Here is a 71,736-nt window from a genome sequence, read left to right as displayed (position 1 = left end):
TTATTCTGGACAAACTGCCCACTGTCGTGTGAGACGGCTAAGTGGCCACTGTAAGGGAGCCGTCACAGCTGCCGCAGGTTCCAGGGCAGATGCCAATGCCCTTAGCAACGCTGCGCACCACAGACACAGTGCTGACAGGACTCTTCCCTCGTCACTGCGGACATCACCCTATAGTTTTTACCTAACCTCGTCCCTGTCCCCGTCCTATGCCAGTGCTCCAGGTCCTGCGGAGGCGGAGTGCAGGAGAGGGCGGTGGCTTGTCTGAGAGGCCTCTGTGATCCGGCGAAGAGGCCCGTGTCCACTGCAGCCTGCAACGGGCACCCCTGCTGCCACTGGGCCCCTGGACCCTGGGACCAGGTGAGTCAGCGGTGTGCTCTTCAACTTGGTCTTTTAAACAAGCATTTGTCTCCTTTTGATTTCAGAAATAATGTGTGTATTCACTGAAAGCGTTCAGCGTGTCCATGGATTCACAGGGCGTTTCTGTCTGTTCTAGTTCATTTTCTTCTGCTGTTGGATAGACCCGAGTCTGCTGAAGTTCACTCCTGGTTGACACAGTGGTCAATGTTCACTGTCTTGGGTTCAGAAGCGAAAAAGATCAGAGACTCTCAAAAGATAAAAGATTGAATACCAGAATTTTCGATATTTTACCAGAGGTGCAAAGCCTAAGGGAAGGCAATTTGGGGCCAGAACATCTTAACGCCTCTGACTGCGATTCCCGTTTGCTCTGACTTAGAGCAAACGGGAATCGCAAGTGCCCTCAAGTTTGAGGTCAAGCCCAGCCTAGTGAGTTCCAGGTCTTTTGTCATCCACAGGTTAATTTGATAGGTGAACAGCCAGTCTGATGGAGAGACAGGTAAAATAATTAAACTGCAGATGAGGGAAAGACTTATTATTATTCAGAGTTTATTGTATAAATAAAACTATCAGTTTATTAATAAAATTATTAAACTTAATAAAATTATTGCATGACAGATTCAGCTGTCACTATAACTTGCCCTACCCTGAATGCTCTAGAAAATAAAAACTTGAGGCAAAATCGATCACTTTATTAGGAAATACAAGCCAGGGAAGCAGTTGGGATTAAAAAATGGGGGGTGGGGAGCAGTCAGGGAAGGGGGGCATCAGACACGTGATGGTGCATTACCAGCCTGACCGTTTTGGTAGTAGGGGCAATTGGTTACTCACCCTAGAAAGGTCTTATGTCAATAAAAGTTGCATGAACCACTGCCTCTTGGGGCAGTTTGTCCAGGGGCAGGAAGAGAGAAGGCTACTGGCTTCTGTCTCCCAGCACTGGCCGCCCCTCAGATGGCTATCCGGGGTTAGTCACGTGTGGGCAGGTGGTACCGTTCTCAGGTCGCACTGGCAACAGGAACGCCCAGGTGGAGGTGAGAGGCACACCACTGGGCACGAGGTACAGCCCAATGGGCTGTGCTTCCATGATGCTGGTTACTGTCTCAGCTGGGGAAGGTCAAGGGCCCAGCTGGGGAAGGGGGAGCACAGATTCCCCGATATACCGACCCCTCAACTACAAATAGTTTTGAAAGTAACTTGTTCTTATGTAAGTGTATTTTGGTGGTTATAATTATAACATAGGCCAATGTAGTATTTTGCCAGATATTTAGAGGTCACTGTATTCTTCTTAGCAATTCATTGTTCATAGCTGTATAGGCGCCCTCCACTCCCGTGAATAATTCGAATATTCACATGTACTGTTTTCTTTTGGTTTTTACTATATTTATATTGTTGTTTTCATTGATCATTCTTCTTATACACGTGGGCTTTTTTACCTGGAACATATTCTTTTTCTTTTTTTATTAAATGTATTGGAGTGATATTGGTTAAGAACTTTAAATGAATTTCAGGGGTACAATTTTATGAGATTTGGACACTCTATTGTGGACACCCCACCCGAAGTGCAGTCTCCTTCCATCACCGTGTGCTCGGCCCCTTCACCCCCTTCACCCCCTTCACCCCCTTCACCCCCTTCACCCCCTTCACCCCCTTCACCCCCTTCCCTCCCTTCCCTCTGGTAATCTCTGTTGTCTGTACCTATAGTTTGTTTTTTGGTTTGTTACTTTCAGTTTATATCCAGCACCTAAACCAACTCATACAGTCCTTGTCCTTTTCCGGCTAACCAACTTAGCACGTCCTTAGCTCCATCCACGTTGTTGCAAACGGCAGTATCTCCTTTTACTTGCCTGAGCAGCACGCCATTGTATGTGTGCGCCCCATCGTCTTTCCCAGACCTCTGTCGAAGGACCCGAGGTTGTTTCCACGTCTTGGGGATTGTGAATAGTTCTGCCATGAACGTAGGTAGGGGTGCGTGGATCTTTACGAATGAGTGTTTTCGGATTTTTTAGATAAATAGCAAGAAGAGGGACTGCCAAGTCCTACAGTAGCTCTATTATTAATTTTTTGAGGAGCTCCCATACTGTTCTCTGTAGATGTTGCACCAGTTTACATGTTCACCAGCAGTGCCCCAGGGTTCCCTTTCCTCCATGTCCTCTCCAGCACTTGTCTTATTGATAACAGCCGTTCTGGCAGGTGTGACGTGGTATCTCATTGTGACTTTGATTTGCATGTCCCTGTGGTTAGTGATGTGGACCATCTTTTCATCTGTCTGTTGGCCATTTGTATGTATTGCTTGGACAAGTGTCTGTTCGGGTCCTCTGCCCATTTTTAATCAGATTTTTTTGTTGTTGATTTATATGAGTTCTTTATATATTTTGGATATTAGCCCTTTACTGGAAGTGTCATTTCCAAATATCTTTGCCAATTTGGTTGCTTTTTTGCTTTGTTAATGGTTTCTTTTGCTGTGCAGAAGCTTTTTAGTTTGACATAATTCCATTCATTTATTTTTGCTTTTACTTGTCCTTGCCTTTAGGATTGAATTCACAAAAAACCCTCGAGATCAAGGTCCATTAAGTTTTGTTCCTATGTTTTCTTTTATGTATTTGATTGGTTCAAGTCTTGAATTCATTTTGAATTAACTTTTGTGTGTGGTGTCAGATAGCAGTCTCGTTCCTTTTGAGTGTAACTTTCTAGTTTTCCCAGCACCATTTATTGAAGAGGCTTTACTTTCCCCATTGTGTGTTTTTGGCTCCTTTGTCAAAAATTAGTTGCCTATGTAAATGTGAGTTTATTACTGAGTTCTCAATTCTGTTTCTATCAGTTTATGTGTCTGTTTTTCTGTCAACACCATACTGTTTTTATCACTGTAGCTTGGTAGTACAGTTTGAAATCAGGGAATGTGAAACCTCTGGCTTTGTTCTTTTTTTCTCAGGATTTTTTGGCCGTTGAGAGTCTTTTGTGGCTCCATACAAATTTGAGAATTCTTGTTTTATTTCTGTGAAAAATCCTATTGGAATTTTGATAGTGACTTTATTAAATCTTTATGTTGCTCTAGGTAATATGGCAGTTTTAACCATATTAATTCTTCCAATCAATGAGCACAGAATATTTTTTCATTTTTCAGTGTCATTTATTTTAACTATGACATAGTTTTTAGTGTACAGTTCCTTCATCTCTTTTATTAACTTTATTTCTAGATATTTTAGTCTTTTGTACAATTATAAATAGCATTGCTTTCTTCATTTGTCTTTCTGATTTTCTTAAAAGATTTTATTTATCTTTAGAGGGGAAGGGAAGGAGAGAGGGAGAGAAACATCAAAGTATGGCTGCCTCCTGTGGGTCCCCCGCCGGGAACTGGCCCACAACCCAGGCATGTGCCCTGACTGGGAATCGAACCTCGATCCTTTGGTTTACAGGCCCACACTCAATCCACTGAGCCACACCAGCCAGAGCTGTCTGTTTCAATATATAGAAACACAAGTTTTTATATATTGATTTTGCTCCCTGCAACTTTACTGTATTTGCTCATTGTTTCTAATAGTTTTTGTGTGTGTGTGTGGAGACTTTATGTAGAATTAGCCATCTGCACATAGCAACAGTTTTACGTTTTCATTCCCAATTTGAATGCCTTTATTTCTTGCCTAATTTCTCTAGCTAGGACTTCCATACTATACTGAATAACTGTTGAGAGCAGCATCCTGTCTTCTTTCTGTTTTACACCATCAAGGATGGTGTTAGCTGAGGACCTGTCGTATATAGACTTTATTCTGTTGAGGTACTTTTAATATCCATATTATTGAGCCTTTTTACCTTAAGTGGATATTGTGTCTTGTCAAATGCTTTCTATGCATCTATTGATATGATCATGTGATTATAATCTTTTTCTCACATGGTGTATCACACTGATTTGTGCACATCACACCATTCCTGCGTTTGTGGAGTGAACCCCACTTGATCATGATATGTGACCCTTTTAATGTGTTGTTATATTTGATTTGCTAGTATTTCATTTAGAATTTTGTATCTGTTTATCAGATACTGGCTACCTGTAATTTTCTTTTGTGTGTGTTGTCTTTGCCTGGTTTTGGTATCAGAATAATGTTGACCTTGAAAATTGAGTTGCAAGTATTCTCTTTTTCAAAAATTTGGAAGACGTTAATAAGGATTGGTATTGAACTTTCTCTGGGTGTTTGTTAGAATTCACCAGTGAAGCCATCTGGTCCTAGACTGAGGGGGTTTTTGGAGGATTCTGATTACTCTTTTAATCTCTTTACTAGTGACCAGTCTTTCTAGGTTTTCAACTTCTTCATAATTCACTGTAGGAAGGTTGTACATTTCTAAGAAGTTGTCCTTTTCTTCTGTGTCATCAAATCTGGTAGAATAAAGGCTTTTATAGATTTCTGGTTTAAGCCTTTGTACTCCTGTGGTATCCTTTCCAACCGTGCTCTCTCTCCTCTCCTTAGTGTGCCTAGCCAGGGGTTCAGTTTAATTATTTCAAAGAACCGGCTCTTGTTTTCTTTTTTTCTATTTTTGTTATCTATTTCCTTTATTTCCACTCTGCCTTTTATGATTTCATTTCTTCTACTGACTCTGGGCTTCATTCGTTCTTCTTTTTACGGTTCCTTAGGTGTGGTATTAGATTGCTTATTTGGATTTTTCTTGTATCTTGAGGCAGCCCTGTAATGCTCTTAACTTTCCTCTTATTACCCCTTTACTACATCCAAAAAACTTTTGGTGTGTTGTATTTATATTTTCATTTGAGTCTATGAATCTTCTGATCTCTTATTTCTTTGACACAATTGTTGTTCAGTACCGTGCTGTTTGATCTTTATATATGAGTGGTTTTCCAGCTTTACTCTTGAAGTTAATTTCTAGTTTCATATAGTTGTGGTCGGAAAATCTGCATGGTATGATTTGGGCCTATTGATTTTTCCAGAATTTGCCATGCAGCAGTTTTGGGGTTTTTTTTTTTTTTTTTTGGCCAAGCAATCAATGAGGATTTATTGAATGTCAGGTCGTGTTTAAGACTTACCCAATTGCCATTCAGGACAATAAAAGAGGAGCTGGTTTCTGCCCTCTGAGAGATTGATTGTATAAGAAATATGATGCTAAAAGTCATAAAACTTGAAACAGAATGCAAATCACAAGAGTATATGTGGTTCGCAACAGCCAAAATGTGGAAGCTACCCACGTGTCCATCGATGGGTGCATACACAAAATGTGGTGCACACATACAATGGAATATATCCCACCTTAAATTCTGGCACACATTATAACATGGAAAAGCGTTGAAGACCATTATGCCTATTGAAGTAATCAAGTTACAAAAGGACAAATATTGCATGATTCCACTTATGTGAGGTACTTGCAGCTGTCAGATTCATAGAGACAAAAAAATAGGTGCTTTCCAGAGTCTGGGAGCAGAGCTGGGCGGGTAGGAGAGGAGACATTATTATTTGATGGGCACAGAGTTCCCATCGGTGAAGATGAAAACATTCTAGAGGTGGACAGTGGTAATGACAGAACAGCAACATGAATGTGCTGAAGGCACTGAGCTGTATACTTTCAAGTGGTTCAATGGCAAATTTTATGCTTTATGTATTTTACCACAATGCACAGAATTTTTAAATGCACACACATGGTACGTTCGGACACATTTTCCTGCATCTCCAGGAATCATCTTGTCCGAGCTGCCTTCACAGACCGGCTGTTTGCAGGCGGCTACATTGTGACCTGACAGTGGGACCTTGTCTGTTAGAATGACTGGAGACCAAACGGTCCCACTAGGTCCATCCAAATTTTCTCCGTTCCCCCAGGGTTTGCCTCCCCACTTCCCTTTTTATCCTACTTTTTCTTTGGAGCTCTGTTCCCTTCCTCACATTTGCTCTCCAGCCCCAAATCAAAACTATTTCAGAGAAACTGCATTACTGAAGCACCAGGGTCCAGATAGGATTTTTTCCCCATTTTACTTGTAATTCAACCTCTGTACACATTCCACAGAGAACCCAACCATAAATTAAACAACTTGAGTCGACACAATCTATAGCATAGATTCTTCATGAATTCTCATCTCCAAACGATTAGTGCCTTTATTCTGCGACTCCAACAAGGTTGCTTGATCATCGAGATGTTTCCCTACTTGACCACCGAGAGTGAGGGGCATTCTGCTGGCGTTCCCAGCTGAGTCTGGGGAAGAATTCTGACTTTTTCATGCGCCCCTCTCTTCCAGTGCACCGCTTCCTGCGGAGGTGGCTTTCAGAAGAGGACTGTCCGCTGTGTTTCCTCGGAGGGCAATAAAACTGAAGGTCAAGACCAATGCCTGTGCGATCATGAACCCAGACCTCCCGAATTCCAAAAATGCAACCAGCAGGCCTGTAGGAAGAGTGCTGGTGAGTGAATGGCTTCGCACAGGGGCAAGGGGAGTTTTTCACAAATAAGTGGTCCTGCGTGATGCAATTTCTGCATAGTTTTAATCAGTCCCCTTTACTGAGCCAGGAGTCTTAATGCCGGAGGGGCCAGCCAGTGTCCCTGGGAGGAAGCTGCCTGACCTGGTGAGGTTTGACTCCAATTCTCTGAGTTTTCCAAAAGCAGGTTCACACTGATGTCATCACACCCAGATGAGAATCACTTCTCAAAGCCTTTTCAGAGACACTCCAGCCCTTCTCAGAAACCATTCAGTCAAGTACAGAATGGCCCTTCCTGTCAATCTTGCACACTGTCTCAGGTTCCACACAAAAAGACTCTGAGAAGCAAATGTGTGTGCAAGGGACTCATTAAGAAAAACCTCCTTAGAAAACCATCAGGGGAGTGGGGGAAGCAAGACAGAAGAGGGAGCAAGCACAGCCAGGCTGCCATCTCCGGCACAGTCCAGGCTTCAGCCCAGCCCCCCAGGGGAGCTCCAGGGTGTACGTTATGTCTCAGTTGTCTGCTCCTGAAGCCAGGGAGCTGGGCTGTCCCACTCTTCAGGCATTGGCCAACGGGTACCCCAGGGGAAGTGACTTTGTAGACCTTAAGGCTCTTTGTGTGCAGAGACAGAGCAGCTTCAGTAGGCTGTGGGGAATCCTCCGAACGAGCCAGAGTCTCTGGGTATTAGGGGCTAAAGAATGGGGACATTGGGACTTAATGTGGGGGTGAGAGGACACATAGACATGGACCAAAAAATCCAAGGAGGGAGATCTGAATGCTGAAACATGGTTGTTGTCTATTACAGTCAGCATTCACTTTCTAAGAGCATCCCCATTGAAATGCTACGTGGTTACCTTTGTCATGGGAAGTATGCTTAGATGCAGCTTGGAGAGGTTTCGTGGCAAGTTTGCGATTACACGGCGGGGTGATGTCTGAGCCAGAATGTCAAGTCAGGTCTCCTTTCCACTTTTCATGTGCCATAACTCCTCAGAGGTGGAAAGAATCCAGCTTCGGAATCACATAGCAAGAGTTTGCATCCCATAGGAGCCCCTTTCTGTCTATGTGAGTTTGGCAAGTTATTTGACTTTCTGAGCCTCAGTTTTCCTTTTGGGACAAAATTAAAGAAGGTGAAGGACCTGTACACTGAAAACTAAAAGACATCAAAAGAAATCAAAGACATCAAAAGAAATGGAAAGATTTAGAAATCCATGAGCATTGAGTAATATTGTTAAAATGCTCATAATACCCTGAGGAATATTCAGACTTAATGTAATCCCTATCAAAATCCTAGTGGCATTTTTCACAGAAATAAAAGCAAAAAATTCTCAAATTTGTACAGAACCACAAAACCCTTTGTAGCCAAAGATATGCTCAGAAGAAAAAAAAAAGAACAAAGCCAGAGATATCATATGCCTTGACTTCAAACTATACTACAAAGCTGCAGTAATCAAAACAGCTTGGTATTGATAGAAAAAAAACACTCACAAACTAATGGAACAGAATTGAGAGCCCTGAAATAAACCCACACATATATGGGCAATTACTACTCAACAGGGGAGACAAAATCATACAGTGGATAAAGGAAAGTCTCTCAGTAAATGGTGCTGGGAAAGCTGGAAACTCACATGCAAAAGAATAAAATTAGACTTCTACCTGACACCATACACAAAAATTAACTCAAAAATGTATTAAAGACTTGAATATAAGACCTAATCAAATAAAATACATGGAAGAAAACATAGGCACTAAACTTACGTACGGATCTTAATCTTAAGGGGTTTTGCAAACGACCTCAAAGGCACTGGAAGTAAAAGTGAAAATAAATGAATGGGACTATATCAAACTGAAAAGCTTCTGTACAGCAAAAGAAACCAACAAAACAAAAAAGCAACCAAACACATGGGAGAAGACATTTGGCAATGACACTTCCAATAAGATATAATGTACACCCTGGAGGTCCCCTGGGGGGCCGGGCTGAAGCCTGGACTGTGCCGTAGTTGGCAGCCTGGCTGTGCTTGCGCTCTCTTCTGTCTTGCTTCCCCCTCTCCCCTGATGGTTTTCTAAGATTTTCCTTAATGAGTCCCTTGAAAATGTGTATTGGCACCTCAGCACCTACTGCTGCAGACCCTAAGATACCAGTGCCAGATTAATAGATCCAAAATATATAAATAACTCATACAACTCAGCAACTAAAAAACAACCCAATTAAAAATGTGCAGAAGATGTGAATTGAAACTTATCCAAGGAAGACATACAGATGGCCAACAGACATGTGAAAAGATGGTCAACATTAGTGATGTTGGGAAATGAAATTTAAAACCACAATGAGATACTATGTCATATTGGTTAGAATGGCAGACAAGAAATCAGTGTTGGGGGAAATGGAACCTCATACATACCCATATGGTGGGAATGTAAATGCTACAACCACTGTGGAAAACAGTATGGAGGTTTCTCAGCAACCCCTCTTTCAGAGAATTTTGAAAACACTTATTTGGAAAGTGTTCACTGTATTCACCCCTATATTCACTGCAGCATTATTTACAACAGCCAAGACATGGAAACAACCTGAGTGTCCTTTGACAGAGGACTGGATAAAAAATAAAAAGAATGTGGTATGTATATACAATGGAATACTACTGAGCCATAAAATGGTGAAATATTGCCATTCCACAACATGGATGGATCTGGAGAGTATTAATCTAAGTGAAATAAGATTGGAAAAATGGCAAGAACTGTGTGATTTCACAAAGCAACAAACAGAAAACAAAAAAGCTCATAGATGCAGACAGTGGAATGGTAGTTTTCAGAAGTGAAGGGGAGAATATGTAATGAGAAAAGGAGACTAGACTTTGGGTGGCGGGCACACTATAGAGTATACAGATGCCATATTATGAAGATGTGTAAATATTTAAAAATAAAATGTTGAGGCAGTAGAATCCTATGTTGTATTGATTTAATTTATATAGCTGAAGTAGCTGCACCATCGTGGTGGAACGTGCCTGGTAATATCACTTATTTTAAAATCGGTTAACTGATTGCTGGATAATATAATCTTCAATGATCAAAACTGGGTTAAATGCATCCCTGGAATTTTTTATCTTGAATCAAAACATGGAAGAGATGGCAATTAACAGTTGGCTGGCAGTGGATGTAAATAACAATGAATTCCACTCACCAACAATTTTCAGGGCACAAAAATTAATTATTAGCTTCTCTTGAAGGCAGAGCCATGCTGACTCGTGGAGAAACAACCTGAAATAGCAGCTGTGAGAAATTTCTTAATTTAAAAGCCAACCACCCACCCTGTCTGCTGTGCCTTGGAAAATGAGTCATTAGATGCCCAGATTCTTGTTAGCCCTCCAGCCATCACAATAAACAAGCCCCCTATGTCCATCTTGTAAGATCGGACATGAATGCGTGAAAGGTTCTTTCTCCAGGCCTTTATACTTCCTTTAGGTGCCATCTAAAGTGTTAATGACTTAAAATCTAAATCATTTTCATAGTTGGGACTATAAAAACCCTTTTCATGTACCTGGGCTAAGTAATAAAATATCTAAGTATTAGCTATATTGTACATAGTGCATTATAATGATTAAAAATTCCAAGTAAAATCCTTATGCACACTCTTCCTGGGTTTTTGTTTAATTTGGCAAGTGAAGGGTAAAGACAAGAAAAATAATAATAGAGACAGTACTTAGACCCAAAGTCAACACTAGTGACCATTTGAGCCAGCCGACTTTTTCTAGGAGAATATTCTTTCAGATGAAAACGATACCATCCATTAATTTATTCAGCAAATATCACTGATAATAACATGTGTTCTCAGACGAGTATTAAAAACTTAGGCTATAGAAATGAGCATGACTGTCCCTTGCCTCCAAAAAGCCAAAGCCTTATGGAAACTTTTTTTGCCAACAATCTCGAAATTGTTCAACTTTCTTTTACAGGCAAAAATGTTATCTTTTCAATCCAAGCACGCCTGACAGCAAGGGAACAGGCTTATAGCCGTCCCTTTAAATGTCCAAGTCTGCTTCCTGTTGAAAAGGCAGAGGCAAATTGAGGTCTTTTCTCCAAGTTACCCCTAATTGTAAGCATTGTGCCTGGGATCCAACTGGCTGAGGAATACCACAAGCCCTCATTGTTTTACAGTAATGAGAACTGATGTAATTCAGCCCTGCCATGGTGTTGGCCTCAGAGCCCTTGTCTAAAGAAGCTGCTAAACATAAGCCTGGCACATAAGCCTCCCAATACTAATCACCCCTGTCCTCCACTCTTCCTTCCAGTCCCCTGCACTCCAACAGGAGGATCCCAGGACTCGGCATGTTTCCAAGACTCCTGAGGACTGTTAAAAATCGGGGCTCACGATCTCATGGTTCCCAAAATCAGGCAGGCTCCCCAGCTTGGTTGAGCCTTTTTCAGTCCCGTGGGGGTGTTGAACTAACCTGACAAATGGAGGTCCTCTGTTGAGCAGATGAAGATTTATGGTCAGGCAAGACCCATCCATGAGGTACCCCCTCCCCGCCCCCTTTGTCAGTTCAAGAGATTCATTCTCTGGTTAGCAGAACTTTGAAGGCACTAAGGCAACATTCCAATACAAGTGCCACCCTCTTGCACACCAGCCATGTGTTGTTGGGCTAATTACTAAGCTTCTTTGGAATGCTAAGTTTTGAAAAATAAAATATTTATAAGTAAATTTCTTTGAGGATCAAGGGAGACAGTACATGTCAAGCACATTGCCCAGTGTGTGTTAAGGGCTCAATAAATTGTATTATAGTCATGGGCAAGGGGGCGCATTAGTTTCCTAGGGCTGCCTAGCAAACTGCCACAAACTAGGCGACTTAAAAGAACAGAAATTGACTCTCACAGTTCTTAAAGCTAGAAGTTTAAAGACAAGGTCTTGTCAGGGCCGTGCTCCCTCTCAGCTTCCGGTGTTGCCACGGTCGGTGGCTTTCCTGGGACCGTCGCTGCGTCACTCCAGCATCTGCCACCATTACCATCTGGCCTCCCCTTCTCTGTGTGCCTGTCCTCGTGTGGCTCTCTCTTCTGTGTGCCTGGCTCTTCTTATAGGGAAACACTCATGATAGGTTAAGGGCTCACCCTTCTTCATTATGACCTCATCTTAATTTGCATCATGGTACATCTACAAAGACATAGTTCCAAATTTTCAGTTCAAGGTGGCAGCATAGGAAGACCTTGAACTCACTTCCACATACACATGAAATTTTTACCTATAGTTGGAGCAGTTCTCCCAAAGAAGAACCGAAAGGGAGAGACTGACAGGATTACAATAATGGGGGACTTTAACAACCCACTTTCATCAATAGATAGATCATCCAGACAAAATCAACAGGGAACTATGGCTTTAAATAACACCTTAAATCGGGTGCACTTAATAGGTACTTACAGAACATTCTACCAAAAAAATATCACTGGAATACACATTCTGTTCAAGTGCACATGGAATAGTTTCCAGGATAGATCGTATATTCAACTACAAAACAAGTCTCAAATTTTTTTTAAAAATTGAAATCATGTCAAGCGTCTTTGATCATAACTGTATAAAACTTGAAATCAGTTACAAAAGAAACTGGAAAAAAACCCAAATGGATGCTAAATAACATGCTAGTAAACAATGACAATAAAATCAAGGAGGAAATAAAAAATATCTTAGACAAATGCCGATAGAAACACAGTAATCCAAAATCCTTGGACATAGCAAAAGCAGTTCTAAAAGGGAAATTCATAGCAATGCAGACCTACCTCAAGAAACAAGAAAAGTATAAAATAAACCACCTAAACTTACATCTAAAGGAACTAGAAAAGGAACAAAGCCCAAAGGGAGTGAAAGGAAAGAAATAATGAATATTGGTACAGAATTAAAAGAAATAGAGACAACATTAAAAAAAAAAAACAAAAAAGATCAATGAAACTAAGAGCTGGTTCTTTGAAAAGATAAGTAGATACACCTTTATCCAGACTCATCAAGAAAAAAGAGGGAGTCCAAACAAAATCAAAACTGAAAGGGGAAAAGTGATATTCAACACCACAGAAATGCAAAGGGAAGTGAGAGAATACTGTAAAAAATTATAGGCGGAAAATTGGACAACCTAAAAGAAATGGATAAATTCCTAGAAACATAATCTTTCAAGACTGAATCAGGAAGAAACAGAAATCTGAACAGACCAATTACTGATTCAGTTTCATTTTTAGTAATCAAAAATCTCCCAATAAATGAAAGTCCAGGACCAGACATCTTCATGGGTTAATTCTATGAAACATTCAAAGAATGTTTACCTGTTCTCAAAATATTCCAAAAAGTTAAAGAGGAGAGAAAGTTTCCAAATTCATTTTATGAGGCCAGTTGATACTAAAACTAGACAAAGACATCACAAAAAAATGAAAATTACAGGACAATATCCCTGATGAACATAGATGCAAAATACTTCAACAAAATAGTAGCAAACTAAATTCAGCAATACATTAAAAAGATCACAACAGTGACGAAGTGGGAGTCATCCAAGGGATGCAAAGATGGTTCATAAAGGACAAAAATCATATAATCACCTCAGTAGATGCGGAAATGAAATAGCATTTGACCAAATTCAACATCCTTATAAGAATTCTCAATAAATTAGATATAGAAGGAACATACCTCAACACAGTAAAGGTATATGGTAAACCCACAGCTAACATTGTACTTGGCAGTGAAAAGCTGAAAGCTTTTTCTCTAAAATCAGGAACAAGACAAAGATGCCCACTATCATCACTCTGACTCAAAATAGTACTGGAAATCCTAGCCACAGCAATCAAGAAAGATAAATCAGAGGTATCCAAATTGGAAAGGAAGAAGTAAAAATAATAACTATTTTGAGATCACATGAAACTGTATATAGAAAACCCTAAAGAGTATACCAAAAACTACTAGAACTAATAATAAATTCAGTAAAGTTGCAGGATACAAAATTAGTACTCAGCAATCTGTTGCATTTCTTTAATTTTTTTAAGAAAGATTTTATTCATTTATTCTTAGAGAAAGGGGAAAGGAGGGAGAAAGAGGGAGAGAAACATTAATGTGCAAGAAAAACATCAGTTGGTTGCCTCTCACATGCCCCCAACCAGGGATCTTGCCCACAACCCAAGCATGTTCCCTGACAGGGAATCGAACCAGTGGCCTTTCAGTTTGTAAGCCAGTGCTCAATCCACTGAACCACACCAGCTAGGGCAAATCTGTTGCATTTCTATACTCAAATGACAAACTATCAGAAACAGAAACTAAGAAAACAATCCCAATTACAATTGCATCAAAAAGAATAATATATCTCAGAATAAATTTAGCCAAAGAGATAAAAGACCTGTGCTCTAAAAACTATAAGGCAGTGATGAAAAAAATTGAAGGTGACATAAATAAATGGAAGAATGCACCATGCTTGTATACTAGAAGAATTAATATTGTTAAAATGTTTATACTACCCCAATCTACAGGTTCAATGCAGTCCTTAAGAAAATACCAGTGACATCACAGAACTAGAACAAATAATCCTAAAATTTATATAGAACCACAAAAGACCCAGAATAGCTATAGCAGTCTTGAGAAAGAAGAATAAAATTGGAGGTATCATGCTACCTGATATCAAACTAAACTGCAAGGCTAGAGTAATCAAAACTGCATAGTACTGACCTAAAAACAAACATATAGATCAGTGGAACAGAATAGAGAGCTCAGAAACAAACATGGTTTGTTAATCTATGACTGAGGGAGCAAAAATATACAATGGTTTACAGTCCCCTCAATAAATGGTCTAGGGAGACTGGGCAGATACATGCAAAAGAATGAAACTAGACAACTTTCTTACATTATATATAAGAATAAATTCAAAATGGATTAAAGACTTAAATGTAAGACCCGAAACCATGAAACTTCTAGAAGAAAACACAGGCAGTAAAATCTCAAGACATTTCTCTTAGTAGTAGTTTTTTCTAACATAGCCCCTTGGGCAAGGGAAACAAAAGAAAAGATAAATTGTACTGCATTAAACTACAAAGTTTTTGCACAGCGAGGCAAAAGAGCAAAAAGATAACCTATCAAATGGGAAAAAATATTCACCAATGATACATCTAATAAGAGATTAATATGCAAAATATATTTTAAAACTCATTCAACTTAACATATACACAAAACCAAACAATCTGACTTAAAAATGGGTAGAGGACCTAAATAGACATTTCTCCAAAGGAGACATACAGATGGCCAACAGACATGAAAAGATCCTCAACATCANCATGAAACTTCTAGAAGAAAACACAGGCAGTAAAATCTCAAGACATTTCTCTTAGTAGTATTTTTTTCTAACATAGCCCCTTGGGCAAGGGAAACAAAAAAAAAGATAAATTGTACTGCATTAAACTACAAAGTTTTTGCACAGCGAGGCAAAAGAGCAAAAAGATAACCTGTCAAATGGGAAAAATATTCACCAATGATACATCTAATAAGAGATTAATATGCAAAATATATTTTAAAACTCATTCAACTTAACATATACACAAAACCAAACAATCTGACTTAAAAATGGGTAGAGGACCTAAATAGACATTTCTCCAAAGGAGACATACAGATGGCCAACAGACATGAAAAGATCCTCAACATCACTAATCAGAGAAATGCAAATTAAAATCACAATGAGATACTATCTCACATGTGTCAGAATGGCTGCAGTCAGTAAATTAACAAACAGCAGGTGTTGGAGAGGATGTGGAGAAAAGGGAACCCCCTCCTCTGTTGGTGGGATTGCAAATTGATGCAGGAAAACAGTATGGAGGTTGCTCAAAAAATTAAAAACAGAACTGCCTTGTGACCCAGCAGTCCCATTTCTTGGTATTTATGTGATAAAATCCAAAACACTAGTTTAGAAAGATATATGCACCCCTGTGCTCACTGCAGCATTATTTACAATAGCCAACATTCAGAAACAACCTGAGTGTCCACTGGTAGAAGATTGGATAAAGAAACTGAAGTACATATATACAGTGGACTTACTCAGCCATAAAAGAATGAATTCTTGCCATTGGGAAAACATGGGTGGAACTAGAGAGTATTATGTTAAGTGAAGTAAGTCAGAGAAGGACAAACACCATATGATTTTATGTATATGTGGCATCTAAAACAAACAATACAAATGGTCAAACAAAATGAAACAGAAATTCATACACACAAAGAAAAAAATGGATGGTTGCCAGAGGGGAGGGGTTTGCCAAGTGGAAACTGCCAGTTATAGACTAAGTCACAGGGGCGTAGCGTGCAGCATAGGGAACAGAGTCAATAATGTCACAGTAACTACAGCCAGTGACAGACAGTTACTGAACTATTGCGCTTACTGATCACTTGGTGAGGTGAATAAATATTGAATCAGGTATGATTAAAAATAAAATGTTAAATAAATGAATAAATATTCCCAAATTCACAGTTACCAACGATTAGGACTTTGGCAGACACAAACTGGAGGACACAATTCCACCAACCACAGGGTTGAAATTTGGGGGTCTCTGGGAGGCCCCTTTTGTGATGGAAGACACCCTTGAGAGAGATGGCACTTGGGCCCTTCGCAGGAAAGACTTCCACGTGTCAACAGTTCAAGTCAGGTCATAGTGCCACATTGGAGCAAATGACGCAGCAGTAACCATACCCCTCCGGAGACTGGGATGCAGGGGATGTGTGCGACCCACCATGGCCAGCAGGAGCCTGGCGGAGGGAAGGGATGCAAGCTCAGACTTCACACGTCCTCTGCCTCCTCGCTCTGAAGGAGTCCCAGAGCTCTCACACACTCATGGCAGAAAAGGGGGGCAAAGAGCTACCGCCAATGCCCCTTCTCCGTCCGCCATCCATAGAGGCTTCAGGAGAGGCTGGCTGAGAGCCTGGGGCAGCCCTCCACCCAGGTTTCTGTGCAGGAAGGAATCCTTTCCCTGTTCTGAATGGCAGCCCCCATGGCCCAGGCTCCACAGAGAACACCAGCTGCTTGGCGGGGAGTGACCTGGGAGACGAAAAGCTCGAGTTTCTTTCCTCAATAGGAACGCTCGGCTGGAACACATCCTCTTTCTCAAGTGTCAGAGCCTGTACCAAAGTTTCCTGTGGGACTTTAGGAGAGACGCATTGTTACAGTGGGCATAAGAAGAAGCCTGAGGAAGGAAAGAGTGAGCAGAGAAGCGGTTGGGGTTCGGGGAGCATTGTACGTTACCTGTTCTCAGGGGCACTTCAGATTTTCTCACAAAAGGGAATTTCACAGATAACAGAAGACATCAATTTCGTAAATACAAAAGGCCACTGTCAAAGGAATGATGTGTTCTGAGGAGATAAAAAGCAGGGTTTTTTTCCTTTATGACCTGCAGGTGAAAAAAGCAGAGACAGGCAAAAACACCATCCCAGGTTTCGAGTAAAAAAGGGTATTACCTCGATTTCTACTTTTACTGGCAGTTCTACTTACAGAGGAAGATGCCTGGTTGTGAACAAAGTTTCCCTTGCGACTATTCAAATCTTTTTCTGTAAAGGAAAAGGAAAGACAGCCTGAGCTCAGAGAGGCACTTGTGCAAAGTTTGAAACAATTTCCCTTTACAGAAGAGAAAGCTGTGCTTTGGACCTTGTTGAATTCCTTCCCGACCAGGAGTTAGTGGGTGAGGTGGTCTGCATCCCACCCATAGACTGTGTGGTGGTGGTTCCTGAGAAATCTGCTCTAATTCCCTGCTTCATGTGTGAGCAAAGCAGGACCCTCCCATCCCCCAGTTAAGGAACTTTTTGCCAGAGCTAGTTAGAGCAGAACAAGTTAACTAATTATACACTTGTGATGGGAATTTTCTGTGTGTGTCTGATGCCTTCACCTCCATGGTACATTTCTAGACAGCAGGGACCACATTACTCACTCTGCTGAGCGATGCTCGGAAAGCAGTGGGTGGTTGGCCAGCCGGGTGATTGCTTGGTTCTCTAAATGGTACGATGGATAAAAGCAAGAGCTGTGAGATCAATACTGCCTGTGTCCAGATCTCACTGTGCCAGTTAGCAGCTAGATAACATTGTGCAAGTTCTTAACTTCAGTAGGTCTTACATTCCTCCCTTGTAAAGCAGCAAGAATCATTGTATTTACCTGACAGTGCTGCTGTGAAGATTGAATGAACCAATGCACGTAACCATTGCATTCAGCTGCATAACAATACTGCAGAGCAAAACACCTCCACCCACGGGGCTTTAAAACCATCATCGTGTATTTTTTGTCCTGCATCTACAGGTCTGCTAAGGTGCAGCTGAGCTAGCCAGGCCTCGGTTGGCTTGGCTGCCAGCTGTTGGCTTGATCTCAGTCAGCTTCGTAAGTCTCTCATTCTCCTTGGCTCAGTGGCCGCCCGAGCCATGTTCTCACAATGATGGCAGAAGCTCATCAGGGCAGGGTCATGCTTCTGCACGTCCCGAGGCCCCACAGGGATCGTCGTGTCCACTAACGTCCCATTGCCCAATGCAGGTCACAGAGCTGAGCCCAAAGTGCAGAAGTAGAGCAGCATTCATGACCCAGCAGGTGACCGTGGCAAGGGAGCATGTTGGACACGGCCACAGGGGCGTGAAGAATCATCACTGAGCGTTCAGTTTAATATAAACTCTTTGCACGGTGCCTGGTACATGACAGATTCCACGGACGTCCGCTATTATTATGGATTGTTACGGAACCTCTCTTGACACACATATAAAGTCTTCCATTATTAATAGAAGTTGTGCTCATTCACTTACAAAGGATAACCTTTGGTATTTTCTTAACTTTTTTCTCCTCCCACAGATGTGCTTTGCACCAAAGACAACTTATCGGCCGGTTTCTGCCAGACCCTGAAAACCATGCAGAAATGTTCTGTGCCCACCGTGCGGGCTCAGTGCTGCCTGTCATGCTCCCAGGCACACGCCGTCCACTCCCAAAGGCCGAGGAAGCCACAGCCGCTCAAAAACCCCAACACATCCTAAGTCCAAGAGGAAGCCACCGCCACCATAGACTGCTGCAGCCTGCTGACCATGACCTCTTCCAACCCCAGGGGCCACCTCCTGGAGGTTTTGTTCTGTGCATTTCATGTCCAACTTGGAGTAATAACAAAACAAAACCCACTGTGTTCCGTTAGCCACACACAGTCCCTCGAGTTAGGGTGGTTCTATCACACTTGCTGCTCCCTGATAGCCAGGACAATGAGGCATCTCCTGGGCTCAGCTCCCGGGAAAGGTGCCAAATTAGGCATGTCTGTGAAATGATGTCTTTTCTTCAACCTTCAAAGAGAAAAATGAAGAAACCAGATTTTCCCCAGACTACCTCAAAAGTATCAGGAAACAGAGCCGCACTTATCCAAGGAACAAAGTATCTTGTTAGTTGACCTTGGTGGAATCATCCTCCCCACCCACTTGTGCTGGAGATGGCTGCTGTTTAAAATACCGTGGGAGAGCTCGTAGGAACATCCCTTAATTCATCCAGGTGGAGGGCCCTTTCTTCACCCAGTATTCAACTAGGGAGGAAGAGAAAGTGCTGTGCGGTCCCTCAGTCTGTCCCTAATCCGTGCAGACCCTGTGTCTGGGCAGAGGAAGCAGGCAGAAACTACACATTTAGCAAAGGTAAGGGATTTAGGTTTTACAGAAGACATTTCTGAGCTGGGGATAATTCCTGTGGGCATTCTTAAAAGGCAAATGAAAGGAACAGTTGACCCTTGAACAACACGGGTTCGAGCTACATGGGTGCATTCATACACAGATTTTTTCCAACTAATACTTGTACTGTTTTCCATCCGCAGTCGGGGGTCCGTGGATGTGGAGGGTAGATGGCACCACTCTGTGCCACTTTATATAGGGCACTTGAGCATCCACGAATTTTAGTGTCTGTGTGGAGGGGGGAGAGGGCAGTCCTGGAACCAATACCCCACGGCTACCAAGGGAAACTTACATGGGGCGGGGGCGCGTCAAAAGTTAAATATGTGGGTTTTCAACTGCATGGGGTTTGGCACCCCAACCCCTGCCTTGTTCAAGGGTCAGCTACACTTTATTCTTCCCACTTTCCTGGGATAGTTAGTTCCTTTCCTTGGGAGGAAAGCCTTTCCCTCCTCAGCCTGCTCCTCGCCCCACCCTTGTCATCAGCTCAGCAGCTAGGGGTTTGCTCACAGCAGCTGAGGGAGCCTGGTCCCACCACAGCTGGGAGAAGGGTGCTCCGGCTTAAAATATTTCAAAGGAGCGGGTAAACTGTGTGGAACACAAGCACCTAGTACACATTTCTAGTCTGGAGAAAAACTGCTCAAAAGTGAAGTAAAGATGATCAACCCCTCCGTTGATCCCAGCAGGGGGTCTTTTGAGGGTCTTTTGTTTGGGAGAAACAGGCAAGGAGCCGGAGTAGGCTCTGGTCTCAAATTCAAGGCGAATGCCCTGGTTTCGGGGAGGGGCGGCATTTACATGAACTGAACCCAGACGGAGAGGGTGGGCAGGTAAAGCAGCCCTCAGAACCAGCTCTCGGCCCGAGGGACAGCAGGGATGTGGCCTTTGTGTGACAGGCAGCACGTTTGCGGACTCATACACAGGTACAGCTAATGCTCACCACGGGCGCCCTGTCCCGTATCTTGAGTTACCCATCCGTTCATCAGAGTGGTGCTACTGAAACACGGTGCTAATGTCCAGATGGCGGCAGGGCTACAGGAACGTGCGCCCAGATGCGGCCGCGGGGAGTCCACAGGCACATTCTGGTGCATGTGTAATGAACGGTGTTGCTGGCCAATGCCAGTTCCGGTGCTTGGCTACCAGAAGCTTAGAACTGTTGTATTATGTGCTTTTTATTTTTTTCAAGCCATTAACATGTATGATTGTGATAAATTTCCATGGAACATTGAACACTAGGGTTGGGATGCAATTCAGGATAGACCAGAAACAAGAGGAAAGTGGAAATATTTACTCAAAGCCAGGAAATGTATTTCTAGATAATAATTACAGTCTTGTATTCTGTCTTCTGATATAAACATTGCTGGCAATGACAATCTCTTGTGAAATAATGGTTTTAGAGAGAAGAGGCTTAAATTGTTAGTGGTGTGAGTGGAGGGGAACCTGATTTATTTCTAATGAGGCAGTTCGTAGAGACTCGCCGACGTGCAGAGCAGGCCTGCGGGGTAGGGAAGGTGATTTAGTGAACCTGACTGTTCTGACCTGGTACAGTACTAGCATCAGGTCATGCACCTCGTCACAGCCCTGCCATGGCCAGTCTTGCAACACTCGGGAGCAAACTTGGCCCCTGCTGACCTCAACAAACTTAACCAGGCTCGGTTTCCCAATACACAAATGTTATTTATGTCCCATGTGATGAAGGTGGTAGAAAGACAGGGAGAGCCTGGCCAGGTGCTTTATTTTAGGCCTTTCTCCCATTTCTCAAAGGCAGAGTAATGGCCCCTAATCACAGACATTCTTTTCCTGTATTGAGGCTGTGTTGTGACAGTCGTGTGGCAGCTGTTGATCTCAACCCCAGGATAAAGACAGCATTTGCTGTCAGAGCTGGCTGACGTGGTTGTCACCTTGACAACCACTCAGCGCTGGGTCATCTGGGTTCTGATAGGTCCCCGAGCTTGTACCAAGAGATGGGCCTCAGATTATCAGGGACACCACAGGCAAGAACATAGATGGTGTCCTCACCATTTCTTTGATGCTCACAGGGACCAACATGAAGCAACATTGTTGGTTTATTTCATACATGTCCTTCTTTCCCAGCTTGAGCAAGCAGCTGAGAAGGTAGGAAGAGACACCGGATGCTTGTCCCCCAGGGACCACACAGGGCTGCCCCAGGGCCCGGTGCTCAAACACGTGACGGTCCTCTGACCCAGTTTGGTTCGCCTTGCCATCCACGGTGGTAGAGTTAGGGCTTTTCTGCAAGGTTGTGGGTCAGGTTAATTCTTGAACACAAAACCTACTTCAACACCATGAGAAAACAATATTTCAAGAGACTAAACAGTGAAACAAATCATTTGGTGATGCAGACAGTGGCCTCTTTGTACAAATGGTTTTATGATGGGTTTTCTGAAACAAGAGCAAACCTCCATCTTATCTCCTGACACCCAATTGGCAGAACCATCCCCGAGTGATGCTTTCAGACATTCAGTGAAGGTTCTAACAGGCATCATCAAATTTCTGAAATGCACCCTGAGGGATTCATCTTCTTTCGTATCATAATTTCCCAATCAGTTGGCTAAAGTCCTCTAAGCCTGAAAGCTACACATTGCTACCCCAGGGGCCGTGGGTCTCGGCCCCTCCCCCTGCCGACTTCAGGGTGAAGTCCTGGGACAGCGTATCTGGTGCCCACCTCACAGTGACTCACTTTCAAGAGAGAACACGTGATGTGAACTGCCTGGTGCTACAACTCGGCCAACAGGTCTGATGTTACTCCTCGTTTTTGTATTGCTGATTCAAGTATTGTTGATGTTATTAGCATGCTGATTAAGTTATATCACTTTTTTAAAAACATGGTTGGGAAGCACAATTCTATCTGTCACTGTCCTCCAGAATGGTTGTGTGATGTAATGGTCCCAACCCATTGTCTCCCTGCATCTCTGTGCTGCTTTGCCAGCCCCAGCCTCAAGGGGGCGCCCTGCTGGGCACCTCAGTATTTAAAACCAGACTATAATCATAGCCTGCCATGTATGGCATCAATAAATGGCCAAACTCAGCAACGTGTCTATGCAATTCATTTACCCCTGCTGGGAGACTCACCCCCCACCACTGGTACCCTGGAGTTTAGCATCCTGGAGAAGGATGCTGTCAAATGCTTCCATACTCCTTGCAGATTCCCTCCCCCTTCCCTCCTGGATCTGTTTGTTCCCAGATGAGTCACATCCCAGGTGAAATAGAGAAGTAGGCCGCTTCTCATAAATGACTCTGCAACAGCTGACAATCTACCATATGACAATCTGAAGTGATGCCTAAAATTCTCCACGATACCCGATCCAGTGTATTCAGCATTACCTACGCCTCCTCTTATCCAAAGTGTGGACATGGTGCTTAAGAAACAGTAACCTGCATCTAGAGGAATTTGTTTTGGAAATCCAGTCTTTTCAAAGGTGGTGCACTGCACAGCACGTGCAACGGGCAGAGGTAGGATTTGGGCGTGTGGACATGGAGCCCACGCACGGGGAATGGTCAAAGGAATTGAGGCAGGGAGCTCCAGGCATTGGCAGGCGATCCCTGGAACGTGTGAGGGCACAGACTGTGGGAGAAAATGTGTTTTCAGTCAAGAACACGCCACAGAGGATCATGACCACCTCCCTGATGGTACCTTCGGAACTCCTCTCCCTGACTGCTCAGTAACTCACGTCCTACGAGGCTCAGCTCATGCGCTGCCTCCCGGGGAGGCCCACACATTCCCTGCCAGAAAGACGAGGCCCTTCTCTGCCCCTCCTCCACCTTGCCCATTTTCCTCTGGAGGAGTTCTTAATCAAGAGCGATTTTGTCCCCCAGGAGACATTTTACAATGTCTGGAGACATTTTTGGCTTTACAACTGGCAGGGGAGGAGGGAGTGCTTCGGACAGGTAGTGGGTAGAGGCCAGGGACGCTGCACACATCCTGCGGATGGCTCCTCCCCACGACAGAGAATCGGCTGGCTCAACATGTCAAAGCTCCTGATGCTGAGAAACTGCAGGAGAACGATGATCGTCTTGGAATGAGGATCAGGGTTCTGGCGTGGGTAAAACTCAGCTCACCCCAAAATTCAGACCTCAGAGAAGGACTGATGAGGAAAGGTGATACATCAGGATTTAAAGCACATCAGCTTGATAAAAGCATCTTGATGTTGGAAAGGAGGGATGACAACTCCAGAAGAGTCTCGGACCAGCCCCTGGGGGCCCAGGTCTCTGAATCCTACAGCCAGTGGCCATAAACCAAAGCAAAATGAAGAAGTGACATGTTGGAGGGTTGGAATAAACCCCCAAATGATGTTTCCAACCAAACAATAGACATAACTAGCCAGATTAAAGTAGCATCTTTACTAATGGGGAAGCTGGCTGGGAGAGCATATCTCGGGTGCAAATAGAACGGGCTTTTCTACCCTTTTCCAGGGGTCAGGCTCAAGAGGGAAGGGGTTGCGGGGTCAGAACAAGGGAGAGGGGGAGAGGGATGAAGAAGAAGAGAGGATGAAGAGGATGAGGACTTGGATCAGGCAGTGTGAAGGGCAAACACGGAGTCACTAAGAGAGCAGTAACCCTGCCTTACCCGCCCACTGCCCTACCGGCATTGCCCACCGCCTCACTGGACAGCCCACCCGTGGGCCCCTCCTTTTAGAGGGGGAGCCTGGCTCGCCCCATCTCCAACTTGGTGGGATGCTGCCAGGCCTAGGGGTCCTCACTGACGGTGCCTGCAGCCTCCACAATGAGACGTGGTGTCTGGAGCCAGGGCAGTAAGTACAAGGGACCAGGGAGCACAGTCCAGCTGGAGGCCGACATCGGGCAATAGCACCCAAATGGCAGCCATGGCGGTGGCCACACAGCTTCCTCTTTGGCTACGAGAGTGACTGGAAAACGTGCCCACAGCCAGCTGTGCAGGCCAGGGAGACCATGCTGCCTGCCGGAAGGGCCTCAAGAGCACCAGTCCCCAGGAGACGGTCTCTTGTTGCTCCCACAAACCTTGGAGAGGAATCCACAGGGACTGGAATTCCCTCAGAGCAGGAGGGAACAGGAACAGGGAAAACCCAACTCTGAACCATCACTAACATTGCATTCTTAACCCCTGTCCACTGCTTGGTACATGATATGTGCTCCATAAAAATGGGTCACTTACATTCATTCATGCCAAGTTAAGGATCTAAGAAAAACAGCTGAAGTTCTTTTAGCAACCGAGAGGAGGAAGCTTATTCTATGTAGAAACTGAAGTTAGGAAACCACTCAGCATGAACACGCAGAGCTAATCTAACCATCATAGCTAGTAATGAATAACTCATTATGGACACCTGAACATTCAAGTGACCCCTTTGTAATTAAAGTGTTTGGGAACATGATGTGCCCTGAGAATAGCAGGATCTGTCCACTTCAGCATCTCACTGACATCACCCTCTTGTACCCCCTGCCCCCCCCCCCGCCACTGCACAGTTCCTCACTGCAGTTTCTCCTGAAGGCTGTCCATTTGCTAATGCAGTTATTCCTGGCACAGGCAGGAATGTGTTCACGGCTGCTGACTTGCTTTTTCCACTGCGCCCTGATTTCATCACAGCATGATTTTGAGGATGGAATAAACAATCCCTCCAAGGCTTTAATGGCCCTGCTTGTCACACTAGTCAGACGCAAAGGCTAGGGAGCCGCTCCTACCAGGGGACATGAGCTGCAATGTTCCAGTTATTGGGTTGGCCAAGGAGTTCATTGGTTTCTTCCGTAAGATGGATCTGGTAGTGCTTAGTTGTCTCAAATGTCATTCAGAACAATTTTGTTACATTGTATTGTGACAGCTGTCGTACCAACATGCACTTAAATACATCAAAATTGGAGAGTTTTTATGTAGCCATTTTAATATTGAAGATGGAAGAAAATAAGCGGTATTTTTGGAGTATGATGCTTTATTATTTCAAGAAAGGTAAAAATGCAACTGAAATGCAAAAAAAAGATTTGTGCAGTGCATGGAGAAGGTTCTGTGACCCATTGAATGTGTCAAAACTGCAAAGTTTTATGCTGGAGCTTTCTCACGGGATGCTCCTCCACGGTCGGAAATACCAGTTCAAGTTGATAGTGATCAAATCAAGACATTAATTGAGATCAATGTTATAGCACATCGTGTGCTATAACATATAACCCCTACTAAAAATATACAAATCAATAAAGTTATTGGTGAAAATGAAAAACGTCTTTTATTTTATGGAAAAACCATCCCTATGAACTTTTCGGCCAGCCCAACACTGTTGCTGCATCCCCACCTGCTCCCGCCCGTGCTGGTGTAAGAACGGCGCTCGCTTCCTCGCGCTCACCGATTCTGTGCGCCAAGGATTCCGACGGGACGCAGAGGGCCAGCTTGNCTGAAATCCAAAAAAAGATTTGTGCAGTGTATGGAGAAGGTTCTGTGACCCATTGAATGTGTCAAAACTGCAAAGTTTTATGCTGGAGCTTTCTCACGGGATGCTCCTCCACGGTCGGAAAGACCAGTTCAAGTTGATAGTGATCAAATCAAGACATTAATTGAGATCAATGTTATAGCACACCGTGTGCTATAACATATAACCCCTACTAAAAATATACAAATCAATAAAGTTATTGGTGAAAATGAAAAACGTCTTTTATTTTATGGAAAAACCATCCCTATGAACTTTTCGGCCAGCCCAACACTGTTGCTGCATCCCCACCTGCTCCCGCCCGTGCTGGTGTAAGAACGGCGCTCGCTTCCTCGCGCTCACCGATTCTGTGCGCCAAGGATTCCGACGGGACGCAGAGGGCCAGCTTGTCTCTGCTCCTTATTCAGAACTGCAAAGACTTGGCATGAACGACTCCATCCAGACCCCTGCACTAGGAGACTTGATCTTGGCTTCTAGCAGCCCAAGACTTGCCCCTGGGATGACTCAGCCCACCTTGAGTTTCTGTCTGGAAAGATCAAACATGCCAAGAGAATTTAATATTTGTTCCCATGGGCCCCTGACCTCCCTCTTCTTCGAGCATTTGTTAAAAGCGTATCATTGTGAATCCGCTCTCTGTCCCTTTAGAGGTGTGCGTGTGCCTCCCACAGCCCAGGACTGTTGCTCTCGAGGACCCGAGTCATTGCTCTGGACTGTAACCATCAGGAAGCTGAGGGCCCCTGTCTGCCCACCTGGGTGGGAAGGCAGAAGCCTGGCTTTGATTCCTGCCCTGGGCAGGCACAAGTGACCTCCTCACACTGACACCAAACATCCCTCTTACCTAACAGTTTCTCACTTTCTGGCCATACTGGAGCCTTCGCTCACTCCTCACGCCTACTGTCTCTCATGTCCCCATGAAAACGCCCAGTCACCTTGGCGCAGATTGGAACTGAACTCACACCACTGGGGTATCTCCCCACAGTCAAGGGGAAATGATAGAGACCTACCTCTCAATGGGACTGATGCCGAACCACTGGGGCTGTGACTACAAACCACCGTGTACACCAAGGGCCAAGTTCCAATAGAACTCCACCAGTCACAGAGTCCTTATATGTCAATTCGCCTATTTGTTAAAATTTATAGCTCCAAAATCAATAGCAATCAGGCTGTGCCCAGTACATGCCAGCAGCCTGGCAAACTCATGTCTCCACTCCCCTCACAGCCTCTTCATCTCTGCAGGATGATTCTAGGGATCTTCCAGGGCAAGGGGAGGTCTCCTGGTCTCCTAGTAGCTTCCCTTTTCCAAACCTCTCCAGTTTTGCCAGATCTCAGGCCTGCCCCCAGGCCATCTTTAGTGCCTTGGTCACAAACCTAGGCTTAGTCATGTGTGGGCTGCCCCCTGGTGGCCATCTTCAGGAAGCAAAGAGCCGTGTAGCCAACACACCTTGTACACCTTAAAACTATGCTATTTTGACCCCAATAATTAAACTTAAAATATGTACATTTGACTAAATAAAATCAACTTTTATATGCATGTTTGGGGTATATGTATATATATTTTCTACTTTTCTCAATTTAAAACAGGAGAAAAATAAAACCTCTGGAAAAACACATAAAAAGAAATGGAAAAGAGAAGAAAATCAGCACCAAGCCTCAGCACGAAGGAAGCCCCTCGAGAGGAGAAATCAGCGTGGCCGACAGTGGTGGTGCTGGTCCCAGCTAATAACGGGGACCACCCTCCTCCAACTCGGAAATCATTGCAAACAAAGCCCCATGGGGCCAGCTTAAGTCCACAGCTGCACAGAATGGCAATTTGCTTTGGGCTGATTGTCTTGCATCTGTCCTTGATTTTAGACAGCCGGTGAACTAACGCAGCATGAGATTCCATTTGCTCTCCCCGGCCGGCGCTATGCGTGGGAAACGGGCTGGTCCTGTGTTGCCGGCAGCCAGGTGTCCTTTCTGCCTTTGAGATGCACTAAGAACTGGCATTAGGGAAACGCTCGCACAGTCGGCCGGTGCTGAGGGACCAGCTCAGCTGAACGGGCCTCAGAACCGTAGAAGGTACGGACGAAAGGTACAAGCTGAAAGACATTTCTTCTGTTTTCCTTGAGGGAAGACAACTCTGGGGCAAAACAATAATGTTTATACTAGATTGTCAAATGAGTGGAGCAGGGAAATCGGAAGTGAAGGTGGAACAGCTCTGAGCCTCATGGTCCTGCCCAGCCCACCCCCATGGCAGGAGACCGAGGGCCCCTGGGGCCATCTGAGAGTGGCCCTGGTGCAAGTTCCTCCCGGTCCTCCCACCATTCTGAACCCTCCCCCTGCCCGTGCTCACCCCAGCCTGCTGCAGCCCAGGCAGTAGGGAGAGGCGCAAGCCAGGTTTCCTCTACAGTGGCCTAGGGTGTTGTCCCTGCCAGTTCTGGGCCTGGAGAGATGGTTGTTTAGGCTTATTCTAGCATTTGTGGGGCCTGGACTGAGCGTACGGTTAAAGGACCACATACCAAATGTCTTTATGTTCAGAAGTTATCGAACAAGCTACCTCCTGGGCCCAGCCTGCTCCCCGAGGACTGCCCTTGTGACTGAGAGGCTGAACGAGACACCCCAGGCCAGCTCTGCCTCCCAGGAACCTGTGGCCCAAACACAGGGCTCCTGGGTCATGACCAAAGCCAAATCTATGGCGGAGATGCACTGGCCATGCTGGTTTCCCTCCCCCCCCTCTCTCTCTCTCACTTTTCCAACTAAAAATCTGCAAACAGTTCTAAATACCTTCCAAACTGCATCACAACCTCCCCTGGCCTGGGAAGCCCTGTGTATATCTGTACAGTGTATATCTGTAGCATAATTTTTAAAAAATAAATACATCTGTCTTTATACCTGGTTCCTGGCCCAGAGCTCCTAAACCCTGAAGTTTCCCGAGTCACGTGGATGTCCTCATTACACATAACAAGCTCCTCTCAGCCACACCAGAGTTTACACTCAGCTGACTCAGGTGAAGGCCCTGGGATGGCTTCAGGATGGGAGCTGGTCCCCAGGAACCATCCCCTCCTCTTCTCTGGGGAGGAGGGAGGGGCCTGAGTTCAGCCACCAGTGGCCACTGCTATAACCAGTCACACCAACGTGAAAACCTGGAAACACACTCAAACAAGGAGAGTCAGAGGGCTTCCGGGCTGGGCAGCACCTGAACGTGCCAAGGGGCGGCCCACCTCCTGTGCCCTGTGCATCTCTTCCCTCTGGCTCTCCTTTAGTTATTTCCAGCAGATGGTGTTTGCGAGAAGGTGGGTCGCCCGAGGCTGCGGTGGGCCGGGCGGAAGTGCGGGCAGCCTGCGCACCCCGTCTGCACATGGCGCCTGTAGTGGGGCAGCCCCGGGACACGGGCCCTCCCCCTGCAGGCTCTGCGCCAACTCTGGAAGTGTCAACACTGAATTTAAGTCATGGGACACCCAGCTGGTGTCAGAGAATACGAGCGCAGGTGTGTCGGAACAACGCATTTGGTATTAGAAAACGCAGTTGTCCCTTTCTGATAATTTCTTATTCAATTGGTTACAAAACATATTTTAAAAAAACACAACTCTTCCTAGACCACAAAGGCAGAAGAAGTGTTTGTGATTCAGTGTCTGTGACGTGTGTGACGCGCAGGCCCCGCTGAGGCAGGACCCTGCTGCCCAGGACTAAGGGCAGTGCTGCCCACCCTGCTGGAGCTCCCGGGAATGAACAGCTGGAGCCGAGGCTCTTGAGGAAACAGAAGCTCGCAGCTAAGTAGGGTCCCAGGTGATCTCGGGCCAGGGGATAGACACATACGTGGGAAATGGTGCCTCGGTGAGGCTGGCGGCCTGCTGAGTCTCTCTAGCCAGAAGCCCAGGTTTCAGAAGGTCCCCGGGGAACACGGCGAAGTTGCAGCTGTGACCGGCTGGGTATCTTGAGCTCAAACTCTGCCACGTGTCCCAACCAGCCTCCACACAGGCCTGTCCTGCCTACCAGCTCTGCGGGTGGTCGGGAATGTGACTCATGGAAGGCCCAGAAACAAAGGAAGTGGGCAGAGGGGCCATGTGGCCAAGGCCCAGTTCAAGTTAACAGGAAGTTATCCTTAATTTTCCTGTCTCTGCACTCCGACAAAGAAGCCAATTTTCATCCACATTACAAGTCACCCTGAATTATTAATAAGCTGCCAGGATTTCACAAGTAGGTTCCACATGTCCTTCTAGAAAGCTGAACTCCATCAGTAACTCGTTATCAAGTCATCATCAAATATTGGGGTTAAATACCAGCAGAGCCCTGCGTGAGGCTGCTCTCTGCTGCTTCCATCTGGGGGTTGTTAGCAGGAGTGGGGTGCCAAGGAGGGGCCTCGGGGGAGGACGGGAGACGACGTGAGTAAGTCTGGCCTCTTCGGCCAGATGGTTTTGACTATTACTTGGCCCACCTGAGAACTTCCTAGTGTGACCGACCGTGAAGCTCGAACAAGGTGCCATCTGAGAAAAAGCTTGGAAAAGATGGGCCAGAGATATGTGTCCTGTCACTCAGTCACCTCAGGAGAGACTCCCTCCTAGGGAGCCATGCTGTCCACCCACCACTGCTGTTCCACCCCCTCCCCACTCCCATCTCCCTTGGTCCCTCCTTCATATTCACCAAGGCCTTCGGCTTTCTCCCTAACCTGCTCCTTCCTGTCCTTGGGAAATCCAGTGTCCAATGGCCCATCAACTCCCCAGTCATATGCCGTCAGGCTTGACTTGGCATAAGTTACATGGGGGGACTCGCTTCAAACACAAGCTCTCTGGCCCGGGAGTTAGGACAATAGTTCTGACACAGTCGGTCAGGAGAAGGACCCCGAATTTGCAGGTAATGCTGGTGTGGGTGGTCCAGGGGTCACAGAGGGGCCCTCTGTTTTCTCAGTCCCTTGATGTGGTCAGTGAAGTTGACGGAGAGCCTCACAGAGGTTTTAAACAGGGCTAGGTCACTTCTATTTTTTTTTTTTTTGAGGTTGCTAGTATATTTTTTTAAATGAAGGAATGAGAAAATGAAGTTTATCAGGACTGTGGTAAATTTTGAATGTTTATGTACATAGACACCCACCCCGCCCACCCCCACCTACACACACACTCACAGCAATCAGGGTAAACAACACAAGGCCAACGTGAAGTCCTCCCCGAAGAGGTCAGCCTTGGGACAATGTGTGCAGATGATGGTCCCGAAGGGCCTGCGCACACCAAACCTAAAGCCTTGGGGAAGCTCCGCACCCAGCAGCAGCTCTCTGCCTCTCTGCTCCAGCCCCACCGGGGCCATCGCTAAAAAGGCTGGCAGGTGAGACAAAGCAGCCATGAGCCTAGAAGAAAGACCACCTGCCCTCATCCATGTTCACTCTTCAGCCAACTGTACTGCGAGGGCAGTTGACCTGAGGGTTGGACCATGCCCCCCAGGGGTGGGTATTGACCTGAACTCTCATGTAGCCAATCAGCTAGGCAATGGGGGAGCCCCCCACATAAACTTTAGGGAGACCAGAGGGAAAACTGCTCAAACCAGACCATGCCTGGGGGAATTTTCCAGCATACCCTGCCTTCCTCTTTCCCAAAGGTGTTTTCTACTCTCACTTGGGTGACCACCAGGTGTACCTGCCTGTGGAAAAGGCCCAGCTGTCAGCTCCCTACACGTCTGTGTAGAAGTGTAGTCAGTAAGGCTCTCAGAGAGGAAGAGTGGGACAAGAGAAAAAACACGGCTTGTTTCAGTTCATTCCTCAGTCTGAAAATGGCGGTGAAGTGTCCCTCTTCAGCCATGTCTGAAATACTGCAAAATCCAGTTTGGTTTTTTAAGCAGTGTTTCTTAAGTGCTGGTTTGCATGAGGACCATCGGGGTCCATGTGGAAACCTGACTGACGTGGGGTCCAACCCAAACCTGAGTGACTCAGTCTGGATGAACACCAGGAATCTGCATTTCTTCTAAAGAAGGAGCCACCCTCCCGGGCGGCTTTACTACAGGCGGTCCCCCGGCCTCACCCAGACACACAGTGCAGCAAGCAGTGGACTTCCCAGAAGCGTTTTGAGAAACCATGTATCCCGTCTCACTTTTCAGTTGACGCCTAAAGTTTTTCACGGAAAGTTAGAGTTGCCAAAGTATATACTTTCTGCTGTGCTGTAAATATTGATATTTTAAAATAAAAACTGTTACTTCACTCTAAAAAAATGCCTCCTCCAAGCCATGTGTGGGATGCTTGCGTTTAACACATTTTCGTTACAGCCTGGGACCCAGCCAAATGTATTAGCCTGAGCCGTATGAGGCTGACATTTTTGTGCACCCCAAATGGTTGCATATCGGCAATTTTATACGGTTCGGTCTAATATTGCAAACATTGGGGAGCAGGTAAATACAAGATTTTGGAAGCTGGGGAACAGAGATCAACCCAAATCTAAAAGGTCTGACAAGATAGTCACTGATTGAACCAGTGGACTGAGAGCAGGACAGGGAGTAATATTATTAATAATCCTCTGGTTTCGCCCTGGCTGGTGTGGCTCAGTGGATTGAGTGCTGGCCTGCAAAACAAAGGGTCACCAGTTTGATTCCCCAGCAGGGCACATGCCTGCATCGCAGGCCAGGTCCCCAGTAGGGGGCGCATGAGAGGCAAGTACATACTGAGGTTTCCCTTTCTCCCTCCCTTCTCCTCTCTAAAAACAAATAAATATAATCTTTTAAAAACTAGTTCTCTGACAGATGATGAATGATGGGCTTTGCACCTGCCATTCCTTCTGCCTGGAAGGTCCCCCGGATGTACACAGCGTTCCTCCCTCACATCCTCTCATCTTCGTTCCAGTCTCACCGTCTCAGTGAGGCTGACCTGAGGGCCCTTACCCCAAGCAAGGCCTAGACTCCTCCCTGCCTTAAGAAGTACTTTTGGCCTTTGGGGTCTGCTGGGTCTAACGAGCATTCTGGAATGAATCATTTTACACCCACAGTCTTGAGTCATTTTCAGGATAATGTCCCTCACCGAGTACAGGGGGAAGGCTCTGGTCTAGGAAGTTTCTCCCACTTAACCATGCACTGAGAGAACCGAAATGAAGGAAGGGGCCACAATGGGAGGGGGAAATCGGAGGAAGATGCTGCTGGTTTTCCTATTTGGAAGCTGAGCTTAGATCCTCCAACTCACCACCACAAACTAGGTGACTTTAGCCAACACAAACTCAGTACCTCACGGCTCTGTAGGCTGCTCGTCCAGGGTGGGTCTCACGGGGTGCTGGCCCAGCTGTGCTCCCCCTGGAGGCTCCAGTGGAGCATTGCCTTGCCTCCTGCCGCTTCTAGAGGCCGCCCGCCGTTCTTGGCTCGTGGCTTCCCTTCCCACCTTCAGAGCCCGCACTGGCTGACCACCTCCGCAGGGCATCTCTCTCTCTCCTCTTACCGCCATCTTCGACTTTTAATAACCGTTGTGATTACATGGGCCCCACCTGGATAATCCAGGCTGCTCTCCCTTAGCCTAATGCCAGCTGATTAGCAAGTTTAATTCCCCCTCGCCACGTGACCTAACTCAGGCACAGGTTGTTCTGGGGATTAATTAGGGCATGGTCCACCTGTGGAGGGGGCATTATTCTGCCTGCCTTAACGGGTGAGGTTATAAGGGGCCTCGCCACCCTTGTTAAAGTGTTTGTATTTTAGCCTAGGGACAGAAGGGGGTCGTTAAAGGGTTTTATAGATGAGTGGCATGATCACACTGTGTTTTAGGCTAAGCTGTTGTACTCTTTCTCTCTGCAGTTTGAAGTGGGGACTGAGTGCTTTGAAATGGAGCTCCAGGCACAGTGCTCATCCTTGGTCCTGGAATAGAGAAAGGCCTGTCCAGAGGACAGGGGGGAAATCGTAGGTGCAGTGTGTCAGATGGTCACTAGTGGCCCAGTTCTTCCACCTCATCTCCATCCAAATCTACACCAAATAACTTGAGATCGTCTATCATAAATGAAATTGATACAGGCACACCTGGGATACTGCAGGTTCTGTTCCAGAACACCTCGATACAGCAAGTATCACAATGAAGTGAGCTGTAATCTTCTTCGCTGGTGGGCAGCTGTGCCTTCAATTTGTAAAAATCGCAACATCCGTGAAGCACAATGAAGTGAGGGCTGCCTGCAGTCTCATTGCTCACTGCTGACCCATAGTCACCTCCAGGGAGCCAGGCTGCATCAGAGAGTTTTTCTGTGAGAGAGTCGGAGAGCAGCTGCCCAGAGCAGACAGACAGACAGACAGGCAGACAGACACATACACACACCCCTTGCTTTTGTCTTAGTTTCTTCCCACTTCCCTGCATTCTCCAGGAACCACGTCTCTTGTTTCTAACCCAGGCCTCTTCCCACAAGACAATTCAGGAAAGTTACCCCCTAACCTCTTTATCTGCCTTACCGTGGGGAAACTATTTCCCGAGTCCTTGCAGTCTTAGCAAGAATAAGATAAAGCTCCAGAAGCATTTTATTCTCTTTCCATTAAACGATTCACTTTAAAGGGGAACTTTATGGGAATACAGACTCGCTCAGACCCAGGCCTCCCCTCTAAATGGTGTGAGCAAGCAGCAGGGAGAGCAGGGCCAGGTCTCGTTCAGCGGCACAAGTCCATGGGCACCTAGTTCCCTAGTTCATGGGCACCTAGTTCCCTAGTTCATGGGCACCCTTGTTCTGCCAGCTCACACGCACTGTCCGTGGCAGCCCTGGGGGTGTGGGGGGTCTTTGCTTCACAGAACAGGCAGCAAGCCTCTGCATGCTCTCCTCCGTACCTTCCAGTGGAAAGATAAAATCAACACGGAGCACCAGGGGCCTCTCAGGTTTCAGACCCCCCCACTCCCAGGGCTCAGGGCTGTGCCCCCCCCACCTGTCTGACCTTCACCACACCTTCCATCAGTCCTGGGTGGCATAGACCACCTGGGCCCACCCTAACCCCATCCCGTGCCCTGGCTACCTCATCTCACTTGCTGGTTCTCACTGCTCATTAGCTCACTCCACCCGGGTCTCCAAGATGGGGTCAGAAATCCATCTGGCACATCCCTCCTCCCCTCCAAAACACAGTATGAATTGGGCTCTAGGGCCCCAACACGTGGGGCCCAACACTAACCCTTGCTAGTGGCCTTCACTAGTTGTACAGTAATGTTGCCCTCGTGGGCATATGGCGAGGATTCAGTTAGTTCACGCGCTCAGATGAGTCCTTCTCACAGTGTGCTTGATGAGCCAATGCCGTCCGCAAGCGGCTGGCTACCAGTCAGAAAGCAGGTAAGTACGAAAATGCAGTTAAGTAGAGAGTGTTGAGAAACGTGTCAATCAAACCTCATTGAATTGCTGGGCTTCTAAAGCAAGAAGGAAGTTCATTTGCCCATTACGAACGATACATGTCGACATGTATGGCATTCACTCAAAGTGTGTGTTAAAGGGCCGTCATATGGGAGGCGTCATTTCACTCACAACTTTTTGGGAACTCTCGACTGTGAAATAACAAGTTATGGGTGTAATAATGAGTGTATTAATCACTTACCCATACACTTTCAGTGAACAATCTGTACAAGTTTTATAGGTTTTTCTCTTTTTTTTCCGATGAATTCATTTTGATTGCATTCTGCCAAAAAACATCAATCTGTGATAAATTGGAAACTAGAGAACAAAAGTGGTTATTTGTTACAAAGAATCGGAGAAGCACAGGCTTGGGAACTACCCGGCACACTGTAACACAAAGCACGTTAAGAAGTGCCAGACACAGAGTAAGTGTTCAGTTAACACTAGCTAGCGCTATTGGCACTTCCTAGATGAAGCGTCTCAGGCAGAGAGATTCAGGACCTACCCAGTGTCCCAGGTTCATGGCCCCAGCCCATGTGATGACACTGTCCAGGACCTGGACACACCTGCCTCTCTCCCTGGGGGAAATGGCCAGAAGGAGTTGCCCCAGCTGGGACAAGGCGTCCTGCATAAAACCCCGCGGGACAACAAGGAGCAGCTGGAGACTAGGGGTCACCTCAGCCTGTCCTCAGGTCGTTCGTGGGGCCTGCAGGACCTGGGTGAAACGAGGTGCCTGGAAGGCAGCTCTGAGAGCACCACCCCAGGGCACAGGGACAGCTCCGAGCAATACCCGCTCCGAGTGGGCACTGTGGGCTGGCAGGGGTCCTGCACCCCAGGGTGGGGAAGAAGCACCATCCAGACACAAGGACAGCCAGTGGGTGGCCCAAGGTGTCTGGGGAATCCCTGGGGACATGAACTGCCCCCTGAAGCCACAGGGGCAAGTAAGCTCTGTCCTTCAATATCAGACACAGTCTCAGGACAGAGCCAAAAAAAACTTGAGCATTTTTAACTAACAGACACTGAACCCCATTCATTTAAAGGGAATAAGTAAGCTTTAGAGTGGACTGAAAATGTAGTTAATTTTTGCCCAAGATCCCCAGGGAGAGGGCTCAGGAAAGAGTCCCAGTTACAGAGAGAATCTCCTTTTCCCTGGACCTCTGAGTTGTGCCAGTTGAATTTTTACAAGGATGGGGAAAGCTAGGGAACCTATGAATCTCCTGCTCAGGGACCCATACCTGACTCCCTCCCTCCCCATGCCCTTGCCCTGTGGGAGCCTGGTCTCTGCCGCCCTCTGAGCAAACATCCGCCCACAGTGCACATCCCCTTAGCCAAAGGCGAGGACAGAGGAAGCTAAGCGTCGCCGCCTGCAGCGGAGCACCTAGGTGTGCCTGAAAGCCATGGAGCTTGACACCTGGATAAAGGTGCCTTGGACAGCCAGGGAGACAGGGGCAGGTGAGCAGGGCTTCCTCCTGAGACTGATGAGGCTTTTCCAGGGAGGAGCACAGCCCTCGCCGACCTCGCGTCAGACCCCGCGTTAGTTCTCGTGGTGGGTGATTGTGGCAGGAGGAGAATCCAGGACTCGGATAGCGGGGCTGCCCAAGCAGGCTGAAGGGCGGCTCCTGCCCCTGCAGCCTGGGGGGTGACAGCCCAGCGCGCTGACCCGGCCCGGCTCGCATCACAGGCCCACTGAGTCAGGCACCTTGCAGATGCCGCAAGCCCTCTAGATTTTTCCGCTGCACATTAAGTTTGAGAAATGCTTACTGCAAACGCTTAGCTAGTGGGAAAAGTGAAATCTGTTTCCTAAAAGAAAGAGGACCTTGACATTAAAAAAAATAAGTGCCAATTATATACCAGAGCCCAGTAGGAGGGGAACAAGTCCGGTTTCCATTTCTGGATCAAAGACCCTGATTAGTGGTTGAGGTAAGAAGCCGAGCCCCCTGATTGGGACCGCTGGTTTAGGAAAAGGTGCACTGATGACTGCTGGGAAATGTCAGGCGTCCGAAATTCAAACGTACTCATAAAAGTAAAACATGTTCACTTCAGAGTTTTTGGAATACAGCATGGGTGGCGGGCATGACTCCAAATCAGCAGACTAGCATAAATAATTCAAAGTAAATAACCCCCTGCTATGCTTATAAATTCACTAATTTACTTTAAGTTTATTCATTTTCCTTCCAGGTATCTGTAGTTCCTGTGTAAAGCAGCAGTTCCCAAGCTTTGGTGAGCGTAAGGCCCGTAGGAGCTTGTTAAACTATACATCCCAGGCTTTTCCTCTAGGGATCAATGCGTCAGGTCAGGGATTGGCCCGGGATTGTAACAAGAACCCGAGGGGAGTGTGAAATGTGTTAGAAGGGCTAGCCTTTGAAAAACTTACACTTAAGAACTCCTGACCAACCATTCTCACCCCAGTCCTCCCCAAACCTCTTCACCACGGTGTATTCCACCTGCCCTTCCATTTAACCGCACAGTGAATTAATAATACTCAGTGGGTAATTTAACATAGCCCACCCTTTTCCAGAGCCATGGACACAGTAACAAATTCCACTTCTCTGAATTGAATCTTTGTCAAAAGTCACTATTGATTGCAAGGAGAGCTGAGACGGCAAATTCACCAAGGGCGGCTCTCTGGTTCCACGATGCTTGAACACGCCCCAGCAAATCAGAGAGCCGAACCACCGCTTGTCAGGAGGGGAAGCCACCTCCCTACTCCTGCGTTTACATCTCGTCCACCCCTTGGTCCTTCCCTGCATCTCTCCTCACTCCCCATTCTCCACGTGTCTGATGGGCAGAGCAGGAGAACCTGCTGCCAGCCCCCTCCTCTTGCTGCAAACCGACTAGTCCAGGAAGCAGGTGTTCCCTGCCTCACATTTAATCAGGGGAGGGCACGCAGCTGTCTGGACCCGGTGGAGAAGGTAGTGCCGTCTCTGTGGGAAGGGCAGCCAGCCCCCTGCCATCATTGCGCATGTGCAGCCGTGTGCTCCGAGCAGCCTCGTCTGTGATGAAGGTCCAGACTGGCTTCGCAGCTGCTAGACTCTTGTGCTCCTCTCCCTATCTCACTGCTTCCTCGCCCAGGAGAGGCCGGAACGAGGAATTACTTACTAAACCTTAAAACCTTTATATTCTTATATCTCTCTTTCTCTAGTTCCACTCCTATCTATCTAATTCCGGCAATGGGTCCCCTGGCATCCTTCACTGAACTAAAACATTCCTGTACCTCCTCTCAGCCACAGGGCTTTACAGATCCCCTGTAGGGCACTGTGCCATAAAAAAGTGTGTCTCCTGGGGCACCGATTCTCTGACAGGCCCAGCTATTCACAGAAACTTCCTTACCCTGTCAGAGCCGTGCTCCTCACAGCACCCTCGGCCCTTGACTTCCTTTTTTGAGTTTTCTTCTCCCTGCTTAGAGACCAGAAGTCTGTGCACAGTCCCTCCGGGGCTGTGCCCCACCTGCCTCTCCCCTCCCCTCCTCACCGTGACAGAGGCGGTGGGGCATCCCAGAGCCGCTTTTCAGGTTCTTATGGTGTTTTTTTCCATTACTGGTTATAATGCGGAGCAGTTGAGAATGACCAGTGCAAGCAAGGTCCCGTTTCAAGATGTGAACGTAGTCAAATCATGCTGTTCGATTCCTTACCCTTTCTTAGTAAGTGGACAACCCAGAAAGATGTTCCCACCTGTGTCTGTTTTGGCATCAACAGGCATCTCACTGGAACAATTTTAAAGGTGACTTTTCGGCAGCAGTGGATGTGAACATGGCATGGAACCATGCAGGAAACAGAAAAGGCGCCCCCTGAAGGTCAAGCTAGCCTTAGGGTTATTTTAACTGATTTCACCTCAACCTTGTCTCTTGTGTGCGCATCCAACGAGATGAGGAAGGCAAGATCGCCCTCTGCTGCCTGGAATTAAAATAACCTTTAATTGTTCATGACTGCGTATCCTTTGAGTCACATGCCTTACTATGCCAGGAGCCAGAGTGTCCTCTGATAAAAGGGAGTTCTGGCATCACTGGAGATTCATAAGGCACTTTGAGATATTTTTTAAAAGAAATAATAACTTGAAGAAATTGGTTTACATCTCTCCCAGAATGATTGTCTTTAAGAGCCTGTAGAAAACACGACTTCCTATTTTCTTTTTTAAAATATATTTTATTGATTATACCATTACAGTTGTTCTATTCCCCCTTCATTCTCCTCCACCCTGCACACCCCCTCCCCCACCATTCCCCTCCTTTAGTTCATGTCCATGTGTCATAAGTTCTTTAGATTATACATTTTCCATACAATTCTTGCCCTCCCCCCTGTCTATTTTCTCTCCACCCTCTATGCTACTTATTCTCTGTACCTTCTCCCCCACCTCCTCCTCCCACTCCCCTGTTGCTAACCCTCCACGTGATCTTCATTTCTATGGTTCCACTCCTGATCTAGCTGTCCTCTTGGTTTGCTTTTGTTTTAGGTGTGGTTGTTAATAACTGTGAGTTCACTGTCCTTTCACTGTTAATATTTTTCATCTTCTTTTTCTTAGATAAGTCCCTTTAACATTTCATATAATAAGGACTTGGTGATGATGAACTCCTTGAATTTGATCTTATCTGAGAAGCACTTTATCTGTTCTTCCATTCTAAATGAAAGCTTTGCTGGATAGAGCAATTTTGGATGTAGGTCTTTGGATTTCATGACTTGGAATACTTCTTTGCAGCCCCTTCTTGCCTGTAAGGTCTCTTTTGAGAAATCCGCTGACAGTCTGATGGGAACTCCTTTTTAGGTGACTGTCCCCTTATCCCTTGCTGCTTCTAGGATTCTCTCCTTCATTTTGGTCTTGGCTAATGTAATGATGATGTGCCTTGGTGTGTTCCTTCTTGGGTCCAACTTCTTTGGGACTCTCTGAGCTTCCTGGATTTCCTGGAAGTCTATTTCCTTTGCCAGACTGGGGAAGTTCTCCTTTATTATTTGTTCAAATAAGTTTTCCACTCGTGGCTGTTTCTTTCCCCCTTCTGGTACCCCTATAATTCGGATGTTGGAACGTTTAAAGATGTCCTGGAGGTTCCTAAGCCTCTCCTCATTTTTTTGAATTCTTGTTTCTTCATTCTTTTCTGGTTGGATGTTTCATTCTTCCTTCTGGTCCACTCCATTGATTTGAGGTCCAGTTTCCTTTCCATCACTATTGGTTTCCTGTGCATTTCCCTTCATTTCAATTAGTTAGCCTTCATATGTTCTTCTAATTTGTGACTATAATCAACCAGTTCTGTGAGCATCCTGATCACCAGTGTTTTGAACTGTGCGTCTGAGAGGTTCGCTATTTCTTTTTCACTTAGAGTTATCGGCTCTGGGGCTTCGAGTTCTTCTTGAGCCATATTTTGGACTGTTTGGGCCCTGTTACGTATGAGGAGCAGAGTCCTAGGTATTCACCAGGGCGGGGCAACTCAGTTGCTGTGTTGTGACACTATGTGTGGGGGTGGGGTCAAAGGCAAGCAATGGTGGTCAGGTCTGCTGCCTCCTGTGGCCGGGGCCTTGCGTCCGTCCCGTCTGTGTGACCTCGGTCAGCCCACCGCTTTGTACACTCACTGGGTTCACCCGCTGGGGCCTGTGCAGTCCGTCTCACTGCTCACTCCTCTGCTGGCCTATCTGCGCAAATGCGTGACCATGGCCAGCCTGCCTTGAACCCTCACTGGGTCCGCACTGCTACCCACTATCGCCTGCACGCCTGGGTAGGGGGATCCTTCCTGCCCCACCCTGCTCCGCTGCTGGCTCCGCCCCTCTTACCGTCCCAGTTGAAAGGTTCATTGTTGTTGGACTTCTGTATAGTTCAATTTTCTGATCTTTGGCTGCGTCTTTGTTTACCAAACCTTTGTTGTATTCAAACTTGGTTGTGGGAGAAGGCACAGTGTTTCCACCTACGCCTCCATCTTGGCAGATGTAATAGGAAATTTTTAAAACTGAAGAAATATATAAGCTAAGATACTGTGAATTTTAAAGAAATACAACATTGTTTCAAAATGATTCTGACTAGATATTCATGATTTGGTCACAGCTTCTCTCAGGCTATACATATGAATGAATCACAAACCCTCAAAGGGTATGTCTTGACAGCCAGAAGCAAGGCTTAATTATGAAATTTCAAGAAAACCCTGATTAAAGATAGTATCTCCTTCATTGAAGTGAGGAGTAATCTATGCAAATTGGCTTTGCCTTTCAAGACCCTTGCAAACACACGAGAAAACTGCCAAGATGTTGCCTTTTAAAGATGGTCATATTAGAGAAATTCACATACAGCTTACACAAGAAATTCCTTATTTTGTGGCATTCTCTCAATCACCATTCACTGCTAGAAAAATTTAAAAATTATCCCTTAAGAGAGAATAGGGAATTTGCATAACAAGAGACCGAATGGCCCACAACAGTGGTTTTAATTGCGGAAAGGTTCATATCCAAGTGGTGTCAAAGCGGCAAGTCTGAAGATGAAGACAGCACCACGCGGCCACCAGGCAGCCGGCACCCAGCCCGTCCCCGTGGAGACCAGCTTGCCCTGGGGACTTGCTCCCCTCCACCCACCTAACAAGTCTGCCGCACAAACTTAAAGGTCAACATTGAATCACGCAATTTGTTCCAGGTCCTGCATAGTATGTATGTGAAGGCCAGAGAAGTCTTTTGAAACTTACAGGAATTAAAATTTTTATTTTTATACCATATTTCAATCAGATTTGAAAAGTTTTCAAAACTACATGAAATTCACAAAAATGTTATCCCTTATCACAGTGAAGCATTCCTCATGGTTCACTTCCAGTGCTCAGATAATTAATAAAATCACTTTAATGTGTCGCTTTCAATGATCTCCTTCAGGTACACGTCATCTGAAACCTGTCCAGGCCAGAAAACGTTCACTCCTGCAGTTACCTCCACAGGCCCTGCCAGACTATTCCAAGTCCAGTGCACATAATGTTTTCCAGGGCACAAAGTGGACACTATGGAAAAACTGCTCTTCCTTTCCCACTGAGCCTGTTGCGGCCCAGCTCCTCGTTAAAACTCTTCCTCCGCCTGTTTGCTGCGGGACCGCTGCAGCTGCTGCAGCCGCGAGAGGGTTTCGGAAACAGTGCGCTCCCCGTGCACCTTATTATCTCTCGTGCGGATGTTAACTGTGCCGCTGGTCTTCTCCTTCTCACCGACAACTGCAACAAAAGACAGCAGCAGTCCTCAGACGCAAAGGTTCTCACTGGACATTCAAACAGAAATGATCCCAGGGCCCCAAACCACCCCGCCCTGCACGGCTTCTGATTACAATGTACAGGTGACCATGCAGAGTCGGGCGACTGATTTTTAAAAATCTACTCATTAAAAAAATAAAACCAACACTTTGTAATCTACAACTGCTATGCTTATTGAGTCACTTAGTCCAAGTAACTTAATAAAAACTTACCATTTGGAAAAATAAAAGGTGAAGGGGGAGAAAATTTTTAGACAGACCTTTAGAGATTATTTTTTTCACACTGAAGTTTTCCTTTCTTATACCAACTGAACAACTTTAAAAGTTTAAGAATTAGGATTGAAAGGAACTAAACTGACCACCGTGACTGTCTTAAGCCTAAGTCTCCAGATTTCAGAGTTGTCCTAAGGTTTGTGGCTTTTCTTGGGCTGTTTCCTTTCTTACCGAGGATGAAGTTGTACTGTGCTAACTGCGCATTTCTGATCTTCTTATTCAGTGTGCAGCCCGGGTCCAGATCGACGTCCACCATGAGGTGAGCATCATGGAACTGCTGCCGCACCTATTTAACCAGAGACAGAAAACTCTTCACATCTAACATCAGAAGTACATTTTGATCTGAAATGACTCTATGTAACCGTTATCTACATCTGTTAGTAAGGCAGTTCTTTGGCGGGTAGAGGAAAATATTGCTTTGATATGCCATTACAGGTAGGTTTCAAATAACCGAAAAAATTTGCATTAAAAATGAAGCAAAAATTACTCTTGGAGTCAAAGAGCGACTAGAGCAAGTTAAGCTGCACCATGCACCTGAACGTGCACAGCATACTGACATGATACGCCATCTGCTAATGGAAACCAGTGAAAGATACAAGCGCACACAACACACCATGCAAACTACGTCTTCTGATCATGGGACCATGTAGAAAAGCATTAAAGAGGTAATGCAATCACTTCACACTTCAAATAGTAACACTGAAAATAGTAACACTTCTTTCTATCACAAGCAGCTTGATTTCCCAAGGATACAGCTTATGGAATTTGGAAAGCCGAACGATAGGCGTTAAACTGAACCAACAGTCATATTCTCAAGGATTACCTTTTGGGCATATTCATCACACGTTGGTCCCACGGGGACCACCATCACCTGGCGAGGAGACAGCCAGAAGGGCCTTAGGAGGAAATGACAAGTGTTTAGTGTGGACTTTCCTGGACAAAGACGGTACGCTCACTGTTAGTCTGCTCTTCCGTATCTCTTTCTGAAACACGCAAGGCCCACTTTGAAAACATGGCTTTTTTTCAATATCCAATCAAGACTAAAATGAAGAAGGAGCAAGAAATCCTAAAACTAAAATCTGTAGCTATAGTTTTGTCTTGCCAAGCAGACGGCAAAGCCAATCGGCAGCGCGGACTACGCCTCTTCCTTCACTACGTCAGAGAACCCTGTGCACTGGCCGCCACAGGGCTCAGCGAGCTGCTGATGGACCTCTTGGTGGTTCGTGTTACTTTATTCACAAAGTTACTTCACCCCAGCATTGTTTTATTGCTTAGTCTTCATGGGGTGGGCACAAACTGCGCCGTCATTCAAGATCCATTCTGTGGAATTCAGCACATTGTAACAGAGGTAGCAGGAGAAGGTATCTGGTAAAAATGAGTGTTTTCACGACTTATATGGCCCATCTGCACTCCTCCCTCTGGGGTGTTTGAGGCGTCAAGCCCGCCCGAGGCCTGCAGTGCTCCTCTCCATCATGCCTCTACTCCGAGTTGTTCCGCTACGTCGGAAAAGGCTGAGTAGGCGCTGAGACCCACCCACTGTGGTCTTTCTCATCCGCCGCGGGTTGGGCAGAGTGACGAGCTGAGGACCCCCATTCCCCAGGTGACACGGGGAGAATGTTTCCCCCATTTGATTTGATTTTGTGAAATATAACTGAAAACAGATTACCCTATTTCACTGACAAGTATGACAAACTTCCCTTAATGTCTGAACTAACCAATTATAAAGAAAACGGAAATGACTGCGCTGTGTAAGAGAAAATGGATTTACAACGTTTCACAGAAGTTTCGTATCAGCAGAGTCAGTGTGGCGGGCTCTGCACAGTGGGCGTTCCACAGCTTGGTGTGGCTTCCTACTGCCTTTACAGGGCATGGGCGCAGACAAAACTGCTTAGAAAATTAAATGAAGGTCATGTGCTCACGTTTCCAGCAAAAACAGGATCTTATAAAAACACGACACAAAACTGTTGACTGGTTTGGAGGCTGTGCTCTCCATCAGAAAAGCACGCAGCTTCTAAAGGGGGGTCAAAACACTGGCTCCTCACGGTCAGCAATAGCGAACGAGCTAAGGCAAAGCCTACTCCTGTTTACACAGACGGAAACACCAAAGTTGCTCGGAAAGCAATCGGAACAACAAATATGCCCCTTCCTGAATAATAATTGCTAATTAGAAAGTGTTATGTAACATTCAACAAATCAAATTGTGACACAAAAAGAACTACTCCCGAGAGATATTCTTTCAACTAAAAAATTTGGGTTCTAATTGTGATTCCTTACTTTGTAAATACTTGTCATTATTTAGAAGTGACTAATTGTGATTATTCTCCCCTTCCATCACATAACTAAATCGGACAGCAGATATTTCTTATAGCTAATCCACACTGCCCGACAGAAAAAGAAGGAAACGATGAGGAAAATTACCACTTGCCCCCGTAGTTTTCAGTCAGGATAGCAATCATTCTCTCCACTGATCCCAGGATGGCTCGATGGACAATCACTGGCCTTTTTTTATCGTCACCATCATGGCTAGAAAGAAAAAAAATTTGTCATATATATGAAACAAACTGTGTGTGTATATATACACACACCCCCCTTTATTTTATATTATTTCTATGTATGTACACATGCACACACACGCACACACGTCCTGGAAGAGGGTTCAGAACAGACACAGAAACTCACCTCACAAAAGTAAGATTGAATCTGATGGGCAACTGGAAGTCCAGCTGGATTGTCGCACACTGGTGGTACCGACCGATGGCATCTTTAATCTGAATGTCGATCTAAGGCGCGCGCACAGATTGGGTTATGCTACACCGCTGTCAGGACTAAAGCCGCACTCTCCAGTTGTATGAGGGCCGACTCCTCCCCCCCTTTTTAAAACTTAAGTAATCTCCTCACCCAAAAATGAAAGCCACGTCACTCAAATCTATGCTGGTACTGACCTTGGGACCATAGAAAGCTCCGTCTCCAGGGTTTAACTCCCACTTTTCACCAAATTCATTCAGACTGTTTTCCAGTTGCTAAAGATAAAGCAAAACTGATTTAAATTTTTGTTCCTCTACAACTTCTGCTCCAATTTGAAACCAAAACTACCATGCTTTCCCGGGTCACTATTCCCTGCTTTGTTGTTTTGTCCACTTAAACCTGCTCACGTACAAATCCCTTTTCAAGGTCACAGCTTGATGACTGAAAACACATCCAAGTATTTCTAAATAGAAAATCATACAGAAAGAACTAGCTTACTCAAACCTAGGAACCATTTCCAATTTCCTTTTGCTTTTATCCATTTAAAGAGGCTTGGCTTTCTTACATTGTAGAGGGAGCCGACTTCGTTCAAATAGAATTCAAGCTAAAAACACCACTTACTTTCTCAGCTTGATTCCAGACTTCAACGTCTCCAAGGAATTTTTCTGGGCGAGTAGACAGGTTCAATTTGAAAGAAAATCCAAATATGCTATATACTGTACGCAGAAAATCCAAACAACCTTTTATTTCATCTTCGATCTTTAAATGAAAGAAAAAGGACACAGTGGTAATTTCCCCCCACTTCCTTGACATTCCTCTCAATGGACTTGACCCCACAAGGCTCCCACCTGCTCCATGGCACAGAAGATGTGCGCGTCATCCTGCTGGAACCTCCGCACCCGCGTGAGCCCCGTGAGCGCTCCCGACAGCTCGTTCCTGTGGAGCACCCCGAAATCGGCCAACCGCAGAGGCAGCTCTCGCCAGGATCTTGGACGATGATCAAACATAAGGCTGAAGGAAAGAGAAAAACAGGACCCGCTGATATCTAATATAATGAGACCACGTCTCTACTACTTTATGAAAGGCTGTCAAAAAGCCACTGATTCTAAGTTGTTCAGGTAATAAGCAATATTTCTCAAGTCCTGGGCTGCACACAACACAAGCCCTGCCATGAGTAAACAGCCAATAACTTATACCACCACCATCTAGCCCTGGCTGGTGTGGCTCAGTGGACTGAGCACAGGCCTGCAATCTTCAACAGAACTCAAAGCTGCCAACTACCAGTGTCCTGGGCAGTTCATGGGCTTCAGAGCGAACTGCTCCTTCTCCACCTCGAAGGAGAACATGTTCTCGCTGTAGTGCTGCCAGTGGCCCGAGGTCACCCACAGTCGGCTGTTGTAGATGTTTGGGGTGATCACCTCCTGGAATCCTCGTTTCCTATATTCACTCTGTTACAAAACAAACAGAACACACATGTAGAAATTAATGCTCCTCCTTCTGGTGGGAGCAAAAATGCAAAGAGCAATTTTATACTCTAAAGTTTAAGATACACATGTGTTACAATCTACTTGGAGGTGTACGCCAAAGAGGAAATTCTTGCACACGCACCTAAGCAGGTGTGTCAAAATGACCCCGCCGCAGCACAATGTGGGAAAATGAACAATCACAGCCGTGTCCACCAATGAAGGAATGGGCATACTGCGGTAGTCGTATAATGGGATAACAGGTAATCACCACAACTGGATCACAATTCTGGCTGATACACAATGAGACTCCGCGCATGTCACTCTGAACACGTCAACAATCTGGGGTACGCATGTATGGGGTAGATGAACGATAACATGGATAAAAAGGATCCACCCTAACTTCAGAAGAGGAGCTGCGTCTGGGGAGGGAGGGCAGTGGATCAGCAGTGGCCCACAGGGGGGCTGGTCCCCCTTCATGTACACAGCACTGTGCTTCAAACACAAACTAGTGCAAATTTATGTTAAACTGGGTCATGAGCACATAGGTGCTGACAGCATTATTCTCTGTAAACATACGCTTTAAACACTTCAAAATTTACGTAGAAAAAAAAAGCAAGGTAAAGACGTGCTTTTTCAAGGAAAACATTAATGAAAGGTCAAAGAGCACACAGACCTCCTGTGTAAGGGTTACAAGTCCTGGTTCAAGGTCATTGACTTCTCTGTGTACACATCCATGCATATGGACAAAATCATGTATTAGGAAGAAGTTTTTAAAACTTTTACGAGCTCTCAAGACTTCCATTTTTATTTATTCTTTTAAATGTTTCTTTTAAAATAGAAGGTTATCTTTTCTTTTAGCAGACGTTATTTAATAAAAATCAATTTATGTCCTAAGTCTACAAAAGCGAACAATGAATACGGCTTACCCTGATGAATTCCATAAGTGTGTTATAAATGTATGCTCCCTTTGGCAGGAAAAAGCAACTTCCAGGGCTGAGTTCATGGAAGAAGTACAGTTCTTGGTCCTGGATGAAAGACAAGCAAGGAATGCTTATGTGCGTGCACAACATCAACACACACTTCAGTGCTTCCAAGCTCGGAATATAGTCCTATCTCGTATTTTAATTCGTGCCATTCCCGATTCGAAGAAAGCATGTCAACATTTCGGATGTGGGATTTAATGGTACTGAATTCGGCTCTTTACAACTTACTTCTCTGCTTACTACATTCTGGAATCCAGTCAAATTTACCGAAGAGGGACATGGGGCACGGGTCTTAGTTCTCTTCCAGCCACAGGCATGGTTTTAACTTCTTAAAGCTCTAAGACCTGGGTGTTTTTAATTTTTCTTATTTTTTTTTTGAAGTGGGAGTAGCAGGAAGGAGCCTTGGAAGACGACGCTGGTAATGAAACAGGAAAAGGAGACCCGGCCAGCCTACTCTGGGCCGTGGCGAGGGAAGCCAGGGGAGCGTGGCGGGGACACTGCCTCCGGCCGGGCTGCACAGCCTGGCAGCCAAGGATGCCTGGGCCAGAGCAAATGCAATCTCAGAAAGAAATGTTTTCATCGAAAACCTAACTTCCGGTCTGGAAGATACTCAGGGGCAGTGGGGTGAAGGAAACAACAGCGTGGAATCAGTGGGGACTTGCTGTGTCGTCACCTTGGGCAGCAAGCACAGTCAACTTTCCGGAAATCAGTTTCCACATTTTAAAAAGAAGTCAGTGAGACTAGGCGCATTTCCAAAGTATCTCTCAGCTCTATGGAACAGTGCTATACTTCCTTTACAGAAAACTGAAGGTCATCGGCACTTGTCCTCAATCAAAGGAACAGTGAAAATGAGTTTTTGTGCAGTATTGAGCACACTCTGAAGACAATGTGGATAATCAGTAAGTAATTTATGGCTTAAATAAATGCAGTAGAATACTTAAGAGCTATAACATTTCTTCAAAAGGAAATTCTGAATACAGCCAAACAATACAGCTAGATTTCAAATGAAAGTAAACTTGGTCTAGAGACATCATTGTTCTTTCATAACATACCCTCCCAATTTTCCTATGATCTCGGTTTTTAGCTTCCTCTTGGAACTTCTCCCATTCTTTCAACATTTTAGGATCTGGGAATGAAATGCCATAAATTCTCTGGAGCGTCTCCATATCTGCCTTCCCTTCCCAGTAGGTGGAGGAATTCTGAAAACAAAGATCAACCATGAAACAACATTCGAATTTGGAAATGCCTCACTTATTTTAGGAGTCAGACGCTATTTCTCACAGTCACCTTGTGAGTCAAATCCGTAGTGGTCCTCATACAAGAAAATGGCACAAAAAGTCTCCACGGAGTAAACCCTCCCTGAGCTGCCACGGGGACGAGCTAGACAAGTTTACTGCGCAGCACGGGGTGGCTGCTGAGACCCCTCGGGAAGCCCGCCCTGCCTCAGCGCCCTCCTGGACCACAACTCCATGAACACGGCTCACAGCAAGGGCATCCTCACGAAACGAGCAAGCCGCAATGGAAAAGAAACCAACAAAACAATCTTGCAATGACTCCATTATTCTTCTAATTCAAAGCGCATTTTATTACTCACCCATAAAGAACTTACGGACTAGTATGAACTGGCAGGATTAGCTGGGTTAGCAAGAACAACTGGGTAGTATTACTTTAGACACACGGGGGACAAAAACACGCCCTCCCACAGTGAGTCTCAAAGCTTTCAGAGCCACGAGGGCCCGTAACTGTTGGACTTTGGGAACCCCCTGCACTGCCACTCTGACGTGCTCCGTAATGGCCGGTCAGCCACTGCTTGGGAGAATCTCTGCTAGAAATGGCTAATGACATGTGGCACCCACAGTCGGGAGACAGCATGAGAAAACAATCCACCCAAAAGAAAACTGGTAGAAAGAGGAACCAATAAAGGTTTAAACATATGTCTGTACCACACGAATACATTTATATGAACAGAGTCTTCAAAGTTACACTGCTTACCTTGTGTATTTTCAAGGCCTTGATTTTGCCGGTGTGTCTGACGTGAGGACCCCGGCAGAGGTCAATCAGGGGGCCACACCTGAGGACACAATGAAAAATAATCTGAATAGAGACTTAACATGGCACAGACACCAATCGTCTCTAATGACGCCTGACACACTCACCTGTAGACTGTGGTGGTTGGTGTGTTCACTTTTTCATTCAATATCCGGCATTTGAACTTGTTGTACTGAAAATAGAAAAAAATATTTTTTAAATCCCTCCTTTAATTTTTACCTCTAAATACTATAGCTAAAATACAGGTCAAAGTACACCTTATCAAAGCACTACAGGATTATAAGTATGTCACTATTTCATGTTTCAAACACAAATGTTATACTTTCTGAAGAACAGGTCTCAGCTCTGCACACGGAACCCCAGTGGGACACCTGCATGTAACGTGAGTGAGTGACACACGGACGCCACGGGTCTCAGTTCGACTTACCTTAAACATTTCCAACAGAGTTTCCTTCTTAACTTCCAGTCTTTCAAACGCTTGCTTTTCTTTAATGATTTTCTTACATAAAGTCTCTAAAGAGGAGAAATCATTACTGGACACACCCCTGAAAGAGAACAAAGTATAAAATTAATTTCTTTCGATCCCATTCTTCTCACACCACAGTGTGGAGGGACGTCTCTTTAGAACACGTCAAAGGATTTGACATAAAAAATCAGACCCTTGCACTGCATATTAGAAGTGTAAACTAGACATTTTCACAAACTATTTTAATAATCTACAGTTTCAGTGGTTTTAGCCTTGGTCACCACAGACACCGATCCCGCTGGTGAATGCCCTCCCTCCAGCTCTGTCACCAGGTGTGACGGGAAGAGGACTGACTTCCCTGTATTTCCCAGTACACTTCAGGGCTCTGCCTCCATCGACCCAGAACAAAGCTCTCACAAGTCTCCAGGCCTTTGAAAGCTACTACACACTTCAAGTTTGAGCAGTGAGGATGCTTGGTGACTATGAAGCAATAAGCACTACAGCATTCTCCTCATTAAGAACTCTTTAAAAACAGCACAGGGAATTCGGTAATTCGATGTTAGTTTTCTTTATCCAGTTACATAACTTACCCTTCTCCAAGGTACATGTCATAATAGAATCCACTTTCTATTGGTGGACCATAACATAAACACCCGCCATAGACTCGTTCCATGGCTTCACCCATTATGTGAGCACTCGAGTGCCAATACACCTGAAAATGCAAAGAAAGATGAGGAGGTTTGAGACTGGGCAAATGCGCTCTAAGTTCATGTGGTCATCTAAAAGAGACATGTAAAACTTATTATAAATAAAGCCAAGACATAAAAATCTAAATTTACAAATCTACAAACTGTGGAGTGATTCTATACAGATATGATATAACAAAAGGATGCTAATTACTAAATTGTATTTCTACCTTAGAAATGATCTAGTCTGTTTCAAACTAATTAAATGCAAACCAGCATCGTTAATTAAACAGGATGGATGCTGTTCTCTGAACACAACCATCACTCGAAGTGTGACTGTCCGCTTGACTCCACCTCCTTTATTCCTATTGGCCCCCAGCAACTAAGGCTGTATAGCTTAACCCCACAACACACCTAGAAAATACAAGGACAAACATATGGACGCTAAAATCAAATGTTAGTACTTGGTTTTAAGGTGGCCATTCACAGGAGTTGGAATACGTCCCAATAAGGTTTTTAAGATTTAATAGTAAGGTACCCAAACGATTTTAAAAATTCTCTTTTACCTGGCTGGTGTAGGTCAGTGGATTGAGCGCGGGCCTGCGAACCACACGATCGCGGTTCGATTCCCAGTCAGGGCACATGCCTGGGTTGCAGGCCAGTTCCCTGCAGGCCAACTCCCAGCAGGGGAAGGCAACCATACATTGATATTTCTCTCCTTCTCTCCTTCCCTTCCCCCCTAAAGATAAATAAATAAAATATTTTAAAAAATTCTCTTTAAAAAAATTTTTTTAAAAAGATTTTATTTATCTTTAGAGGAGAAGGGAAGGGAAGGAGAGAGGGAGAGAAATATCAATGTATGGTTGCCTCTCATGCATCCCTTGCTGGGAACTGGCTTGCAACCCAGGCACGTGCCCTGACTGGGAATCAAACCGTGATCCTTTGGTTCCCAGGCCTGAGCTATACCAGCCAGGGCTTAAAAATCCTCTTTAAAAACTTAAGGAATCCAGAGCACATTGACTTATTCATGATTCACATACACAAGTAAACCACTATCAATGAAGCAACATAAAACAACATATTTTATTTCCCTCTGCACAATAGGCCATCACGAAGAAATAAGGAGAAAACCTTGCCACCATGTGGAGGGTGGTTTTTACTGTGCTTTCAGCAGATTTGCACTTTAAGATGAGAAAAAATATGGAAAACAACTTTCCAATATAGGAAGTACTTTAATTTTCAAATTCATTAGTGTGTGTGTGTATACATATATATATGTCTTGCTTAAGTATTGACAGTGTAGAAAAACAAGTTTCATTTGCTTAATCAATTTCTAATAAAATTTTAATAGAATTTCCAGATTTCCCAATTTTAGTATCTAGTAGTAAAAATAAATTTTTTCAACTTCACCTCTTGATTTTATCAGGCAAGCACTTTTATTATGTTCCCTGAATGAAAGACAAAAATGGAGATTTCAAATATGACAAGGAGACAAAAATAAACTCTGGTCACCTACCGGCAGAGGTGATGACCTATGACAAGAGTGCAAACCAGGACCATCACCCTGAAATCCAACGACCACCGATTAAACACTTACTGCCTGCGCTTCCTCGTCCTCAAACTTGAGAAGCTCCAAAGTACAGTCTTCCTCCAGAGGACGGTCAAGGTCCCAGACAACCTTGTTCACTTTAGCAATAACAGTGCTGTCGGCCAGGCCTTGACTTACAAACAACAGGAACATAAAGACTGTATATTACATATCGACACTACGTGTTGTAAGTAATATAGATCTTTCTGAAATAAAATGGAAAAGGCAACAAGCCCCCCAAATGTACTAATGTACCCAAGAATATAAATAGAAGATCCCGAAAACTCAAAACACTATGACATTTACGCTTATTTAAAGATACAACAACTCTGATGAACTAACAATTTTCACTGGCCTGATTTAATTTTTATTTTCTCCAGATAAGTTCTCCACGAAGCCAAACTACTTAAACTCCAACAGAAAAGGCGGACTGGGGATACTAAGTAACTTCTCTGCTCTTCCTCCTATTTGAAATAGGTAATAATTTTTTTTTGAGGGGCAATGCTAACCTCGGAATAGATTCTGCCAATGCCTAAGATGCTTTTATTTATAATAAATGAAGAATTATTCAATAAAAAAAATTTAATAGTGTGGATAAAAATGTCGTCTAGAACAGTCTACAGTACACCACACAAACTGTCATCATGGGGTGAGATGTCAGCCACACCGAGTGGGTGGAAAAGCCACAGGGGTTCTGAGGATGGGAAGCGGCCCAGGTCAGAGTGGTCCAGACAGGCTTTGGGGATCAAGTAATGAGTTGAAAGGTCAAAAGGTCTGGCCAGGAGGAAAAAGAGCTGAGAGGGCGCTCCGGGTGAGGGCGTAGGCATGACCGTAAGCAGGGCCTCGAGTTAAGAGAGGGTCAGGGAGTTTCATGCCTAGAGCAGAACGAGTAAGTTAGTCAGACCGCAGATCTGAATGTGTTGCCAGAGAAACGGCCGTCTACAACGGTCGTGACAACCAGAGCAGGGACACTACCCCACGAAGGGGCAGTGTACGGCCTTTACGCCGCCGGTCTTTCAATACAGCACCAGAAGGCTTAAGCTGGCTGCAGGTGCCGTGCTGGGTGGTTCTCTCCTTGCTCTGCTTAAGTTTATACAAGTCTGAAATTTGAGACTGGATATGGCCCTCTTCTGGACTTATAAAACGAACACATTTTTTTAATATATTACTTTATTTTTAATATATTATTTTTAATATATTACTTTATTAATGCTCTCCTGTGAGATGATCAACCTTAATTTAACTTCAAAACTGAGATATTTAAGTAAAAATAGGTGAAACACTATCTACTTGGTTTTTGTGACATTATGATCAAGGTAGAAGAACTAATAATATAAAACCCTTCATAAGATAAAACTAAAACTGAGTCTCTTAGAAACTAACTTTGAATCTTGACTATAAAGTGTCACATCATTTTGATTTTGAAAAATCCCAAATAACTTCAACTAAAACCACTGAACAGTAACATAAAAATGTTTTAAAGATAACACTTGGCAGATAAGCTTTTAAAGGTTTAGTTACAAACAGAAGATCAAGACAGGTCAGCGTGTACCTAATCCCACAAGCGATCTGATAGGGCGTCGTCTTCCAGGATTCCGCGTCCACCTGCCTGCCGTCGGGCAGAGTGACTGTAATCGCCTTGCTGTCTTTCTCCGCTTTTTCTGCCAGGACGGCATCGTGTTCTGCCTTCAGTTTATTATACATCTCGAGGCGCGTGTTGATATATTCAGGCCAAGGATTCAACTGCAAGACGACAGATGAAGAAATAAATGATGAGTAAATAACTTGCTCTCCTTTTTAGAAAAGGGAAATAATAAAAATAGACAATAGAACAAAACACGATTAGTAATTCAATGCGGTAAGTGGCTTGCCAAAATCAACAAGTATTACCTTAATGGTATCCTAGTAAACGTAAAAAAAGAAATTAAATGCTCTTATTATTTTAAGATTTTTAAAAATAGAAGAGTATAAATAACAATACACCCAGCTGCCAGCATTCTAAATGAACAAGTATTGATACTACCATTTTGCTATTTTTTGCATAATGTAATTTTTTTCTTTAAAGATACTCTCTTAAGGACTTTTCTAGTCAAACACTCTTACAGGAAGAACTATAAACAATCCTGGAAATACAAACTGGCTCACCTTTCCATTTTGTTTCAATCTTATGCAAGGGATGACCTGTGAGGCTGGCCAGAGTATGCGTCCACTCATGATTTTTAGCTAAACAAGTGTAAATTTATTTGACTTAAGGAATCCCATTCAGGGGAAATATTTGCTAAATTCAAAAAAACCATGATCTTTGAGTATTTCTTTCTTGAGAGTATTTAAATAGCAAATATAAGAATACGGCATAACATTACTGTCTCTAATACATTAAACTAACCAAAATGTTTTCTATAAAACACCCACTCAGGTTCCCAAAAGTTTGACAAAGAAAAAAAAGACAATAATCAGGGATTTGACTTTCTCTACAGATAGACTTGGTCTTGAAAACATTTCAAAAAGCAGGTGGTGAATCTACGGTCACAAACGAACATCTACGTAATTTACAATCTTCAAATGAAAACAGCATGGATATTAACAGCTACAGACAAAAGCAAAGAGGAGATGGCTTAATTTTACCGTGAGTTTTCATCTTTACATAGATTTAAATCAATCAGCTACATCAGCATATCCAAATACACGCTTTAAAACGTACTCAGTTTAAATGCTGCCCCAAATCCCTTGTATAATACACATTGACCTAACACGCTTCATCTGAAAGGAGTACAAGCTAGCACCTAATCCTTGGTGGACACAGTTACCCCTGTGTCAACCTCAGAGGTTAGTATTTACCTAAATATCATAGTAAGAAAGAAAAAGATAGCCAGCCACATCATTAAAAATGTATTTTTACAGTTTGAACATAACTTATTAGAACAGTAAGTTTCTCGTGTGAAAGAGTACATTTTTTTCCTTACACAATATTCCCTTCTCATTCCAATCACTGTCAGCCTTTACCTTCTGAAATGCAAGCACCCTCATCTCTTCCTAGTTCCCCCCACAGCTGTCCTTTTCTTTCTCCACTCACATAGGTGCTCTTCATGAGTACTCTGTTAATTTGCAGAGTGCAGAACCCGTGACAGTAAAACCCCAGTGAATTAGCCAAAAGCTCACAGCCTGTCACTCTACAGCCATGTACCCCAAACCCCTCAGGCTGAATGAGCCACATTACCTGGCCCTACCTGCTTGGAAGCATCAGTACAGTCCTAACACCTACACGACCCTCCGCATCTTACTGCGGTTTATCTCCATATACACCTGGTACTCCCTAGGCAGAAGTACTTGGTGTCAAACATAATTTACTCAACATTCATGGAGCAGATTCTCTCTGTGGCAGGTCCTGGAAATGCAGAGAAGAATGAGACCCGCACGTTGCCCTGCTAAGGGTAATGGACATAAACGATGGAGTGTGGAGGGGGAGGAGGAAGGGACATCTCACTGCACACTTTTTCCCAGACAGATCATGTCAAACATCTGTAATCACACTGCACTTAACAATTTCTTTTCAGAAAAGTCCTCTAATTACACCCTTTGTTTCCTATTTTCAGGCTAATTCTCAAGCTGTGACAGAAGAGCATATACTACTGAATTGAAAGTATAAAAAAGAAATTAGGGAACATAGGTATTTTTTCTATTCATTTGCAAATTTTAAAGTTCACAATCAATCACTTCTCCCACAATTACAGAGGGGTGTTACGGACAAAACATAAGGAAAAGGTTAGGCAGGCGGGGCTCTACACACTACTTAGATTCTTGGTTACCTTCGAACACACCCTTAGGTAAATGAAAGCACTGTCGATTTAGCAATGCAGGGTTTACGAAAATGGCTCTTTAAAGCTCGCTTGTTGTGCTACAGCACACTTCTTAAAGCCCATCCCTTTGTTCCTCTGCATTCTGGCAGTTTTTTTCTAAAGAGTCTCCAATAAAATGGTTGCTATGACTAAAGCAAAAGCGAAGCACAGTTCACAGCAGTTCAACTTCAAAAATAGAGTGGGGAGACAAGCCTAACCGCCTCGTAAAGCAGAACGCCCAGGACTCAGCCTGATTCCGGGCTGATTTCTTTTTTTTTTAATTTAATTTTAATTTTTTAAAATTTATTTATCTTTAGAGGGGAAGGGAAGGAGAGAGGGAGAGAAATATCAGTGTATGGTTGCCTCTGGTGTGTCCCCTGTCGGGAACTGGCCTGCAACCCAGGCATGTGCCCTGACTGGGAATCGAACCACGATCATGTGGTTCGCAGGCCTGCGCTCAATCCACTCAGCCAGGACTCTGGGCTGACTTCTGAAGAGCCAGTGCCTTGTCTGAGCACAGGGACACTGAGAGCATTTTCTCTACACTCGGGAGGCCTCAAGGCAACCTGTCCTGGTTTCAAGCCAAACTCCAGGAGCAGGTCCAGGTGGAAAGTGTGGATTGGGTCCAGAATTGGGCTTTCTTTGTTTCTGGTGTATGCAGCACAAGCTCAAACAGCAAGTGTCTCCCCTTTAACAGCTCAGTGAATGAAATGATTGGACAGCTGGCATCCAATCAGGCCGAGTCATTACTGATTCCTGTCTGATTTCCTCATCTGATCTGCAAATTATCTCACAATTATGTCTCAGTTTGTTTTCCTTTTTCAATAACAAATAACCTCAAGTCTTTCCACCCCTCCCAGGCTCTCTGATGCTTCTCCCAGATTTTTCTGTTGAGGCCGTCTGACAATTCCCTGTAAACCAGGGGGGTCTCACACAGGACAAGTCTGAGACAGCGCTCTGCCACCTGTCAAATTCGATGCCAGCCCCGAAACGTTTACCTCTGCTCGACCGCCATCTCCAGACCCTTCCTTGCTCTTCCTCTTGCCTTCTTCCTTTCGCTTCTCTTCACCGGCACCTACCTAGATAAGCAAAAATAAAGATTTTATATCTGATCTAATGTGACACCCTTCATGCTGCCCCCAGAAAAATTGAGATGTTATTTTAGCATCTATTTTTGAAAAGTGAAATCTGATTTTGAAGGACTAGAGACTGTGGCCACTGTCAAAGACAAGCTCACAACTTACAGTGAAGACAAGTCCTAAGTGTATAGGAGCTAACTTGACAATGTTAAGTCCTCACATTTCACTTCTTTTCCCTGTTCCCATGACTCTTGCTTCAGATTTACAAGGACATACACTGAACATGCAGCCACAAACAAGCCTGTGGTATATTCAGTAAAAGTATTTTCAGGAAATAAAACCAGTGCAATATGTGTCCATTCATTCCACAAGTACTACTAAGAGCCTCTGTGTTCACGGTTTTTTGTTAATCCCGGGGGGAAGAAGCCAACACAAGGCTCAATCTCCATCGTGTGCAGATTAAACCTCTCCAGGGAAACTACAACGCACGTGTGTGAAAACCTCCGGGAGGGGAGAGAACCCACTGCAGCACTAAGATCCCATGTTGAGTAAGCGCGGGTGACAGTGTTAGTTAGGGCTTTCGAGATTTCAACAGGCTGGACTGCAAGAATGGAGGGCCTGTCTCCTGGGTATGCACTTAAACTCATTGTCAGAAATGGTTAAAAAGAGAATGAGAGGACAAACAGACTAAACAAGGCTGACTAAAGCAAGACTGTTTTAGGAATGAAAGTTAAGGCAAACTAGGGCTCAGACAGAAGCAAGCACGAAAAGTTACACTAAGGAACACGCACTTCAATGAGAAGCACGCAGACTCACGGAAAGTTTTAAAGCAGGACGTTCTGTGCCAGAAGGGGACCACAGCAGAGCAGGTGTGTGCCAGTGGTTCTCGACCAGAAGCTATGCATCCCTCCCCACTTCACCTATCGGTGGATATTTGGCAACGTCTGGAGACATTTTTGGTTGTCACAACTGGGGGGTGCCGTTGCCATCTGATGGGTAGAGGCCCCGGGTGCTGCTAAGAACAGCCTCCGCAACAAACCATTCTCCAGTCCACACAAGGTCAATAGCGCTGAGGCTGAGAAACCCTGCACTACATTTCGGGATACCGTGAACAGGATTTTCTCGGAAAGGTGTTCTGCGTGGGGACTGCTGGGCAGAAACATTCTGAGCAGACTGCACAGTACCAAGTCTCACAATTTACAAAGTTCTTCCACAATCATTATCTGATTTTCATAGCAACCCTAGGTGGTGATTATTATTATTATTATTATTATTATTTTACAGATAAGATTGAGTTGGAAAAAGTCAAATGACTTTTCTAGGCTCTCACAACCTGCAAGTGGCAGGAAAGGTACCTGCCCAGGTGCTGACAGAGGCCGACTCTACAGAGCTGTGCTCATCAGAAGTTGTTCTGAGGGTGGAACTAGGGGTATGAAGAGGAGACTTTCTTATGGTTTTGTATGCTTATGTTTTGGAGCTAAGGTTTTCTGAGATATTTTCCTATACAATTCACCAACATAAAGTACAAAATCCAATGGTTTTTAGTGTGTGCACAGTTGTGCATCTATCACAGTTGACTGAGAACATTCTCATGACCCCGAAAGAAGACCCTGTACCCATCAGCAGTCACTCCCCATCGCTCCCGCACCCCCTCCCCCCAGCACCTGGCGACCACTAATCTGCTTTGTCACTACAGATTTCCACATTCTAAACATTTAAAAACATGTCTCTGGTAACTGGCCTGTTTCACTTAGCATGCTTTCAGGAGCATCCATGTCACCTGTTTCAGTATTTCCTTCCTTCTTATTGGCAAATAATATTCCATTGTTTATTTATCCATTTAACAGCTGGACATTTTGATTGCTTTTTTGAATCATATAAAACATATTATTTATATAATTAAAAAATAAATGATTCTCCAGGCTGAGCCAAAACTTCCCCTACTCTGGGATTCTGCATTTAGCAAACTCGAGGTTCATTTACAGTCAACAGACGAATAATGAACATAATTTAAGTTCATTCTAATCAAGCACTAACCTACAGGGTGACAAGATTCCCCGTGTGCTTTTGCTACACTAAAGAAATGATGTAACTTGTCAAGTGAATTGGGTAAGAGAAGGGGAAAAAATTAATTGAACGTCTGTCTGTGCAGGCTTAAAATGGGAAAAGAATCAATTCTCTTTTTCTGATAAAATGCCTTTGATTTTGGTCAGAGAGATAGCTGTCAAATGAGTAAGAGCAGTAGCGAAGAGGGAGAGGATGAACGTTTTTTTGTGTTCTAAATATCTCTCCATTTTACAAATGAGAATCCTGGCTCGAAGAGGGGGATTCACCCCTTAGTCCACAGGCGCTAAGAAGTACAGCAGGGACATCAAAACAGGTCTCTCGGGACCCTGGGGCCCATTCTGTCTTCACTACAATGGGGAACAGTAGGCAACTGTCCTCCATTTCCCATGAGAACAGAACAAAAACATGTGAGTTTACGTGTTACATCTTTATGTAAAAACAATCTAAAATGTCAACGCAGGAGCTGGGACACAACTGAATTGTGAAGGGAAGCTACAGAACCACCTTCCACAGGAATATCTAGGACTTGGAAAAAAGCACCCCAAAGTGCACTTTAAGTAAATCCAAACCCAGGACTGGCTTCTGGGATAGGTATTTCCTGGGAATCCCATGATTCCATGGAGTATCTGCCCTTGACTTGTTTGCAAGCAGATGACAGGAGGCAGGGCAGCACTGGGGTTATGAGTATTGAGTATAGAATACTGGGTCTGAGCAAGTTACTTACTGTTGCTAGGCCTGTTTCCTCATCTGTATAATGGGGATAATAACAAAACCCAGTGCATAGGCATTTTGAGGACTGAATGAGGTAATACATGTAATATAGTACATGATCCCATAGTTAGCACTCGATAAATATTACATATTGTGCAATTATTGTCGAAGAAATAGCATATTTAATAGTCATACATCACCTCCAATTAAGACTGGCATAGCAGAGTATTTATGCACATGGAAAGCTGACTATATTAAGCAAAAAAAGTAAACAAGTTACAAAACAGTAAAAATACCATTTTAAGTGAAATATATGAATGGAAAAAAGTCTATGAAAAGGCACCACTTGTCACTTCACATTTAATTTGGTTTAGAACTTACATTTAATATAGTTTAGAAAGTGGGGATATGCATTTTCTCCATTCAGTCCCTGGGTAACCTAGGGACTGAAAATTGATGAGAAAATTGTGGCTTTTAAGTGACCTGTCCTATCAGAGAGCTGGGTTGAGTCTCCTTTAACTGAATCTCTCACTTGGACTATTACAGCAGCCTCCTGCTTGTGTTTTCACCTTTTCCCATTGCACCTTCCACGCCAATTCCGGAGTGATCTCTAAAACTATAACTCATATCTATCACTTTCTTGCTTAAAAACTTTCATTTGCAGAAAACAATCCCAACTATTCTTGGTTGCCTGAGATCCTTCTGATGGCTACACGCCCCCCCCCCCCCCCCCTTCTTGCAAATCTCCTGCAAGCCACCCCACAGGCAATTCATTCGCTCGTTCCCTTTTCACTTCCGTCCCTGCCTTCACCTGGAAAGCCCTGCCCTGTCAGGTTTACTGGGGGAACTTACACTCACTCTTCCAGCTCCATTCAACAGGGCCCTCCCAAGCAGAACTGGGCACTCCCGCTTCTGCAAACACCACAGCAAAATGACTGTTAAGCTGTACTTCACACACCGGGCTGTGAAAGGCCAGGCTGGGTCCTAGTCACCTTCCTAAGTGCTTGGCCCCCAGCACGCTGAATATACACTAGAAATTTATTTGTTAATCATTAAAAAAAAAAAAGAAAGAGAAAGAAACTCGCCTGGTGGCATGAAAGTGACCTGGGAGACGTTCCTAAGCAACGGATGACACAAAGGGAAAGTTCAAAGATGAAATGGTGAAATGATCAGCGTTGTGTGAAATAAAATAATGCCTGCTTCCGGCACCAGGCAGGGAAGTGTCTAACTCGTCTAGAGTTTGTCAGGTCGTCTGGCCTCCACCCTTTATCATAAACCACCCAAACTTGGGCAAGTTGCGTCAATCTCGGGAGCTCGGTTTTCTCTTCTTTAAACTACAGCTTTCACCCTTAACAGGGGTCTAGGATTAAGTAAGGCTCTCCAATGCTCTCGCCTAAGGTGAGGTGAAGACACCAGTCTGGGAGTCCCGAAATTTTCTCCCCATTTCTAACTAGGTATGTCGTTCTGAGCGACTCATTCAAGGTCTGTTTCTTCATCTGCAAGAACAGGATGGACCAGGAGCTGACCTGCAACGCCTCGCCTGCTTCAGGAATGGACGATCCCTTCCGAAAGGGTCTCCGACTCCAGTGGGAGCTTTACCGTACCCCCCGGCCCCCGAGATCCTCCGCTCCTCAGGGCCCCAGCCGCTTCAGCCCCCGCCCGGTAGGGCCGCTGGGCACCGAGAGCCCCAGCCCGGCCTCCCGGCCCCGCTCACCGGCTTCTCCTCGCCTCCCATCTTCCCTGAAGGACTGCTGGCCTTCTCGGACATCGGAGAACCACGAAGAGAAGACAACTCAAACGCGATGGCCTGGAGGAGAGGAGAGCGCAAGCAGGTCAGAGGGGCTAAGGCTCCCAGCAACACTGCGCATGAACCGCGTGGCTGGGAAGGGACCAGCTGATGCAATCGGAAAGCGCCCAAACCCAGCCTCTTAACCGGCGGGGTCGGACAGCCAATCGACACAGGGGAAAGGCGGGCTCTCTCGTCCCTAAGCCAATGGGAAAGCATGTTGGGTGACAGCCATCTCGTAACTAGGAGAGCGGCGAGTGAGGAGAGGGCGTGGCCGACGCTAAACCTCATTTCGCGGCCAGGACTCGACCCTTTCCTGAGGGGAGAAGCCCGCAATACGCTTGCGCCTTCTTCCAGTTGTGGCGACCTTTTATTGCAGCGTCTTTTCGGCCACCGTAGCTAAAGAGAGGGTGTTTGAGCTTCTCGGAGGTCCCCAGAGCCTTGAATCCCAGGGCTGGACTGGGATGATGCTGAATTTCTTGCGGCTTCGTGCAGCCGGACCTGGCGTGACTACCGAGTTCTAGGGACTTCCCGGGGTCCCTGATCCAGCCCTTCTCTCGACAATCCAGGCTGCCCTAGACCGACCCTTGGTGATGCAGGGAAGAGCGCCTTTCCTCGGACGTCTATACTGCGTCGGGGAGTATTTCCACGGGACCCATGAAAAGGCAACGAAACGTTTACTTAGGAAATAGCCGCGGCGACCCCACGGATTCTCCCACAGACATCTCCCTTTTAAAACACTTGCTAATTCGAAATCAGGCGCAATGACCTTGTTTACAGTGTGTGTACTCTATCATCATCAAGCTTCATGGACGTTACTTTCTAACCATTCAGTCCCCGCAACAACTCAACACCTTCAGGGTCATCCTTTCAAGGATAACAGTAGCCTCCCCCGCTTTATGCATTCACTTTTCACTCGGCGCTTAGGATAGTTTTGTCAATACAAATATGATCACGGAACCTCCTGCTTAAAACTCTTCATTGGCTTTCAGTTGTCTTATAATAAAAATAGTAATGGTTTTGAAGGCCCCTGGCGGCCCAAATTTCTCGCTCCCCCTCTACACACTGACCTCTAGCCACAATGACCTTATTTTTTCTCAACTCTTCCTCCATGAAGTTTTGGGTACGTGCTGAGTTTGTCCTCCCCATCCTCATCTCGGCCTGCCCCACCCCCCTCCCACTTTTTGCCTGTTTAACACCATTTATTTGTCAGGTCTCGAATAGTTTTCTTTGGAGAGCCAATTCCTGACCAACCCGTTGTATCTACTGGAAGCTTCATGTAACTCTCTTAGTGACACCTGTCAATTCAATTTTACAATTAAAAAATTATTATCTCTTAGACTGAAAACTTCACGAAAGCACAATTTGTGTGTTTTTATCAGCATCTAGCAAATGTAAGCCTGGCACATAATTGCTGTTCAATAAATGTTAAGGCAATTAATGTGTGGAGACACACATTGCTTGAAAAATTATCCCTTAATGGAATACTTCCTGGCCATAAAAAGAAGGAAATCTTGTCTTTTGCTACAGGATAGATGGACCTGGAGAGCATTATGATAAATTAAGCCAGTCAGAGAAAGAAATACTATACGATTTCATCTAACATGTGGAATCAAACGAACAAAATAAACTAATGAAACAGAAACAGACTCTTAGATACAAAGAACAGACTGACAGCTGTCAGAGGGAGGGGGTTGGGGGAGTCCAGTGAAAAAGGTGAAAGGATTAAAAAAAAAAACAACCCTCAAAGATACACAGAGTGATTACCAAAAGGGTGGCGTGGGGAGGTAGAAGAGGGTAAAGGGCCGGTAAATGGAGATGAAAGGAGACTTGCCGTGGGGTGGTGAACACACAATACAATATGCAGATGGTGTAGAATTGTACATGGAAATTTATGTAATTTCATTAACCAATGTCACCCCAATAAATTCAATTTGAAATAAATTTTTAAAAAGACAAATTACCTCGATTTGTATCATGAAAAAAAAAAGACCAAAATCCCTATACTAATTAAATCTAGAAGAAGGTTTATAGTAAGAGTCGATTATTGGGAGTACTTGGTGGGTGTTCTTAAAACGTTCTAGAAGTTATATACAATTTTAGCAGACTTAATGTTGGCGATTCTGACTATGCCCATTAGGATGATAATCGACAGGATTTAATCTTACCTTCTAGTAGAAGGTAACTGTGCTCTTTAGACAGCTTTGCCTGAATTGTATCTTAATTTTAAGTGAGGACAATGAAGACCAGAAAGATGAAGATAACTGAATTTGCTAGAGGCCCCGCAGTACAAGGTAGTGTTACAGATGCCTCTCACCGCTATGCAGCTTGGCCTCGAGCAGCTTCTCTTAACTCGTGTCCTCATTCAACCTAGGAACCAGGTTGACAACCTTTTTGTCAGAAACAAAAAGCAGAGGCTTTTCTGTAAGGTTGAATTTGATGAGAAAAAGGAGACGCTGTAAAAAAATCAGTTGCTGGTGTGGGAAACTCTCAGGCAGGCAACCTGAAGTCACAGTGGCCCCTGGTGTTAGGAAGGGCTTCTTTCACCATATGCACATGGAGACCTAAGAAGATAATGGGACCTTCCAGAAGAGCTCTCAGATCCAGAACACAACACGCTATTATGCAATTGTGGTGTATTTCCCACCACCACCAACAAAGCTGTTGATTGACATCCAGTGTTATAACTTATATCCAACACTCTACATACTTTTTAGGACAGTGACTCTCCAAAGCTCTTCCTTCACAGGTGGATCAAACTTATTTGTGAACTATGCTACCGATAACGTTACAAATAATAGAAGATTTCACATAATCAATTTTTTAAAAGTACTGATTAGAGAAGATTCAAGATTATCTATAATAATCTTTTATTCTCTCATTTAAGAACATTAGAAAAAAGGAAGTAGAAAGGGTACAAAACAATGGCAAATGTGCCTGGAAAGTTCTGCTTTGGCGTTAGCGCATCTTTTAGGGAAACACTCAGCTGGAACATAGTCAGGTAAGTATGAGTCAGGTTATCGGAAAGATGGGGAGGGGCGCACTTTTGGTTGCAAGGGAGAAAGTCACTTGGTGATTCTGACAAATAGGAAATTTATTCTAAAGCTACATGGAGTAGGAAGGGAAAAGGAATCTCATATGCACAGCTGGGCTACATGGATTGCAGGAAAAACTAAATAGTTGGGCCTCACGGGAGGTTTCAAAGACAGCAGCCTGATGGTTGGTCCCCAGAATCCTAGGTCCCAAGTAGTAAAAGGAAGTTGTGACTTTGAACTCTGCTACTCTAGTAGTACCACGATTCAGTTACTTTTGTCTTTTACTCCCCCTCATATTACCAGCTGCGCAGTCTACTCCATATGTCCTGGTCCAAATTCCCAAAAGGGAGAATCAGAGTGACAGTCTAATTACCAAGCCGCATCACCGGAAGTCACAGGCCAACTTACAGATTGATTAGCTCAGGTGCCTCCTCTGGTTTAATGAGCCGTGGCTGAGGGGCTCATCATATGGTATAGCCATCATGGTGCAGGAATCAGATGCCTTCCTCCTCATGGACTGCAGACACCTTTAAAAGGAGATGCTGGGCCTCATAGGTGCTAATTCCAAGGCAAAAGGTGTTCGTGACTCATTTAGCAGTATTTTCAGTTACTTACTATAAAGAAATTTTGATGCTATTTCACTTTAAAAGGGTCTAAAGGGTTTTGTGGGAAGTTTTGGGGAGAGGAGGGAAGGCAGGGGTGATTAACTTCTAACAATATCTAGCAGAACTATAGTTGCATAATGCACTTTGGAAAATGTGGCACTGCATTTACAAGGTGTTCATGGTTGTAACAGAATCACCCACCTATCACATTTGGAGTGGCCTAATACTTTCCAAATAAATCTTGGTTTATGTTTTAGTCAAAAATCCTCAGAGCTGTAAGACATATGGTCCCTACTGATGTGATTTTTTCCATCTGATTTCTTTGCAATTAATGCTGCAATTGGTTTTATGTCTGAAAAAGATGGCTAAATGGTGAATTCAAGTGAAAATGATACCAATCCTGGTGCAGATACATGCAATACAAAATATGCCTCCATGGACAGCAGCACAGAAGAGGGTGCTGATGCAAATTTGGAAGGCAGTGCTTACTCAGGGTGCAGGCATGAAAACAGTGTCAACTTGAAACTCATCCAGTAATTCCTTGAGTATTTTACACCAATGTTTCTGGTTTCCCTTTCGAATCTGTCCAGAGTTCTACGGGCGCTTTGAATGACAGTGTCAACCTGTAGTAGGTAGAAGAGGGCACGCTCCACAGTGTTTGAATCCTGGCTCCTTGAAAGTGAGTTATTCCAGTTTGTTTAGAGACCTTGCTTCCCATCCTCTGTCAGATTTGATTTCAGTGGATCTTAGTTTCTTAACTTATCATTTGAGAAAGGGGAAGGAAAGGAAAGAGAGCGGAAGGGAGACATTGATCAGTTGCCTCTCCAATGCTCCCTGACCGCGGACCAAGCCCTGACTAGGAATGGAACCGGCCACCTTTCACTTTGCAGGATGCAACCAGCTGAGCCACACCAGTCAGAGCAATTTTTAAATCTCCTTAATTCTCAAGAACCTACTTAAGACCGTGTGGCTGGTGAAACCTCTGGACAAACCACCAAGTCAAAAGGTTAGTCCCTCCAGGATTCCCCCTTTGTCCTTAAATAGAGTTCAAAAACCACGTAAAGAGGCACCATTTGGGGGCAGCTTATCTAACTCTGGATACCTAAGGTTAGTACAAGGACTAGACCGAGCTCTGGCGTGACTCTCCGGCAGCACCCCACAGCCCACCCGCGCCTTGGCTGTGTTTGCACTTCAACGTCTTGCGTGGTGGCTAAAAAACACTGTAAAAGAGCAACTGTTGTTCCTTTTGACAGTATTTAGTAGACTGTCCGATCAAGGAAAAGTTGAAATGGCCACTCTCTGAGGCCCACACAACCCGCTTACAGACAGGTGGCCTGGCTGCTGCCGTTGAATGCCCACTGCAGCTCCTGTAATGATCGGCTCCTGGTCGCAGGTCATGGGTGCAGAACTGGGAATCGTGCAGGGCAGTTGTTAAACACGTGCCAGATTGAAAATTAAATTGCATTAAGTGCAACGTGGTATCCTTGATTGGATCTTGGAACAACGACAACAAAAAGGACATTAGTGAAAAAACTGATGAAACTCAAATGATGCCTGTAGTTCAGTTTGTAGTACTGCACTAATGTTAATTTCTTAGCCTCCGTGATCGTCTCGTGGCCATACAAGATGATAACATTAGAGGAGGTTGGGTGAAGGGAATTCTGTGCTATTTTTTCAACTTTTCTCTAAATCTAAAGTTATTCTAAAATAAAAATTATATAAATTTTATTCTTAGATAATTTTATATTTTTGCTGTATATAAATTATATAGAACTATATATATTTAAAATGTACAATTATTTTATAAAATTATAATTAACTACATTATATTTTAAAAGTAATAAGTATTCAAAACTTATCAGTTCTTAATTATTTTACTGCATTTAACTATTATCTATGTCCTTGAGGCCATTATATCTATTTTATCAGTATAGTAAAACACTATGTAACTAGGTATCTCTTCCTAAACTCACAGTTCAGATGTTGATAACTTGACATTGACCATGGTGGGAGTATTCAAGCCTCAGAAACTGGCAAATCTTATGTAAATCAAGGTGTTTTTTTTTTTCAGAGAGCATTTACCAGTACACCGTGGGGTAAATGCCATAAATCTGTGCCAAATACAGGGCTCTTACTTCTACATCCAGAATTTGCCAGTTCAGGGACAAAAGGAGAGGTCTTTATAAGTGTCACTGACCTTTAATAACTTATCAGAAGCAGTTTTGCTTCTGATTTATATAACCCTGAGATGTCTTTGAAGGTCCTAGTCCCCCAGGGAAGAATGCCTCTCCAGGGCACACGGTCATGGTCCTGTTTCCGATGAACTGGTCTGGGACTGCCTCCTGGCCACTTGGGTTCCAGGTCCTGCTGTGCCCTCAAGCAGAATAAGGGGTTGCTTTTCTGGTCAGAATGATTGATCCTGATTACTAAGGGTAAGCGGGTTTCTGCTACACAAAGGAGAATTTTGTCAGGAACTTAAAATTAGGTAAATTATCACTTTAAAAGATAATGCATACTCAAAACTTATCACTCCCTATTTATTTTACTATATTTAACTATCATCTGTGTTCTCAAGCCATTTTTAGTACTTCCTTGCACAATATTCTGGGGCGGGACACTGTGGCCACCCCATAAAGACAAGCAAGGAAGGTCAGGGCGATCCCTCCAAGTAAAGGGCCCTGTCCAACCAGGTCCCGACAAAGGCTGAGAGTCACTCGAATAGGCGCTAGAAGAAGAGTGATGTGCAGGATTGGCTCCATAATTTGCAGCGCCCAGGACAAAGAAAACCGTGGGGCCCCTTGTTCAAATATTATCAAGAATTTCAAGACGGCAACAGCAGAGCACTAAACAAGGGTGGGTCCCGTTCATGTGCAGGGCTCCCTGGGCCTGGCTGCACAGGTTTTGCACCCAGGAAGCCAGACTTCGTGCCATGGTTACTAATTCAGCCCTCATGACCAGAAAGAAGCGTGGAGTGCAGCCACTTTCGTTTCACTCCTTTCTCGTCTTTTCCCTTTACCCATTTTTTCCTCCTATCATATATAACAGACACCAGAGTGGCTAACAATTTAGGTTTCAGGAGAGAATGTCATTAAATCAACATCAACCCATGATGACACAATCTTAAGGGACTTCAGGTGTCCCGTGTGCCGGGGACATAAACTTTTCTTGTGGTTGGGAGACTAGAGATGATGTTGAGGAGAAAAAGATATGGCGTAGTATCAACAGACTCCCATGCCATTGACTTCCAGTTGCTTCCAGCCAATGGGACCCTTAACGAGACATGGTGGGCGGAGAACAAATCAGGGTATTGCTCCCTCGGCTCTTTCCTGGGAGGAGGATGCCTTGCAGTGTCGATGCTCCCAAAGCTACTGCCCATCTCATGACAATGCTCTCTGCACGACTCGCTCCTTCTAGGACAGCTGGGTGCACTCTGGCTCCTCACCCCTCCTGGCCTGGGAGTGGTTACAGATTCCCTGCTGTTACTGGCCCCAGGCTCCTGACTCTACACTTCCTCATCCTTTTATAACCCCTTGTAATTAAACACTCTTTAAATGACTCTAACTTGAGTTTGCCATCAGTTTCCTGTGGGGACCCTGTGTGGCATGTTCATGTTTCTCAGCTATTAAAAGGGGATAAGAATAACATATGATTCTGGAACTTAGTGGCAGGATAAAATGAAAGTAGATGTATGAAAAGGATTTTGCAAAGGGCTATAAATGTTTTAAGTAAGCTTAGGGAAATGAATGTTCTGGCTGGTTACGCACTCAGGTTCACGAGGAACTATCTTGAAAGTTTTCCCTGAATTAATTAATGTCACTTTTGTCATATCTCTCTCTCTGTTTTTTTTTTTTTTTTGCTGAAAACCTTACAGTGTTTTTTCATTGCCCAGAGTTGAGATTTTCAACTGGTGTGCCATGAGAAATTTTAAAACATGCAATACCTGATTATTTAATCAGGGAGGACACTGACCTTTTTTCAAGGCTGCTCTCATTTTTTTTATTTGACCATCTAAGGGAAAAGAGGTCAGTGCCCCTGACTAAATAGTCAACTATTGCATGTTTTAAAAATTCGTGCTGCACACCAATGTGCTGCGGCACTTTGGTTGAAAATCGCTGACCAAAGGTTGTCTTCATCCTAGCATTAAAGACCTTCATACTTAGACTCTAATTCATCACTTTGCAGTTTGTCTTTCCTGCCCTCATAAATTTCAACCAAAAAATGTGTCCCAGGAGAGCTGACACTGTTTTTCTGTGTCCTGGCCTTTGCTCATTGGTCAGGCACTTGCCCCTCAGATCCACCCAAATCTCACCATCCCTCAACACCCAGTAGGAAACCTCAGCAAATTCACAGTTACTATTTGTATCTAGAGCACATATTGGGTGTACAGTTCTCTTGGAAATGAATGAAACATTGGAGATGTTAATGTGCCTTCTGGCTGCAATGAGCCACATTTTCCGAGCTTCTCACCTCACCCTTTTTCTGTGCAGGCTCGCAGGACCCAGCCTACTTCCCTCGCCTCTTAAGATGCCAGGAGCCATGTTCTTTCCGGAGATTTTTCTCCCTTCAAGAAGGACTGTGAGATAGCACTCTTTCTCCCTACTCTCCTCTAGCATGTCCCTGTAGTTTAGTTTATAGCAGTTCTTACTTTAAGCATTTGCATTTGCCTTTGTAGAGAGTAGCAAATAAGGGGAGTAAGAGAGCTAGAATAGACGGAGAGGCCTGATGAATGTTGCTACATTCTAACACTCTCAGTCCTTTGCCTGTGTTTCTTGGATCCTTGCCTACTCCGAGATTTGCTTCTTTTGTCTCAGCGTACAGCTCAAGGAGCATCACTTCTTGGGTCTCTCACCAGCCAGGGAGACAGATTTAGTGTGGTTCAGTTAAAGTTATACAGTTAGTAAAAGTAGGTCTGTTTGTCTCCAAATGTTGTGCTTCTTCCACTTTTCCAAATGGCATTACCTACACTCCATCACTTCCTGCAATCGTTATCATGGGAAAACATATGAATGCTCTCCTGTGGTTATTTTGACCTTAATATCTGTACCTTTTATAAGTTTTAATTTTTATTTTAATATTTAAGACTATTGTCTCCACGTTGTTTTTAAAGGTACCTAAAGACAGAAACATTGCTTTATATGTCGCTATGTTAGCCATTGCTCCTTTACCTAAGGTTTAATGAATAACATATATGTGGAACACATGTATTGGTTAGTTGTTCCAAAAAAGGCTTTCAAGAAAGCCTTTTTGGGGTTCTCTTACTTGTTTTCCTTTCTTGTGTATAATGTAATTGGGACCATAGTTCTCATTCTTCTTTGCTGAATGACGGTCTTGCAAGTGAAGAGTAATCCTAGCACATGAAAAACAAGAAAACAACCTCTGGCTAGTGTAGCTCAGTGGATTGAGTGTGGGCCTGTCAACCAAAGGGTCACCGGTTCAATTCGCAGTCAGGGCACATGCCTAACTTGCAGGCCAGGTCCCCAGTAGGGGTTGTGCAAGAGGCAACCACACATCGATGTTTTTCTTCCTTTCTTTCTCCTTCCCTTCTCTTCTCTAAAAATAAATACATAAAATCTTTTTTAAAAACCCTGAAAGATGTTTCAAACATCTTTGTGTGTCTGTAAGAGGCCACAAGGAAATGGGGTAGTGGTGAAAGAATGTGATGGCATTGGGAGGTGAGACCTTTGGGGGGGTCATAGGGCTTGAGAGCAGAGGCCTGATGAATGGAGACCTCAGGGAGGTCCCCTTACCTTCTGCTATGTGAGGACACAGCGTAAGGAGCCATCTGTGAACCAGGAGGTGGGTTCTCACCAGCCAGTGGATCTGCCAGGGCATTGATCATGGGCTTCCCAGCTTCCACAGCTGTAACTTCTTACACAAAAGCTGTTGTTTATTAGCCATTCAGCCTGTGGTGTTCTGTTATAGCAGCCCAAATGGACTAAGGCACTGACCTTCATCAAATGATCCTCTTGCTGTCTCACTCCCATGGGGTTCAGCCAATGAGAAACACCTGTGGGAGATCAGAAGGAGCGAGATGGTACATTTATCTGTTCACCCACCTCCGTCCCTGTAGGGCTGTCATG

General features: G+C 44.7%; 2 protein-coding genes across 2 annotated transcripts in view; one reads left to right on the top strand and one right to left on the bottom strand.

The window, feature by feature from the left end:
- Window positions 1-22,026, top strand: part of ADAMTS12 (ADAM metallopeptidase with thrombospondin type 1 motif 12) — a 213,689-nt gene extending 191,663 nt beyond the window's left edge. Inside the window, exons 21-24 of the mRNA XM_037063137.1 lie at window positions 214-357; window positions 6,581-6,740; window positions 18,567-20,447; window positions 22,017-22,026. Coding sequence (XP_036919032.1) covers window positions 214-357; window positions 6,581-6,740; window positions 18,567-18,745 — 483 coding nt within the window. The 3' untranslated portion in view covers window positions 18,746-20,447; window positions 22,017-22,026. The remainder of the gene's footprint in view (window positions 1-213; window positions 358-6,580; window positions 6,741-18,566; window positions 20,448-22,016) is intronic.
- A 19,879-nt stretch (window positions 22,027-41,905) lies between these two features.
- On the bottom strand, window positions 41,906-62,251 carry TARS1 (threonyl-tRNA synthetase 1). Its single transcript, XM_037063136.1, has 19 exons — window positions 61,945-62,251; window positions 57,372-57,452; window positions 54,090-54,280; window positions 52,547-52,670; window positions 50,854-50,975; window positions 50,225-50,342; window positions 49,905-49,969; window positions 49,741-49,819; window positions 48,801-48,947; window positions 47,692-47,790; window positions 46,581-46,747; window positions 46,148-46,310; window positions 45,921-46,058; window positions 45,497-45,574; window positions 45,234-45,334; window positions 44,973-45,077; window positions 43,378-43,450; window positions 42,726-42,840; window positions 41,906-42,246 (listed from the first exon to the last, which is right to left on the bottom strand). The coding sequence occupies exons 1-19, from the start codon at window positions 62,233-62,235 to the stop codon at window positions 42,098-42,100; spliced, it is 2,406 nt and encodes an 801-aa protein (XP_036919031.1). The 5' UTR covers window positions 62,236-62,251; the 3' UTR covers window positions 41,906-42,097.
- Window positions 62,252-71,736: the final 9,485 nt, after the last annotated feature.

Source organism: Sturnira hondurensis, unplaced genomic scaffold (assembly GCF_014824575.4).
Source record: "Sturnira hondurensis isolate 20B ecotype Veracruz unplaced genomic scaffold, ASM1482457v3 Scaffold0014384, whole genome shotgun sequence".
Taxonomy (NCBI): Eukaryota; Metazoa; Chordata; class Mammalia; order Chiroptera; family Phyllostomidae; genus Sturnira; species Sturnira hondurensis.
This window is presented reverse-complemented; position numbering and strand designations above follow the sequence as displayed.

What these genes read in the sequence shown, in the direction of transcription:
- TARS1 (XM_037063136.1), bottom strand. Translation starts at nt 62,235, where the DNA reads ATGCTTTCCCATTGGCTTAGGGACGAGAGAGCCCGCCTTTCCCCTGTG. An exon ending in GAGATGGCGGTCGAGCAGAG is followed by an intron (nt 54,281 to 57,371) that starts GTAAACGTTTCG and finishes GTCGTCTTGCAG; the next exon opens with TTGAATCCTTGGCCTGAATA. An exon ending in TCTGGAATCAAGCTGAGAAA is followed by an intron (nt 45,575 to 45,920) that starts GTAAGTGGTGTT and finishes CTTTATCTTTAG; the next exon opens with CAACTGGAAAACAGTCTGAA.